Genomic DNA, 72089 nt, shown 5'->3' with positions numbered 1-72089 from the left:
AAATCAAGAATATAATGGCCAACAATATCTAGCCGAAAATTCTACAGCTCTGAAGTAAATCTGAAGCAAGAAAAACACCTGTATGATGGAGTGTAAGGTGTGTGTTTGTGTGTGTTTACATAGCTTGACGCATTGCCACACGCCCCTAGAGAACCCAGATCGGTTACACACACGCACACATCAGAGCGCTCAAGTTTTCAGCCCAACCTGCCCACCTGATCCCCCCGCCGTAATCAGTCTTCTGTTGGCACACGCAATTAAAAGATGTCAAACCTGGTTTCTTTAACCGTGTTTGGGTTTGGCTTGTCAGCATGTCAAAGGGTATCTAAAGAAGGTCTCAATTAAAGCAGAAAAGGAGAGGTCTGGAAGATCGAGTTTGAGGAGAACCGCTGTCCCTCGGGCATGAGAGGGTGCGCAGCGAGACAATGGTCTGGGAACACGATAAGAACGGGGGATTCGGCATGTCTGTCTCTCCCGCCCCCTGGGAATTGTGGGAGCGAGACGCTGGGATTGCGAAGGAGAGGTATCAGGTTTGTAAGGCTGCTGCGGACGGCTGGGATGAGCTCCAACTGCTCCGCTCTGTCTCAGGCCAGGGATACGGAGGCGCCACCAGGTAACGAGAGGCGCAGGGTTTGACGTGCCAGCGAGCGTAACTGGAGCTCCGAAAACCCAGATTGAAACTTTCAGTCCATCATAATTACAGAGGGAAACACTGCTGTCACTGGAATATCCTACTCAATATATACAGTCTCCAGATCTCCGCTGCACCTTCCTTACATAAATATTCTGACTTGATTTATATTCACATAGTTTTTATTACAATAAAAGAGTGTTTACAAAACGACTCGTAGAATGGAAGCCTTGCAGCCAAGCATTTCAAAGGGATTTTTGTTAAAACAGCTACATGAATACTACAAAAACATACCTAAACATATGTTTGACTGCAGTTTTGATTGCTAAGGGGCATCTTTTGTTCCTTTTTACACTAATTATATATTTGCTGACACCTAAAAACAACTAAATTATTATTTCCGTGCAGTTGAGTTGTAATCAAATACATTTGCATTTCATATCTCCATTTATACTTCAACTTTTCTGGTGTGGTCAGTTTGCTCATTGGCTCACTTTGTAGTTGTCCCTAACCCTAGTTGTACTTGAGCTGCAGAGCGCTCTGGTTCCAGTCCAGTGAAGCACAGTTCCACAAAAGAGATAAAAGCAATGTAAAATCAAGGTAAATCGAAGTGGTCGCATAGCAATTTATTTTTACATTTGCTTTTGAAAACACTTTTGGTCGTGTTTAGAAAAGGGTTTAGCTCAGTGGCTCACTAGTTGATCTGTTCAACAAGGACCGCTTTCTCGTGGACATGTACAAGAAACATACAACAAAATGCACCTAAGTAATGTTATGGCGAGTGAGGTGGGGCAGAGAGCCAAGGGAATAAAGCGAGGCCAGTGCTTGAGTGACCATGAGAAGCACCTGTTTCACGCACCGCACTCGAGTAGCATGGAGGAGCTATGGATGATAAAAGGAGGAGAGACGAGATAGGACCAGGGCTGGACACTTTGTTTACCTTTTGCTTTCTGTTTGTTTTATTTTTTCATTATTAAAATCATTTAAAAGTTTGTCTGTTCTCCGCCTCCTTCTTCCCAATGGCCAGGTGGCCAGTAACTTCATTACAGTGGTGCCGAAACCTGGGAGAAGGAGGGGCACGTTGTCCAGATGCCCTCACTGCTGAGAGGGAGAGCAAATGTTCGGGAGTTAACCCGAGCGGGGGAGAACTCCGTTTGTCTGCCGCAGGGTACCAGGGCCATGAAGCCAAAGTCTACTTCCATCCACCAAAGCGGGAGCGGAGCAGAAGACAAGAGCATTCTGCCAGCTGGAGAAGCTGTCGCCGGAGACGAGAAGATGGATGGGTGGATAGATTCCTCCGTAAGGCTCCCAGCACATCTCTCAGCTGGTTGAGGACTGAGCGGCAACGTGTTTGGAGAACTGAACCACAACACTTCTGTCTCTCCTCAGTCTTCCATCCCCTGTTCTCTTGCCCTGCTCCCTAGGTCATTCGAAGGTGCCATAACGCCAAACAACCCCAACCAAACAATCGCAGTATGCGCAGACTCACTTTATTTTTTCATTATTAAAATCATTTAAAAGTTCGTCGGTTCTCTGTCTCCTTTTTCCCAATGGCCAGTAACTTCATTACAGCGGTGCCGAAACCTGGGAGAGGGAGGGAAACGTTGTCCAGATGCCCTCACTGCTTAGAGGTAGAGTGAGTGTTCGGGAGTTAACCCGAGCAGGGGAGAAGCCCTTTTGTCTGCCGCAGGGTACCAGGGTGGCTAGAGGCTACCAAAGGAGCGGTCTGCCTGCTGCTGTCTCCAAGCATGAGGAGGAGCAGGGGACACGGGGCTCAACACCGGCAAAGAAAGAGCAAGGAGCCATTCTAGCAAAGGCCGGGGAGTCGCCGCCATCTGCCATGAAGCCGAAGCCTACTATCATCCACCAAAGCAGGAGCAGAGCAGGAGACGAGCATTTTGCCAGCTGGAGGAGCAGTCGCCAGAGACGAGAAGACGGATGGGTGGATAGATTCCTCCGTAGGGCTCCCAGCACATCCCGCAGATGGTTGAGGACCGAGTGGCAATGTGTTAGGAGAACTGAACCCCAACACTTCTGTCTCTCCTCAGTCTTTTCTCCCCTGTTTTCTCGCCCCATTTCCCAGGTCATTCGCTGGTGCAACCAATCGGAGTATGCGGCGACTTGATATATTTTTTAATTATTAAAATCATGTAAAAGTTTGTTGGTTTGTTCTTCCTGGTGGCCAGTAGCTTCATTACAAACATATTTTATATGAGCAAAAATGCAGCACCCTCTAGTGGATTTTGTCATTTTAATTGTTCAATGAAACTTACCTGGAGCAACGTATTTTATGTTTTGCAAAAATGTAGGCTGAAGCACATATTGACAATGGGTCTGGGCTGGAATTCTCTACTAAAACAGTAAATCTAATCTCTAAACCATAATTTGGAAATGGGACTACTTGTCTAGGTAGGATAGCTTCTAATAATATTATAACAACTGTCATATATATGGGTGGAGGTCACTATATATAAACAACACTGTGAGAATAAAGTCACACAAAATGAAAGTAATTACGTTTACTTTCTTTACTGGGCATTACATTATGCTGTTACACTGCCCAGACCCATGCAAGTACATGGAATGTTAAATGCTTGATATGTGTAAATGTTTATTTTATCCACAGTTCAGGTCTATTAGGTTTCCACTTTGCGTTACGTGATTTTTTTGATGATGTTCAAGAACGATTTGAAATAGTTTTCTGTCAAAATCGATAGTACACTTCATTCCAAACCCATGGTTCATCTTTAAAGCACAAACGAAGTAAGTATTTTGTTAGGTCCGTTGTTCCTGAAATGTTCTCTTGCAAATAACTAATTCCTCATCCAAAGTCTCTGTTGCTAATCCGAAATGTAATTTAAGAGGTAGAAACAAACATTAATCGTTGATATGCAGACTAATGAATGTCAATAACAAATGTGTATATAGCACTATTAAAACAATGCATGCTGAACAATGTGCTTTACATCATAGCTCAAGATGTCGCCCAACGGAAGCAAATACAAATAAAATAAGTGAGGGGGCAAAATAGAGCCTTGAGGCACACCACATGTATAGTAAGCATTGTCGAGCTCAATGCATACAGTATGTCAGGGTTCATGCAAGTTTCAACAAGTCAAATTTAAGACTTTTTAAAGCTTTTTTAAGACCATAAGGTTAGGTTGAAGATTGGAAAAACGTTGCCTGCTCTGATGAGTCTCCATTTCTGCTGTGAAATTCAGATGGTAGGGTCAGAATTTGGTGTCAACAACATGAAAGCATGGATCTATCCTCCCTTGTATCAACGGTTCAGACTTGGGGGTGGTGGTGTAATGGTGTGGGGGATATTTTCTTGCCACACTTTGGGCCCATTAGTACCAATTGAGCATTAGTACCTGAATATTGTAGCTGACCATGTCCATCCCTTTATGACAACAGTGTGACTTCCAGCAGGAGAATCCGCCATGTCATAAAGCACAAATCATCTCAGACTTGTTTCTTGAACATGACAATGAGTTCACTGTACTCAAATGGCCTCCACAGTCATCATATCTCAATCCGATAGAGCCCCTTTGAGATGTGGTGTTATGGAAGATTTGCATTATGCATGTGCAGCCAGCAAATCTACAGCAGCTGTGATGATATCATGTCAATATAGACCAAAATCTCAGAGGAATTTTCCAGTACTTGTTGAATCTATACAAATAAGAATTAATGCAGTTCTGAAAGCAAAACCCAGTACTAGTAAGGTGTACCTAATAAAGTGGCCTATTTCCCATTAGCGGTTTTATTCTTGGTGATTGGATGTTTGTTGAATCGATTAAGTAGCCACACATAACCAAAGGAAAATTAAGACCGGTTTAAAAAGATTTAAGACCTACACCCCTATATTTCCTCAAATTTAAGAGTTTTAAAGGCCTAAAAACCCCTTAATCTCTGTATACTGTTCAAGTCGTGAAAGCACCACCATGTGATCCACCATATCAAAGGCTGCAGTTAGATCTAATAAAACTAACACAGCTAAATCGACAGCATCTATTGTCATCAATAAATAATAATGAAGTTATTAATGGAAGTTTTAATGTTGTTATTAAAGAGAGAGAAATTATGCGAAATTAAATTACCTGGGGTGTTCAGCATTAGCATCTAAATAGAGAGTTGAATACGGGAAAAGGAGCGTACGGTTATGGAAAGAGGGCTTTCAGGAGATAAACATAATGTACTATGAAGAGTACTTTAAATAAGGTAATGGACTTATTAAGCTAATTAAATTCAGTTTGCATTTGTGCTGATGTTTATATGTGGGAAAATAAAGCCCAGATACAATCTGTGTATCAGCTAAATGTGGCTTTTCAGAAGATTACATTTCAGTGGAGGCATTTGCATATAGAGCATTGATACATATAACAAAAGTTTACAGTTCAACTTATGAAAGCATTATATCTGTCTTGATTTAGAGAAGCCATGAACTCAACATCAAACCCTCCTAATCTAAAAAAAAAGAGAGAGAGAGAGAGAGAGAGTAGGATTCCTGTAATCTAACCTTTTCTACACCTAGCGCTGATCTCAGTTCACTGACTGACAGCCATTCTGACGGTGATGATGATGGATCCTCTGGAATAAAACACAAAAGGCTCTGTCTGTAGTGTGCGTTAGCTGATGTCTGTGTTCAGCTCTCACGGGCTCAGCGGTTTGAGTGACTGCGGTCCAGGAAACCCTGCAATACAAGCACATATTACGGTTTACACAGCTCTCAGAGTGATGCCTCCAAGAACACAGTTATTTTCCCCCCAAAACACACATACATAGACCGTCAGCTGCTTTAAGACATTTCACCCACCAGAGTTATGGACTGTGTACTAATCGAACAACTTTAGTGCTGTGTTTAGGAACACACACTCCAAATATGACAAGCAGACTGCTGGGAATAAATGGCTGTGGTTAAATACAATACACTAGGTAAATTCCTGTGGATTCCAGTTACATTCCTGATGAAAAAACTGCTAGGATCAGCATGGACCAGTTCTAAATCCAATATGATCCTAACTGGTTTATGTGGCCAATGCAGAACTCGTAAGGCTAGTTGACTTCTTTAGTGGTGCAGGAAGACCTAATGATGGAGTCACACAAAATTTTGCATGGGAATTTAAAGTACACATGAAATCAAAACTAGCATATTAATTTTGCTAGCTCACATTGCTAGCTTTGTGGTGAACAATTCATCTTTGCATGTCATTAAGAAAACAACAATTGTTTGTAATCTAAAATTTAAAATCGGAAATTGCACAAATTCTCAGATTACGTCTCTCTGAGGTATTGGACGGGACTAACATACTTAACCACGCCCCTCCAACTGCTATGACAATAAACAGAAATGGTGAGGAGGAGGAGTCTGTTAGGTTGTTATAACTCTCCTCAAAACCCTCTTCCCCATCTTTCGGAATGAAATGTCTACTTTACTACATCCAATCAGCTCGCAGTAGAAAAAACAAGCCACGCCCACTGGTTTCTCATGTAATATTCCATTTTCTCTAGGAACTGCGTCACAATACAAACAAAAAAAACCTGTCGCAGCTTCCGATTCATGCTGAGCTTAATGTTAAAAATATCAACCACACAAATATCCATTGCGTTCAATTCATTCAAGCTAATTAGGTGTTATGACCAAAAGAAAACAGCTGTGTTTGAGTGACTTTAAAGGTATAGTTCAATTGAAAAATTGACATTAACTCACCTGTAGCTGGTTCCAAACCTTGAGTTTTTGTCTGTTGAACACCAGAAAAAATTCTGAAGAATTATTAAACCACTGACATCCATTGGAATAAAAATAGGGAAGTCAGTGGCTGGGTTTCCAGCGTCCTTTGTTAACGCACATTTTGAAATATCACATGAGAAACAAGTGTTGGAAATGACAAATTTCAAATAAATGTATTTAGTCATTCATTTTCCTTCAGCTTAAAGAGGTTGCACACCAGATATGCCGCGTCGTGCCTACACCGCAATGCATTTTAGAATTCTAAACATAGCTTTCTATCAGGGTACACACTGGCGCCGCAAGTCGGTGGCTGACTGCGGTGCCCCGCCACGACTTAGGACACTGTTCATATTTCTGTCACACCACAGAGCGCCATCTGAATAGTTCATTTTAAATAACATGTGAATGTGCGCATCTGGTGTGCGATAGTTTTAACTATCATGTGCGCGCCGTGCCGCGGCGCATCAGGTGTGCGACCTACTTTAGTCCCTTATCAGGGGTCACCACAGCGGAATAAACCGCCAACTTTTCCAGCAAATGTTTTACGCAGCAGATGCCCATCTAGCTGAAACCCAATGCTGGGAAATACTCATACACTCTCACATTCACACACACTCATACACTATGGCCTGTTTTTGTTGTTGTTTACTATGTGAGAATTCGCTAGCATGGTGAACCAGACTATGAAAACATAATTGAAAGAGACTGACGACGGTTATTATCGGTGAGTAATCTAAACGACCTCTTATTGGCCACATTGCGTTCTAAAGTGCATCATAAATGCGGGTGATTGGTTCTAATGCTCTGCGCTTTTAAATGTCACGCTGCAAACGGATTTTTCATTCATTTGCACATTTCACTTTAATGGAGACAGCCATAATAAATGTAGTTTAATCGTACAATTTGTAAAGTGATCACTAGCGAAAACGCACAAAACAAATGCCATCAGAACAAGGCCAGAAATTAACCTTTGAATATACCCTGGTATTGATTTTCAGGGCAGGGGTGACGTATTTTTGCTTTAAAACAGCTCACTTATATGACTAAAATAATTATCAATAAACTTCTTAAAATTATATAAATTTGACATTTAAAAGACTGGAACTCAAATATTATAACAGAAAATGTTGATTGCTGTTGTTGATATTGTCATAACGATCGTTAACATTGATAATAGCCAACATAGCATTAAAGTGTTTGAGGAAGCACATATTGAACAAACACGACGGTTTACAAGTTGTAACTCCTGCTATAATCACTGAAGCTGCAAAATATTACTTACAGAGTATCTTAGTTGTTGTTTGTTACGCTAGGGAGGTAAATCAGACTGAAAACGTCACTAAAAGAGACTGACGGCGGTTATTATCGGTGAGTAGTCTAACCGCCATCTGATTGGTCAATGCGTTCTGAAGTGCATCATAAATGCGTGTGATTGGTTGTAATGCTCCGCGCATATAAATGTCACGCTGCAAACGGACTTTTCATTTATTTCCACGTTTCACTTTAATAGCGACAGCACTAATAAATGTAGTTTAATTGTACAGGGGCACTTGTAGTTGTAAAGCACTTTTAATTTCCGACCCTGCTTCAGAAGAGCTCGTCAAGAGTTTCAGTTATCTGGGTCAAATCTTCTCAGGATCCCAAAGGAGGAGCATCATTATGAGATCCACCATAAATATCTACTGTCAAAAAAATCTTAAACGCAGATCCTCTTCAGCACTCCAGCCACATTAATTATTCCTCTCTATTTGGATTTAGACGAGAGGCCTTGATATGAACCCAGGAGCCAGATGAACATGAGAGGATACAATTAATATCTGACATGGTCAAGAGTTCTGGGCTCAACTTCTCACATTTGAAGAGGATGACAAATGAAAATTAACCTCCAGACCTTAATTTTTTTTATTTAACTGCGTAGAGTAAAAGGGAAGAGATGGTAATTCATCCATGGAATCAGCGTGAGTGGTCGCTCCCGACAGGAAGGCCTTCAGCGTGGCGGTCATTAGCGAAGCACTCAATGCTAAATGCAATCAGAAGATGCATTAGCCGCAGAAGGGAGGGAGCACATTTTCTGCTTGTAAATTGATTTGACTTGAAATGAGTGAATGATCAGAGGTTTCAATCCTGTATCACTGTACGGCAACGTCAGCTAAAACTCTTCTTAGTGTTTGATCCACTGTATTAGCCGCTAATCATCAATTCTCAGCTCTTACAACAGAGTTTTAGAGACACACAGGTTTATAGCTAAAGCGAGACGTGAACCTTTTTCTGAAAAAGGCTTATTTTAAAATCTCCTAGAGTTAAATAGTTGTCTTAAACCATTTTTAAAATCCATTCAGCTGATTTCTTGTTCTGGCAGGGTCACTTTTAGCTTAGCTTAGCATAATGACTAGAATCGGATTAGACCATTAGCATTTAATTTAAAACAGAGATTTGATCATTTTCCTAGATTGTAATTTTTCATTTTCTTTCTGTCTTACATGATGTAACTAAAAAAGACTCGTGCTTTAGATGGGAAAATTCTTAAAACTCTTTTTTTAATGAAATGCTAATGATCAAATCCGATTCAAGTGATTATGCTAAGCTAAAAGAGACCAGAACAAGAAAACAGCTGAATTGGTTCAAGTCAACTTTTTAACTCTAAAAAACTTCTACCAAAAAAAGGTAGTGTTCCTTTAACCACCCAAACATTCATTTAATCATTACTTATTAATCCAAAATCGTTTTTACTTAATTTCCTCTGTTGAAAACAAAAGAAGATACTTTGAAGAATGTTGGAAACCGGTTGCCATTAACTTGTGTTTTTCCCCCCTACTATTGATGTTAATGGCTACCGATTTCCAACATTCTTCAAAATATCTTCTTTTGACATCAACAGAAGACAAACGGTAATCATAAATGTTTGGAACTGCAGGCTGAGCACATGGTCTTATCATTAAATAAATAATAAAATTAGCATTAAATTAGTAAACTATTATTTTAAGTTCTTAATTTAAAATTAAAATGGGGTAAAATACAAATGTAAAGGTTCACACTGTGGTACAATAGCTAGTTCATTCATTCATTTTCTTTTCGGCTTAGTCCCTTTATTAATCCGGGGTCGCCACAGCGGAATGAACCGCCAGGTTATCCAGCATATGTTTTACATAGTGGATGCCCTTCCAGCTGCAACCCATCTCTGGGAAACATAGATACACATTCATTCACACACATACACCGCGGACAATTTAGCCTACCCAATTCACCTGTACCGCATGTCTTTGAACTGTTGGGGGAAACCGGAGCACCCGGAGAAAACCCACGCAGGGAGAACATGCAAACTCCACACAGAAATGCCAACTGACTCAGCCGAGGCTCGTACCAGTGACCTTCTTGCTGTGAGGTGACAGCACTACCGACTGCGCCACTGCATCACCCACAGTAGCTAGTTCTGATGCTCAAATATTGATTCTAGATGAGCTCCAGTACAGTAATACTTTTTTACACTGCTTATTTGTGCTGTTGAGTGTTTTAGAGCAGGGAGAGGGTCTGAATACTTGTCATATATGAAGCTTTTACTGTTTATTAGACCTGGGTTTTTGACAATATTTGGTTAGACTACAATTCAATGATTACAGCGAACAGCATTTATTTAAAACAAGAAGCTTTTGTAAGTATAAAACAAGGCTTTAGTGCCACTTATTAATCCATTTAATCCATCCTTGCTGAATAAAATAATCATTTTTAATGTACTCCTGTTTTGTGTACTTCAACCAGAAACAGTATTTGCCAAGTCTTACATATTAAATAGTGCAATATTCCAGCTTGTGATGTAAAAGTGTTGGGTTATCAGAAGCTTGACACTAGCTCCGGTACTTATACGATGCAGCTTTTCCAGTAGCTAGCTACTTTTTCCAGCAAGTAGAAGAACAGCTTGACAACAGTACATTTAATGAACCTGCAATGACCTGAAGCAGCACATCATCGCCTCACTACAATATCGAGCTTTTACAACCTCATGCTTTCACATTTATTACTGTATACTGCATTTTTCAAAGTTACAACAGTTGAAATTCAATTCATAAGGTATTCTGGCAGTTGTCGATTAAAGGGGATCTATTATGCGAAAATCACTTTAATAAGGGGTTTAAACACAGTTGTCTGTGAATATAATCAGCTTATAGTCATAAAATTTTATTAATTTTATTTGTTATAATCACACTTGATAAAAAGTCTGCAGAAACACTTTGATCATCATTCTCCCTTTGTATTTGTCATCAGAGACAAAGCCCCGCCCACTAGTGACCTCATTAGCACAAACAGCCCTGAGTGAGAAGCAGCCGTCCGCCATTAGTTTTAAGTACCTGCAGAAAATCATTTTTTAAAAGAGGCTCAGAGCACAATCTCTTTTGAATTTAAAGCGACAGTCACTAAAATGACACTGAATGATTTTGGTTATAAAAAATTACATTTGTGCTGTATTTTGAGCTAAAACTTCACATACGCACTCTTTGGACGTCAGAAACTTATTTTACATCTTGTAAAAAGCTAAATAATAAGTCCTTTTTAATCTGAAAAATATTGCATGAGGGTTTTAATAATATTTCTTACCTAAATAGAGCCATGCCACTTTTTTTGATGAGAAAAATCAAAGACAATTACTTTGTTGCTTTTTTACATTTTTTATTTACACTTTTGTAGTTTGACTCAACAGCCTGATAAATTTGAAAACTGTAATAAATCTTAAGCTTTCACTGTAAAAAAAAAATGTAAATGACAACAACTCAAGGCAACAAATAAATTTATGTTGCTTTATTTTAATAATAATTTAATAATAATTTTAAGTTAATCAAGTTTCACCTAAAATTAAGTTAGCTTGACATTTTTAGTCGGTTTGATTGATATAAGTTGAAATGACTAGAAAGGAAAATTTGATTCAACAAGACAAAAGTCAAAATAAACTGCATCTTGTTGATATACACTATGAACAGCAGCTACGCTAATTATTTTCTTTATTCTCCATTTCCTCCTGGGGATACTCTTCCCGAGGCCCTCAGACTATGCAGAGTCACTGATTCGATCCAAGACCAACGACGAGATGATCCCAAGGTTTCCATATCCTGGACCAGGCCGTATCCTGAGCAGCTACTGTGGTGGTCATGGAGGAGTGGAGAACATGAAACTGATTCCTGTGACGCTCCAGAAACAGACGAGTCTTCGCTGAGGCCAGCTTCCAGCCTCCGCCACTGAGACTGCAGCTCTGATCAAGACGTTTGACCAGCGGAGAAATTAAAATGGTCGTGCCCAACTGAGTCTGTTTTCTCTCAAGGTTTTTTCTTCACTTCCGCCATTAGTGAAGTTTTTTTCCCTCTCCGCTGTCGCCACTGGCTAGCATGGTTCGGGATCTGTAGAGCTGCGCATCGTTGGATTTGCTCTTCAGTATTTGGACTCTCAGTAGTGATTATTAAACCACACTGAACTGAGCTAAACTGAACTGAACTTAAACACTACAAACTGAACTACACTGTTCCAATTTACTATGACCTTTCATGTGAAGCTGCTTTGACACAATCTACATTGTAAAAGCGCTATACAAATAAAGGTGAATTGAATTGAATTGAACAAAAAAATACTTCCTTACATTTATATAGTGCTAATCTGGACACTCAAAGCGCTTTACACATTTTTGGGGGGAATCTCCTCATCCACCACCAGTGTGCAGCATCCACCTGGATGACGTGACGGCAGCCATATTGTGCCAAACCGCACACCACACACCAGCTGATTGGTGGAGAGGAGAGTGATGAAGCCAATTATGTTATGGGGATGGTTCGGAGGCCATGTGCAAATTTGGCCAGATTGCCAGGGTAAACCTGTACTCTTTTTCGAATGACATCCTGGGATTTTTAACGACCACAGAGAGTCAGGACCTCGGTTTAACGTCTCATGAAAGACGGCGCTCACTGAGCAGTATAGAGCAGGGACGGGCAAACTCGATCCTGGAGGGCCGGTGTCCCTGCATAGTTTTGCACCAACCCTAATCAAACACACCTGCTTGTAGCTTTCTAGTGATCTTGAAGACACTAATTAGGGTGTTCAGGTGTGTTTGATTAGTGTTGGAGCAAAACTCTGCAGGGACACCGGCCCTCCAGGATCGAGTTTGCCCATGCCTGATATAGAGTCTCCATCAATATACTGGGGCGTTAGGACCCACACAGACTGCAGATTTGAGCGCCCCCTGCTGGCCTCACTAACACCATTTCCAGCAGCAACCTCTGCAACTCTCAGATGGTCGCCCACTGAAGCTAAGCAGGGCTGCAGTGTGGCTTTCCATGTGGTCTCCCATCCAGGTACTGATAGTTTCATAGTCGGCCGCGAGATTTTTGCCATTCTAATTAGCATTAGCATTAGCACCAACTATTTAAGTTTTGTAATATGTAGATTGGTGGAAAACATTGTAACTTCAATGTAACTAGCTACTTTTAGTAAGAACTTGCCATTTTAATATAGCTCTACAGTTGACAGTAGCTTCAGAAAAGCCTTCCCAACACTGAAAATAAAGATGTTTTCCAGACACATCACCAAAGAGATGGCTAGCCATTTATTTGAGCAATATACAAAACATTTTATTTGTTCTCTTAAGGAAGTGCTTCGAAATCTACATTTGTTTTTTTACATTCCAAGGAAAATCATTTGATGGAAAAAAGCGTTAACAAAATCATCTCCACAGTAGACCAATGCACGTCTCTTATTCTGAACAACTGCCCATTATCTGTCTGTCTATCACAAATGTGGATGGATCACGTTTAAATCCTTATTAACACTGGGTACAATGCCAAAGATCTGTGTGTCTGTGTGTGTGTGTGTGTGTGTGTGTGTGTGTGTGTGTGTGTGTGTGTCAGCCAGTCTTTCCAGTCTCCTGTCCTCACACCTGAGCCAGTCGCTCCAGGACTCTGCGATATTCCGCCACCACGTCCTGGTAGCTTTTCTCCAGTTCCTCGTGCTGCAGCGTCGTGTCCATCTGGCTGATGTGGGACGCCAGCTCCTCGGGCCTCAAACATTTACGCATCTTCGTCAGCTCGCGCTGGTTCTTCTGCGCACACACAGGAGAAAACCACACAGGTGTCAGTCAAAAAAAAACATGATGCAAACCAGCTCAACCGATCTCATCCACATACTGCCACTCAACACAACCCCCCGGGCGAATGGGATTACATCACACCTATAGTTCATGTGGAGCACCAAAGTCTGAGAAATTTAGTCTTTAAGGTTGTTGAGAGGCTTTGAAACTGAACCAAAGCTCGCAAAACCAGGATTCAAAAGCGATCTTGCACTTACACACAGACACAGTTTTAGCTATAGGAAGCAGGGCTGCATGATACAGGGAAAATATGCTATTTTGTTAAGTGTTGAGCTAACAAAATGTCTTATGATATAAATAACTTACACCATTATATCAGCAATTTAAAAAAAAATCATTTATTTATGTAATGATCATGGTAAAACTAACAGGTAAGTGCTATTTTTCTGAGCAAATTAAATACAAAAATATATTTTGAGGTACAAATATTTAGACTACGGGCTTCGATAACGATATTTCTTATAATATAACTTACTTACAAAACAGTATTTGACCAGCAATTAAAAAAAAAGTCATTTATTTTTGTAATGATCATACTAAAATAAACAAGTAACATTTTATTCAGCTAATTAAATCTAAAAAAAATGTTGAGGTGCAAACATGTAGACCAGGGTAGGGGTGGGTGATATGACCTAAAATTAATATCACGGTATTTTTCATCTTTTGAACGGTGACGGTATAATATCATGGTATTACTTTCAATAGCAAAATAATATACATCTCAAGGAAGAACGGACAAAAGAAAGTCTCACTTCTACCACTCTTTAAAAGTTTTGGTTTGGGTCATTGTAAATGCTCAGTCTCGTTATGAGCTGATCTTCATTTCTCTGTGTTGGTGGAATAAAGCAGGCGAGTCAGCCGCACCAATTTATGAGCAGACAGAGCAGGATTCTCGCGATGACCACCAGCGCAATACCGTTCTTTGTTATGAGCCGTAGTTTCAGTGTAAACTTAGTAAAGGTGAGTTTCTTTGGCGATGATGTGTACAGTGTTAGATTTTATATTTAGCCGACATTTGCGCTGAACACACGGTGAATGCAACGCATCGAGATTCGGGCACCTTCTCCGAAAACACTCGATTGATCTCAGCTGGCGGATCAACATTTACCTCATGTCATGATCGCTGTCATCTGCGCCATTATTGTTATTCTAACTTTAGGTGAGGTTTGCAAACCTGTGCACTTTTCACTCTTCAGCCGTTTGCATTTCCTGCAGTAACAAAAGCTCCCTGTTATCTGACAGCGGGAAGCGTTGAGTGACTGGCAGCTAATATGAACCAATACAGCAGCAGGGTAGAGCGATTCAGCAAGTTTTTAGAGAAAATCAAATCAGATTGCACTACAACCATTATATTCAGACACACAAATGCTCCCAAATATATTATGAGGGCGCATAGATTACATTTCGGGCGCTCATGCGACCAAAATGGTTGCAATTTCGAGCCCTGTAGTATAAGGACATGTATTCAGACCACAACTGAACCTTTGAAGAAAATTGAATGCCTTATTATTTAGAATTAGCTATTATTGATGTATATGCAGCCGTTCAAGGCGCATAATTGATTTATTACGGTATTGACGGTATTAGAAAATCCATGCCGTGGCGCAATGTCACACCGGTGATGACTATGACACCGGTGTACCGCCCACCCCTAGACCAGGGGTCACCAAAGTTGTTCCTGGAGGGCCGATGTCCTGCAGATTTTAGCTCCAACCCTAATCAAACACACCTGAATAGGCTAATCAAGGTGTAACTAGGTGTACTTGAAACACCCAGGCAGGTGTTTTGAGGCAAGTTGGAGCGAATCCCTGGAGGGACACCGGCCCTGCAGGACAGAGATTGGTGACCCCTGATGTAGACGAAGGCTTCACGATATTGGGAAAATCTGCGATATTGTTGCGATCACGATATTTCCTACAGTATATTTAACTTGTAAAACAGTATTTTATCAGCAATTAAAAGAATCATTTATTTATGTAATGATCATACTAAAATAAACAGGTAACATTTTTCTGAGCAAATTAAATGGAAAAAATATGTTGAGGTGCAAACATTTAGACTAGGGCTGCACAATACTGGAATAATTAGTGATAACGATATTTCTTCTGATATAACTAATTTATATAATGGTATTTTATCAACATCTTTTAACTATGTAATGATCATACGAAAATAAACTGATAACAGATATTTCTCTGAACTAATTAAATAAAAATTATGTTGAGGTGCAAAGATTTAGACTGGGGCTGCACGATACTGGGAAAATTTGCGATATTGTTGCGATAACGATATTCCTTACGATATAACTAACGTGCAAAGCAGTACTTTATCAGCAATTTTTAAAATATCATTTCTTTATGTAATGATCAAACTAAAACAGGTAACGTTTTTCTGAGCTAAATAAATAAAAATATGTAGAGGTGCAAACATTTAGACTAGGGCTGCACGAAACTGGAAAAATTTTCGATAACGATACTCATTATGATAAAACAGTATTTTATCTGTATTTTATCCGCAATTTAAAAACAATTATTTATGTAATGATACAACAATAAACATAAATATTTTACTGAGCTAACTAAATCTAAAAAAAAAAATGTCAAGGTGCAACCGTTTAGACTAGGACTGCACTATATTGGAAAAAGTTGCAATACCGATATTTCTTACGATTTAAGTAACTTGCAAAACGGTTTTTATCAGCTTTTTTTTTTTTTTAATGTCATGATCGTACACTAAAACAATTAACAAATGTTTTTCTGAGCTAATTAAATGTGGAATAACTGTTGAGGAGAAAACATTAAGACCAGGGCTGCACTATTCTTGGAAAATTCACGATAACGATATTTCTTACGATCTAACTAACTTGCCAAACAGTATTTTAAAATCCTTTATTGATATAATGATTAAACAAAAATAAGCGTGACATTTTTCTGAGTTAATCGAATCTAAAAAAAAGTGAGGTGCAAACATGTAGACGAGGGCTCTACGATACTAGGACTATTTGCGATATTGTATTTTAACAATCTGACATTGCAATATTTTGTTTTTGCTGCAATATATATATTGCGATACGAATATAATTTCACAAGATGATTTGAATAGCTCTGTTTGGGAAGATGTCATTAATTAAGATCGCCCGGGACGATCAAATCTTTCCATCCGGTGCATCGGCATAAAATAAAATCCATTACAAGCATATTTTAAAATGAAAGAGCAAAAATAAAAGTTAAATAAACAGCGCTATATGGTTTTCTGTGGAGTCTAACAGTATTCAAGTACAAAAATTAAACAACGCAATGTAAAATGAACATGGTCGTCAATGTATAAATAATAAAAATATATAAATAATAGTCCTTTTAAACATTTAATCTTTATTAAACAATCTAATCCTGCTATGTGACTTTTGCGCATACACAAAATGCGATATCAATGCTCAAATTATATATTGTTCAGCCTTAATATGTTGATTATATCGTCTCAAGTAAATGTTACAAAAATAAAAGAGTGAATCTGTGGGTCTTGAATTGTCAATCCAGCTCGAGTAACTAATATTGATAGACCTTAAAAACAAAGTGTGTACTGAACTTTCAGGCACAGTTCATTATTAGGGAATTAGCACCTAAATAGCCGCGTTTCCACTATCGCGCCTAAAGCGAGCGAGCCAGGGCGAGCCAAGGCCAGTCGCGTTTCCACTATCACTTCCGGGGCGTAATCGGGCCAAAGCGGGGCTTCCTTGGGGCCAGCGTCCGGCCTTTTTCGGCCCGCCGAATACCTTGGGCCAACGAGGGCCAACTGGGGCTTCGGGGCGAGGTTACGTACAAAGGCGGAGTTTTCCTGTCAGGTAAAGAGGAGACAAGATGCTTTCTTCCCTTACATTTGTTTTGCTATCGCGCTTGATCAACTCACTAGTAGTACTCGTAGTAATGCCAGGTTGTGTTTGTGGTTATAATTTGAGTTTTTTGTTCCCGCTGAAGTGGGCGGGTTGTGTGACGGGTTGTGTGATGTTTGATTCGGGGGACGTTCTGGGGGCGGTGTTTGCGTGACGCGCTGCGAGCAACTAGCCCGACAGTGGAAACGCGACATGATTTCGGCCTCATTTCTCAACCTCCCGGGCTGTTGGCCCGGCCTGGCCCGATTAAAGCCCTGGCTCGCACTGGCCCGATAGTGGAAATGCGGCTACTCTACCTACACACACACAAAAATATTGGCAACTCATTCAGACTTTAAAGACGTCCAGAACTGAGCGAGAGAGACACATATGGTCTGCAGATCCTGCTCTATTTCCTCATACAGTGTGGTTTGTTTTCCACTCTTTCATTGGCTTAGTCTCTTTGGTCTTTTTTTTTTTACTGCAGTTGGGAGTTTTCTGTTCTGGACAGTGTCAGGATGTGAGCGGCTCTGATTCAACGCATTACCACCGCTGGAGCATCAGAACCAAAGCACATATCAGATCAACTCACATTATCTGCAACATCTCAACTAATATCAGCACAGCCTCAGAGGAGATTCAGCACGCCAACGGTGAAAAGACACGGCTAATGAAATTAAAGTACAAGTCAAGTAAGAAGAACAAAAAGACTGCGGCACGAAATCTTTTGGCCGCTGAATCCTCTTGAGGAATGAAGAGTTCGGCCTGTGTTTTTATTTTACTGTGGAGCCCAAACGGAGATTGAGAAGAATGTTAAAGAGATGTTAAAAGTTCGGCCAAATATTTCAATTCTATCATTGTTAGCTTTGTTTCCATCCAAGAATGTGAACTTGCGCAAAACTGTAATATATACTATAAAACATTTGTGATTAAGGCACCAAACATTCAAACAACCCTGTGGGATTTACTGCTTGTTCATACGAAGTAGATATTGTGATGCTGGCCTCTAAAACTCAGTTAAAGTCAGAATTATTAGCCCCCCTTTAAATATTTTTTCTTTTTTAAACATTTTCCAAATTATGTTTAGCAGAGCAAGCACATTTTCACAGTATGTCTGGTAATATAGACTGATTTCACGCGGCTGCCATTTTTAAAAGCGAAATCGAGGCTGCGGTGGGAAGAAACCCGGAAGTATCGTTGGGAGTTACATTAGAACGTTGTGTACTTGGCTGTATATCTTATCAGCGAATAGAAAGAGACACAAATTTATCATTTCACCGCCTTCTGAGTGACCCGAAGGTCCGTTCTGAATGAATGGTGAAAATATAAAGGGATATCAGAGCTCATTTTCAGCTAAGTTAAGGGAAATGGCACTAGTTAGCTAACGTTTTCTTTCCCAAACACACGTTTTAGATGCCATTTATCAAACTCAAGTTAATGAACTGATTCTTTCACTATATTAGACTTGTCACGTTACTGAATTAAAAGAAAATTTGTCAATTTCCTGCTAACATTTAAAGCACTGTTGACGGCTTTCTTAAAACAGCGCTGATTGGCCATTGTGTTCACGTGCTCAACAGATATGCTTGTGATTGGCCGAGAAGGTCATCAGTTCACCCTCCGCTGTTTACTGAGCACAAACACAGCCGAGCGATCTGCTTGATGACTCTACTGATCCTTATGGCTGTTTCGCGCTTGCGCTCCAGTCTCCGTGTATCTGTGTTTGCACTGGGTGAAGAGCGGTAAACTGAGTGCAAACACAAGATACATGGAGACTGGATCGCGAAGCAGCCGTGAAGATCAGTCGAGTCATCCGCGCTCAGCGGCGCTTCAATTTTAACTAAGCGGGAATTAGACTGTTTTAAAACTTCAGTACCGGGACGACACGAGGGTGTGCTACAGAGGACTGCAGTGTTTATCGCTCACCAAGTTACATAGGCTGAAGCAGGGAAGCGTCCCCTCTGTTTACCTGCTGCCATGAACTGAAGCCTAGGAGGACACTTGAGCATATTACTCTTACAAAGCTTGTGATGTTGTTTGATGCTAAATTGCTTTTAATTGTTTAAATTAAACGTACTGACTGATATTAAAGTGATGTTTACACCATATCTGTATTTTGAAATCTCGGCAACAGCTGGAGGTTTGTAGTCCACAGCATGTCACTGCAATGTTTACAGTGCTGGTCCTATACTTCCGTGTTTCTTCCCACCACAGCCTCGCTTTGGTTCTTTAAAATGGCGGCCTCGTGAAATAAGCGTATTGGACTGTTTTTACATAGTGTGATTATAAAAAAATAGAATAAATTAATATGTACCATTAGTGGCTTGATGTTGCCTCACAACTGTGTTTAAAAGTGATTTTTTTAATAATATAATATAATATATATTATAATTTAATTAATACACAGATCATATTTTATTTATTTATAGATTAGATGAAGTGTGAACCAAATAATTCACTTAAATAATGCATTATTATAAATGTAACATGTATAAAACCCTGCAGAAAGATAACTGCTCGGGGCAAAAGAATTACACAACACTGATGCTCAGAGGAACAGCTTCACATCCACATCATGTCTTCATGTAGAGCGAGCAGATTATAGAGAGACTGAGACTGTGTGCAGGTGACTGGGTGCTGCTAAATGGCTCCGCTTTAAATCAGATGCAAATCTGTAATAATGACACTTGTTGTGAATGGAGCTCGTGGTGTGGATGTGGAGACTGCGGCTGCCGCCTGGTGTGAGCCATTATACCCTCAAACAAACCCAGAGCCCGGCCTCAGGTCCCTCCGGCTCTTAACACCGCGTGAGAGGATCACACAGGAAACTATTCACGCCACTCCATGAATAAATTACGCCAGACAAAGACTGCAGAATGTCAGAACGGCAGCGCTGAAAGAGTTGTGTTTCTGTTCAGTATTTGGGTTTTCACTAACCTAAACGGGGCTAGAAAATGTGCGGCTCGCTTTGAAGTCCAGAAATGCTTCGTTTCACATGTTGTAGTTTGAAGCCGTGCGGTTTCGGAGCGGTCTTGGCAGTCGCAGCCGGGGGTTTGTTTTGGCAGGACTTCACTTGTTTTGTTGTTTCTTGAGATTGCTGTTCGGTACACCAAGTTCGGGCTGCGCTTTACGACTGACTAATCATTGCAGGGGAGCTGTGGCAGTTCCACCTAATGGGTAATATGTAACCCATGTTCTCCGTCAGACTGCAGACAGGGATGGACACACACAGATAGAAACCGCACACACTTACTCTGTAGGGTCCGAAGAGCCGCTTTTTCACCTCCAAGCGAAACTCTCTGGCTTTCTCCTCATCGCTCATGTCTGTGTTTCGAAGACGCAGAATTTCATAAACACGTCTTGCATGTTTCTGAAAAGTAGACGACAGACAGTGTTAGAGATTGAATTGCAAACTCCTGATAACTTGAAGAGATAGTTCACTCTAATTAAAATTGTGACATTGTTTATTCACCCTTCACTTGTTTAAATCCAGTTGGACGTTCTTCTGTTGAACACTAAAGAAGATATTTTGAAGTATGCTGGAAACTTGGTATTTTATTTTTCCTATTATGAGAGTCAATGGTTTCCAACTTCCTTTAAAATATCTTCTATAGTGTTTAACAGAGGAAAGAATCTCTTAAAGGTTTATGACTATCTGAGGATGAGTTTATAACGGGTAGATTTAAATATTTGGGCGATCTATCCCTTTAAAAAGCACAATATAGGAGATTCACAGAATTGTCAGGATGAAGAATTTTTGTTGTGCAATATGTTGTCACAGAAATTGTTGCGATATTATTGAGATCATTTAAACAGCCCCTTTTTCAAGCAATAAACATTATGATTACAGCCAATTTCAGATGGAACTCCTCAGCTGAATATTTGGGTCTGTATTACCAATGAAATACCTGTGGATAGAGCTCAGTAAGCCCATTATCTTTGCGACATACACACAGATATGATGGACATAAAGCTGAGACGTCTTTTATCACCATGAAGAGGTTCATTCTGTTATTATGATCAGCTGACAATGTAATATTCGTCTAAATGTCATAGTTTTTCACAGTAGGTAAATAAAGCAGAAATCAAATACATGATTTGGTATGATATTATTGCATTATGTGAAAATAAAGAGATCAGTGAAGCAAGAAAAAAAGAGTTTTGATGGGATTTACATTAAGTTAAAACGTTTTTTTACATTTAGGTTTTCAGCTCCTGCAATCTCAAAATCGTTGAGCAGAAAACCTGCCCTTTTTAAACTAAATTCTACTTGGAAATAATAAAAAAAAGAGTCACAGATTCTGTCTGGTCCTAGCTGAGACATACAAACAAATGTAAACGACAAAATCTGAATCAAAGGAGAAATGAGCATGCCGTTATAATTTTGATCTAGAGCCCTAATATCAGAATTATAATCATATGAAATATGTTTACTTCATTATCAAAGCTACTTCCATAAGTGTTTTGATACTTAGGAAGAAAAAAAAGTCAATTGGTTTATTTAGTCATTTCAAAATTATAGAGAAAATAAAGAAATTGCTGCACAATATATATATATATATATATATATATATATATATATATATATATATATATATATATATATATATATATATATATCGCAAAATTATCGTTATAATAGTATGCACAATAAACGTATCACAGACATGTTATAAGTTACATTTATTTTACGTATTGGTTGTTTATCTAAATTTGACTAATCAGATATGGCCGAACCATCTTTAAGCCCAGCTCCCCCAGTAGTTGTTGTTCTGCTATTGGCTGGAATGTGCCAAAGCTGAAGCCAGAGCTCAAAATAAACACTAATGGGCAGAGTCGAGATGAGAAATGACAACAGCCAATCAGTCAGAATATCTGTGCAGGTTTTCACTCATTCATAGCATCTTAAAGACTAAATGTTCGCACCTTGACACAGTTTATTAGTCTGAATTTGAATTAATTAGATCACAATTAATTAAACCTGCTGATGTTAACATTTATAATAAACAAATGGCTTAAAAAAATAGCTAGTAAAAATACCGTTATTGTTGTATCGTAAGAAATATAGTTAGCCCAATACTCAAAAATATTGCATATTTTTACCAGTACCGTGCAACCCTAGTGTCATAACAATAAGACTTAATCAATCAATGAAGTTTTGTAAAATCAACACAATAAATTTTGCCATTTTTAAACTAAATTCTACTCCGAAAAAAGGGAAAAAAAAAGTCACAGATTCTGTCTGACCCTAGCCGAGTCATACAAACAAATGTAAATGACAAAATCTGATTCGGAAACATTTATAATTCTAATCTAGCACCCTAATACCAGAGTTATAATCATATGAAATAGATTCACCTCATTATCTAGGCAACTTCCATAAATGTTTTCATACTTAAGGCAAAGGCCATAACTGATTGTTTTTTCAGTTCAGGCAAACATGAACAATTATGCTTTTGATTAGGATGCACAATATATCACAATAATAAATATGCAACGTATGTATAGTGCACATGCGTAATAAATTACATCTACTTTATACATTGGTTGTTTATCTAAATTTGACCAATCAGATTGAGCCTTATGATCATTAAACCCACCTCCCATGTAGTTGCTGTTCTGCTATTGGCTGGAGTGTCCCAAAGCTGAACCAAGAGCTAAAAATAATCACTAATGGGTGGAGTCCAGACGAGAAATGACAACAGCCAATCAGAGGCAGAGTATCTGAAGAGGTTAACCAATTCCTAGCATTATAAAGACTAAATGTTTGCACCTTGACACAGTTTATTAGTCTGAATTAGAATGAATTAGATCTAAAGTTAGCTAATTGCTTAATCAGACCTGTTCATTTTAACATCAATAATAAAATAAAATATTGTTACCATTGTATCGTAAGAAATATCGTTATCGCAATACACAACAATAATATTGTCTATATTTCCAGTATCATGCAGCCCCATCACAATAAGATCTTAATAATCAATGAAGTTTCGTAAAATCAACAGAGATAAATTCTGCCCTTTTTTAAACTAAACTCTACTTAGAAACAGGAAAAAGTCACAGATTCTGTCTGGCCCTAGCTGAGTCATACAAACAAATGTAAATGATAAAATCTGATTCAGAATCGTTTATAATTCTAATCTAGCAACCCTAATACCAGAGTTATAATCATGTGAAATAGGCTGACTTCATTATCTAGGCAACTTTCATAAATGTTTTTATACTTAAGGCAAAGGCCATGACAGATTTATTTATACAGTTCAGTTAAACATGAACCATTATACTTTTGACTTGCATGTCATTTAAGGCTGCATAATACATCGCAAAATTATCGTTATCGCAATAATAATATATAATAATATACGTATCGACAATGGCATGGAATATACCTATCGCAGACATGTGATGAATGGCATGTATTTTATGATCTGGTTGTTTATCTAAATTTAACCAACCAGATGAGGCCTTACTATCTTTAACCCCGCCTCTTCAGCTGTTCTGCTATTGCCTGGAGTGGACCCAGAGCTGAAAATAAATACTTATAAAGACAACAGTCAATCAGATTCAGAAAATCTGTACAGGTTTTCTTAACCTGATGAAGACCATGTAGGTTGTGACTGATATTAAAGACTTTTGAGAGCTGAAGTGGCAGTGTGGCGATTAACTTTTGATCTTTTGCTAATCAATCAATGTAATATTAAATAATAATAAATCCTTATACTTGTATAGCACTTTTCTGGATACTCAAAATGCTTCATGCATTAATTTGTGGGAAATCTCCTCATCCACCACCTGTGGATTAAAGTACCAAGGCCTTAAATAAAGTGAACTGTACAAAATCTACCAGCAGCAGCAGCAATTACAGACTGAATCTTTAACCTTTTCCATTCCTCTGGGTTAAAAGCATCTTGCTCTGGGATTCCCGCACTACTCTTGAGCTGAGCCGACCTGCAAGCACGACTCTTTCTGTAACCATGACTCCGAGAGGTCCAGCATACCTCACGCAGCTCCCGCTAGGGTAGTATGGAGAGCCAAGCATTTTGCCTGGCCAAGCCACAGGCACCACCCTGAGATAATCACTCGCAAACAACACGAACAGAGGGGATTGTGGGGCATAAAAGGGGATGCTGGGTTATAATTGGAGCAGTTAAAGAGTGGCCGGAGAGGCGCGAGAGAGAGGAGACCCACAGGGGTCACTGTTAGGCCCACTCCCACTCACTACCTGCTAATGGCCCGCAGAGGAAACGGATGTTCACTCCTACCTTCAGAGCATTACAAGATGAAAACCCATTAGGACAAAGCTTGTGTATAAACGCACAAACTCTTTGGAGAATTAATCGTACTTAATCTTATAGAGCATTAAATCTTCATAGAAAGAGCTAAAAAAAAGGCTAAAAATTAAGTAATACTATTTGAGTATCTTTTTAATTCAGGTTACTTTTTAGTTTGGTTAGTAAAGTTTAGTTCTGTTTCTGGGTCCAAGCCACTACTCGGTTAAATTGAGTAAATATTTGTTTATGAGGACCTTTTAGTCATGTCACACATGAAAGTAAATTTTATATAAAATCAGTGTACACAACAGTCTCTGGACTTTCAGCATCACAGACACCAATATTTTAACAATTAATAAAAATAAATCAATTTTGACAATGGTGTTCGGTCAATAAAGACAGACAGCGAGAGCCTTACATTTTTCCTGTAATGGAAAATACCCATTACTTTGAACACATGGAAGAAAAGAGAATTATCTGAATGGACAGTGATTTTACTTTTTAATAAGTCAAAAAGTAGACCTGTTGATTTTAACAATGATAAACAATAAACAAATGACTTAAAAACACAGCTAATAAAAAAAAAAATCGGTATCGTTGTATCGTAAGAAAAATCGTCATCGTAATACTCAACAATAAAATCGTATATTTTTCCAGTCTCGTGCAGCATAGTGTCATTACAATATGATCTAATCAATCAATGTAAACAAAAAACAGAAATGTGCGCGCATCAAAAAAATCTCGATCAAAAAATATCTTCTGATCAGGTGATGAAGACCATGTAGGTCGAAACGTTGTGATTGATATTAAAGACTTTTGAGAGCTGAAGTGGCAGTGTGGCGATTTACTTTTGATCTTTTGCTAATCAATCAATGTAACATTAAATAATAATAAATCCTTATATTTATATAGCGCTTTTCCGGATACTCAAAGTGCTTCATGCATTAATTTGTGGGAAATCTCCTCATCCACCACCTGTGGATTAAAGCAGTGGTTCTCAAACTTTTAAACCAGCGACCCCCAATGTAAGATCGTCAAGAACGTTAAGATTGGAAAAACGTTGCCTGGTCTGATGAGTCTCGATTTCTGCTGCGACATTCGAATGGTAGATGGTCAGAATTTGGCATCAACAACATGAAAGCATGGACCCATCCTGGCTTGTATCAACGGTTCAGGCTGGCGGCGGAGTAATGGTGTGGGGGATATTTTCTTGGCACACTTTGGGCCCATTAGTACCAACTGATCATTGTATCAACGCCACAGCCTACTCGAGTATTGTTGCTGACCATGTCCATCCCTTTATGACCACAGTGTACCCATCTTCTGATGGCTACTTCCAGCAGGATAACGCACCACGTCATAAAGTGCAAATCATCTAAGACTGGTTTCTTGAACATGACAATGAGTTCACTGTTCTCAAATGGCCTCCACACTTACCAGATCTCAATCCAATAGAGCACATTTGTGATGTCGTAGAGATTCGGGAGTATCACATCATGGAGGTGCAGCCGACAAATCTGCAGCAACTGTGTGATGCTATCATATCAATATAGACCATAATCTCTGAGGTCTCAGTATTTCCAGTGCCTTGTTAAATCTATTCCATAAAGGATTAAGGCAGTTCTGAATGCAAAAGGGGGTCCAACAAGCTACTAGTAAGATGTACCTAATAAAGTGGCCGGTGGGTGTATATTATGCACGTCATCTTGGCAAAGACAAAATGGTTATTAAAACCATGTGTTTTGTGTGTTATGTTGTGTTTATTCTGGACTACTGAAGGATAGAAAGTAAGTAAAATGATAGGAATGTTACCTTGTTGATCTTGAGTTTCTCTCTGGCCTCAGACGCCATCTCTTCACTGAAACCCTGGGAAAGTTTCTCGCTGGCAAAAGACGGCAGCGTCAAGCAGAGCTTAACCAGCACAAAATCCCTCAGCTTCACATAGTTTTCAGATGGATCTTCCGCTGCAGAGCAGACAGTTGGGAAAAGTCAGCTCAAGCGTCTTGAAAGTGTTCATTTGGTAAAACACAACACGATGACATTGACGTCAGACAAACACAACTCGCTTTCCCTTTAAGGAAACACTCATTATATTTGCTGAATGCATCACTGGTGGAAATGAAATGCATTGTTACTCTGGAAATGATGGAAAACTAAGACTTCTGCTGACTAAAGAAGAGAGATTAAAAGACATTTATAGTAGTAGGTCAATTGGGTAAGCTAAATTTTCCGTAGTGTATGAGTGTGAATGAGTGTGTATGGATGTTTCCCAGAGATGGGTTGCAGCTGGAAGGGCATCCACTGCATGAAACATATGCTGGATAAGTTGGCAGTTCATTCCACTGTGGCAACCCCAAATTAATAAAGGCACTAAGCCGAAAAGAAAATGAATGAATGAAAAATAAATCGAAATATCAGATTTTTCCAATATCATGCTGACCTAAAATTAATGTACTGTTTTAACAATAAATATTATTTACAACATATATAAGATTTACAATATCTATTATAACGCATCTATATTAAGGGGTTGTTCACTCAAAAATTACAAATCTGATATCATATACGCATCCTAAATGAGTAATAAACACATGTTAAGACGCAGAGGGCTGGGCAGAGATCTGCAACACTGAAGTCCTCTTTACTCTCGGAATAATTGTGTCTTTGTTGCAGGGTGAGTGAGTGAGTGGCAGCATGTGGCCAGCACATTTCAGAAGCAAACCGCCAGCAATTAACATCACATCCCTTCATCCCTTCGCCTCCCCAAACCCAAAGGCAGAGCAACTCAACAGCAACAAATGCCTTATGAACAGAAACTCACCACAACTTGCCTTACACAGAGTAAATCAGTAGAATCAAATAAGAGTATTTTCAAAGATTTTTCTGGTCCAAAATATGAAATCTTAAAATGTTATAGTGCATTAAACTTCATTTAAGCATGCACGTCTTATATAAAATCATTAGCCGCGTTTCCACTATCGCGCCTAAAGCGAGCGAGCCAGGGCGAGCCAAGGCCAGTCGCGTTTCCACTATCACTTCCGGGGCGTAATCGGGCCAAAGCGGGGCTTCCTTGGGGCCAGCGTCCGGCCTTTTTCGGCCCGCCGAATACCTTGGGCCAAGGAGGGCCAACTGGGGCTTCGGGGCGGGGTTACGTACAAAGGCGGAGTTTTCCTGTCAGGTAAAGAGGAGACAAGATGCTTTCTTCCCTTACATTTGTTTTGCTATCGCGCTTGATCAACTCACTAAGAAAAATCTGTGTTCGAAGTAAATGCCGCCGAACTCGAATGTCCTTATCCAGGGATCGCTGTCTGGCCTTACACCAACAGACCACAAACAGTAAAAAAAGCAATCGCTTCGGTGTTCTCCATCTTCCAGCTCTCGTAGTGATGCCAGGTTGTGTTTGTGGTTATAATTTGAGTTTTTTGTTCCCGCTGAAGTGGGCGGGTTGAGTGACGGGTTGTGTGACGTTTGATTCGGGGGACGTTCTGGGGGCGGTGTTTGCGTGACGCGCTGCGAGCAACTAGCCCGACAGTGGAAACGCGACATGATTTCGGCCTCATTTCTCAACCTCCCGGGCTATTGGCCCGGCCTGGCCCGATTAAAGCCCTGGCTCGCACTGGCCCGATAGTGGAAATGCGGCTATTATGGCGTTTTGGGTTAAGGTTAGGGCCATGTTTAGGACTGCTCTCTTTATTATAAGTAGCCAGTGATCTGCAGTCATTGAATTACTCTCATTTTTATGCTTTTTATCTCATTCTTTTGGAAACAAAACCACAAACATTTCAGCTCAATGCCTTAAAATAAAAAACATCAAAACGACAATTATTTAATGAGTGAAAATGTGAATCACTAGCTAATTTTTAAAACAAGTTATGTAAAAGAGCAGCACACCAAATAAAGAAACTAGCAATGCAAGAGCACGGTGCAAACAACACTGAACTTGCTTTCATTATCAAAAAAATAATTAGTTAGCAGACTTTGAAACAAACATGATGGTAATTTGGACCAGAAACTTCTACAGTTTTATACATAGCCACTATATAGTCATTAGCACCCTTCCGAATGCCTTTTTATTATCCTCTAAGGGGTATTATGCGTATTTAGCATTTCTAATGTGTTCAAATCTATGAACTCTTCAGTATGAGAAGTTTTAAAATGTCTTGACAAAAGACTCTTATCGGATAGGATGAAAGTTTATCATTTGACTGCATTACAAAACCCATTCATTTCAATGGCTTGCACTGCACAAGGACAAGGAGATCTGCATCAACAAGCTTGCGTGCACAACAGTCCAAGTGCAGTTCTGTAGATATTCTGCTCATGTACTCATATATTAATCTATGGATTCAGTAGAAAAGCAAAGTCCACTCAAATACTGCACCGATAGGATATTTCTATGTAGTACACTTGATTCTGCTGCCTGCAATAGCGATACTGTCATGATACTATAAAATGAGCACTCGTTCACTGTTGATAACATTTAAATATCAATAACCTAATTTTATATAGTTTGTTTTTTTAAATCAGTATAATTTGAGTACAATGTTTAATCTTTCACAAGATTACTTTATATTATTTAATAAATTAATAAAACATTAACATGTTTAACAAGTTTAGTAACGCATGCAGAATTTTCGGTTTTGGTACATCCCTACTTTTATTTACAGTAACATCATTGTCCTTTGGGTGACGATGCTTGATTTGAGTGTCTTGAATCCTGCTTTTAAGAATTATTATCCGGGAAAATTATTTTCAACCAGCCAAAGTGGCTAGTGGGAGTGTCTGTCTTACCTGCCACCGCTAAAATCTAGCCGCATTTGGCGGGTATTAATGTCAAGCCTTTCTGCCATGTAACATTAAAAATAGTGCTTTTTTTAAAGTACGTTTTTGCTCCCAAAAAATAACAACCTGTTGAAAATCTAGGTCTCAGTGTGCTGGTACCTGTGATGTCCTGTACTTTAGGAGATGTGCAGTAGTATCTGTGGACGGTCTCTAAGAGCTGAGCCCCGTGGCCTTCTCCCTGGAACGGTGGTAAGATCAGCATCTGGCTACACACACACAAAACACAAAAGGTTTTAGAGACAGAAAAGCACGACACTTCAGCACAATATCAATTTAAGGTTGGAGCTCTTATAGCTTTGAGAAAGCGTTCTGCAAAACACAGAGTCCCGTTAGAGCCCCTGATCACACAATCCAATGAAACACACACTACAGGCCAGGGGTCGCATTTATTCAGCGGGGAAAATAAGTATTAAACACGTCACCATTTTTCTCAGGAAACCTATTTCTAAAGGTGCTGTTGACTTGAAATTTTCACCGGATGTTGGAAACAACCAGAGAAATCCATATATGCAAAGAAAACAAAACTAAATAGCTTACTAATTAATTTTTTATGAGGGTCAAAAGTTTCGGAGGCGGTGTGTCCATAAAATTCACACAATGTGAGGTTGAATACATTTATTAATATTAATGTTTATTGCGGATGAATGTTTCAGATTCAGTGTGGAATAACCTTAAAAATAACAGTGTATTTAAAGTTTGGGACCCCACCATAAACCTTAAATAGAGGCTTTTTAATGCGTCATAAATAGGCCCATGCGGAATCTGAGCGAGCAGAAATCCGCAGAGTTTTAGCCCATCCTTGAGTCTATTTATTTACTTGTGTAAACGTGTACATTTATATTTATTCTGTTTTTAAATTAATTTCAGTAATAATATTGACTAATATGAAAGTGTTCATTTTTTTGTTCATTATTTACATTTCAGTTTGTAAAGTCATATTTTCTGTCTTTTAGGAGATTTATTACATGATAGACTTGATTAGTCTAGCAAATTGATTAGTTTAACAAATAAGTGGATCTAGATGAATTGGCATTGTACACATTAATTAAAAGATCAAAAGCTATAATGTTTTATTTAATATATTAAGTTTTTAATTATGATACTCGCAAAATTAATCCACATAGATCCGCAGATTTTTTTTTTACAAAATTCTCCGCTGAAATAGCAAAAAATGTCAGCAGATTCAGTCTGGCCTTAGCCATAAATAATTCTTCTAGACAAGATTTTTTTTGGTTATTAAATTATATTAGAGTTTTAATTTATTAAAGTTTGGGACTCCACCACAAATCTTAAATAGAGTTTCGCTCTACGGTTTCGCTACGTGTGGAAAACGTCACATCAACTTCCCACGTTTGTCGCAAATTCCATGACATCACCCGGACGGAGGAGCTTGGCCGGACGCCTCAGCCCAAACCAATCGCATTGATCGAGCATGTCGTTGTTAATATTAAGAGGAAAATAAATATATTTATGTTTTTTTTGGAGTCAAACACTTTGGATAACGCTTGAACAAAATTTAAGACCTCGTAAAAACATGATTAAAACTTTTTTTAATAGTTTTTAAGACCCCGCGGACACCCTGTAATAATATTGACCAAAAAATTGGTTTAAAAATTATAAACTGCTTTTATTCTACATGAAATAAAACAAAGAAGACTTTATCCTGAAGAACAAATATTATAGGAAATACGGTGAAAAATTCCTTGCACTGTTAAACATTGTTTAGGAAATATTTATTGAAAAAAAAATTCACAGGAGGGCGAATAATTTTGACTTCAACTGTATTTCGTTTTGAATAATCGTGATTACAATTATGCCCAAATAATCATAATTATGATTTTTCCCATAATCGAGCAGCCCTAATGTATAGCCAATTCTAACAGTCTGCAGAAACACTTTGATTGACATTCTCCCTTTGTACGAGTGAGTGGGGAGCAGTTGTTTGCCATTAGTTTTTAATCAGCCACTATGCTGACACATAGGTGTTTGTAGCTCCGCCCCTTTGAAATAGAGCGCAATCTCATTTAAAGCGACAGTCACCAAAACACCACAATTAGGATCAAAGCCTAAAAAGGTCAGTTTCAAAGCATTATAAAACATTATTTGTTTGGGGGGGGGGGGGGGGGGGGGGGGAAATCGCCTGGTGATTTCCAAAAATCTATTTATTTTTATTAAACCATAAAAATTACCATATTTTATCCATAACCTACTGAGGAGAAAAAAATTGTTTTTTATAGTTACTATAGTAGCTTGTAGTTACTAGTTCTATTGCATTGCGACCCCTGGGGTAATTGCATTATATTAAAGACACAGCAATAGCATCAGATGCTGGAGTTTTGATAACACTAGGTTATACATTCTGGCCCATTTACAGCACTGACATACATTACATAGAATAGACTTGGGTTTATTGGTGTATGTGCACCATTGCATGCAAAGTTTCTGTATTTATAAGCACCTCAGACGATATTGGGGTCGCGAGTCACTGGCATTGTCATTTTGAGGGTCTCGGGCTGAAAAGTTTGGGAACCCCTGCTCTAGGGACATCAGAGACTTATTTTAAATCTTTTAAAAAGAGACCTAATAGGTCCCCTTTAATATAAGTGCTTAAAAACGTACTGCCTTTGAGCTTTAGCTATAGTAATCCGTTCAAATATTTAATCCTCAAATAAGAGAAACAGTAATAGAGATCATTGCTCCAGCAAACAGCTCTAGCAACAAAAATAAATCAGAACTGATATTGGGTGGTGACCCACCAGTTGAGAATTACAAATACAGACATTCACACTTTCACCCGTCTCATTGTCGATGCTGGAAATGTTCTCAAATACAGTAAGCAATGATATCATCAGCCTCCCGAAAGGTTATATCTGTTCATTCAGCATTGGCCAACTGTAATGAAACGTTAGCGTGTCCTGCCAATCAATACATTAGACTCGTTTTTAAAAAAAAAAAAAAAAAAAAAAAAATCGGGGTGGGTGATGCTGAATCCATGGCTCTTATAATACCCAGAGAGGGGCTGGAACGCAAAGAGATGCGAGACGATAATTTGGGAGTTTTAGAGACAAGGCAGAAAGAGAGAGAGAGAGAGATGTGTAATTTTCTTTTTTTTCAGCAGAATAAAGCGGGCACGTGCTTCCTCGGTAATTACCTGACACGTGGTCTGGTTTTGTCTGGGTATACGTAGTAATTATACACTGTCATGTAGCCAACCGTCGCGTAGAGGGTCTCTCCGTCCTTATTGTACTTCTCGAATCTGCAAGAAAGACAAGAGAGATGACAAAGGCAGGTCAATCGTAGGCACGCTCCCATGCACCGGACGCAAGGCCCCCGCCCCTGATGGTGTCAGTGCCAGCACGGTAGCCGGTCGCTGCACCTGCTGGAGACACTGAATGCTTTATGCACTTAATTGGTGCACTGCAACTTGGAGCAGAGAGCCTCTTCACATCACTCCAGTCCATTCGCCCATTGTCTGTTTTAATAGGTGCCAAAGCAAAGAAAACACAGGCAGAGTCCCCCTTCACTGCCGCTGGAGACTTCATTCAGCGCTTTCAAAAGACAACAACATTCAATTCAGCCTCTTGGCCTGACTCAAGAAAGAAACGCAGGAGCAAAAGAAACGAGACAAACAACACAAAGGAAACTCTTGCCAGATCAACAATTTTGCCTCAGTGCGGGAGAAAATATAATTAAAGCAGCCTGATAATTGGCCACACAAAGGCAGAGAGAGATGTAACTGGGACCGTTTGGATGATTTCGATGTGTGTGTGTGTGTGTGTCTGAGGAGAGTACTGTCCACAAAGTTACTGTTCATTGACTCAACATTGTTAGCGCCACTCGCAGGCTTTCCAAGAGCACTTGATTTCTTCTCTTTTTTCCCTTCTCTCACTTTTTAATCCACAAGATTAGATTTGCTCAAAAGCTAAGAGTGTAAACTTTTACAAATATCGGAGAGGCTCTTTATTTAGCAGTTCTCTGTCAGAGATTCTGAATTGGTTTTCATTCTGGACCTGGAGTTCACTTTCATATCAAGCGGCAAACAACAATGGCATTAGAGAAAACTTAAAGGGATAGTTCACCCATAAATGAAAATTCTCCTCATCCTCCACTTGTTCCAAATCATTTTCAAGAATGTTGCTGATGTTTGCATTCGTTTTTCCTACTTGGAATGTCAATGGTCAGTTTTCCAACATTCTTCAAAGTATCTTCATTTGTGTTCAACAGATTAACTGAGAGGAGAGTAAATGATGACAGATGTCTTTTTTGGGTAAACTATTCCTTCAAAGACACTTTTTTTGCTGTTGTTTTTTAACCAGAAAACACTGCAGACTTCTAACGAGGCCCTATTAGTTCACAAAAATGAATGAATTGGCCACACAAAGGCAGAGAGAGATGTAACTGGGACCGTTTGGATGATCTCGATGTGCGTGTGTGTGTGTGTCTCTAAGAAAAGCACTGTCGACAAAGTTACTGTTCATTGACTCAACATTGTTAGCACCACTCGCAGGCTTTCCAAGAGCACTTTCTCTTTTTTTCCCTTCTCTCTCTTTTTAAATCAACAAGTTAGATTTGCTCAAAAGCTAAGAGTGTAAACTTTTACAAATATCTGAGAGGCTCTTTATTTAGCAGTTCTCCATCAGAGATTCTGAATTGGTTTTCATTCTGGACCTGGAGTTCACTTTCAGATCAAGCGGCAAACAACAATGGCATTAGAGAAAACTTAAAGGGATAGTTCACCCATAAATGAAAATTCTCCTCATCCTCCACTTGTTCCAAATCATTTTGAAGAATGTTGCTGATGTTTGCATTCGTTTTTCCTACTTGGAATGTCAATGGTCAGTTTTCCAACATTCTTCAAAGTATCTTCATTTGTGTTCAACAGATTAACTGAGAGGAGAGTAAATGATGACAAATGTCTTTTTTGGGTGAACTATTCCTTCAAAGACACTTTTTTTCCTGTTGTTTTTTAACCAGAAAACACTGCAGACTTCTAACGAGGCCATATTAGTTCACAGAAATGAATGAATTGGCCACACAAAGGCAGAGAGAGATGTAACTGGGACCGTTTGGATGATCTCGATGTGCGTGTGTGTGTGTCTCTAAGAAAAGCACTGTCGACAAAGTTACTGTTCATTGACTCAACATTGTTAGCGCCACTCGCAGGCTTTCCAAGGGCACTATCTTTTTTCCCTTCTCTCTTTTTTAATCCACAAGTTAGATTTGCTCAAAAGCTAAGAGTGTAAACTTTTACAAATATCTGAGAGGCTCTTTATTTAGCAGTTTTCTGTCAAAGATTGAGAATTGGTTTTCATTCTGGACCTGGAGTTCACTTTCATATCAAGCGGCAAACAACAATGGCATTAGAGAAAACTTAAAGGGATAGTTCACCCATAAATAAATTCTCCTCATCCTCCACTTGTTCCAAATCATTTTGAAGGATGTTGCTGATGTTTGCATTTGTTTTTCCTACATGGAATATCAATAGTCAGGTTTCCAACATTCTTTAAAGTATCTTCGTTTGTGTTCAACAGATTAACTGAGAGGAGAGTAAATGATGACAGATGTCTTTTTTGGGTGAACTATTCCTTCAAAGACACTTTTTTTCCTGTTGTTTTTTAACCAGAAAACACTGCAGACTTCTAACGAGGCCCTATTAGTTCACAGAAATGAATGAACTGGCCACACAAAGGCAGAGAGAGATGTAACTGGGACCGTTTGGATGATCTCAATGTGCGTGTGTGTGTGTCTCTAAGAAAAGCACTGTCCACAAAGTTACTGTTCATTGACTCAACATTGTTAGCACCACTCGCAGGCTTTCCAAGAGCACTTTCTCTTTTTTTCCCTTCTCTCTCTTTTTAAATCAACAAGTTAGATTTGCTCAAAAGCTAAGAGTGTAAACTTTTACAAATATCTGAGATGCTCTTTATTTAGCAGTTCTCCATCAGAGATTCTGAATTGGTTTTCATTCTGGACCTGGAGTTCACTTTCATATCAAGCAGCAAACAACAATGGCATTAGAGAAAACTTAAAGGGATAGTTCACCCATAAATAAATTCTCCTCATCCTCCACTTGTTCCAAATCATTTTGAAGAATGTTGCTGATGTTTGCATTCGTTTTTCCTACTTGGAATGTCAATGGTCAGTTTTCCAACATTCTTCAAAGTATCTTCGTTTGTGTTCAACAGATTAACTGAGAGGAGAGTAAATGATGACAAATGTCTTTTTTGGGTGAACTATTCCTTCAAAGACACTTTTTTTCCTGTTGTTTTTTAACCAGAAAACACTGCAGACTTCTAACGAGGCCCTATTAGTTCACAGAAATGAATGAATTGGCCACACAAAGGCAGAGAGAGACATAACTGGGACCGTTTGGATGATCTCGATGTGTGTGTGTGTGTCTCTAAGAAAAGTACTGTCCACAAAGTTACTGTTCATTGACTCAACATTGTTAGCGCCACTCGCAGGCTTTCCAACAGCACTTGATTTCTTCTCTTTTTTCCCTTCTCTCACTTTTTAATCCACAAGTTAGATTTGCTCAAAAGCTAAGAGTGTAAACTTTTACAAATATCTGAGAGGCTCTTTATTTAGCAGTTTTCCATCAGAGATTCTGAATTGGTTTTCATTCTGGACCTGGAGTTCACTTTCAGATCAAGCAGCAAACAACAATGGCATTAGAGAAAACTTAAAGGGATAGTTCACCCATAAATAAATTCTCCTCATCCTCCACTTGTTCCAAATCATTTTGAAGAATGTTGCTGATGTTTGTATTTGTTTTTCCTACTTGGAATGTCAGTGGTCACAGGTCTCCAACATTCCTCAAAGTATCTTTTTTTGTGTTCAACAGATGGAGTGAAGTGTGAGTAAATGATGACAGAAATTTCATTTTTAGGTGAACCATTCCTTTAAAGACTTAACTAGAGAACACTGTAGACTTCTAAGGGGGTCCTAATAGTTCACAAAAATGAATATAAATATGTTTAACAACATATTTAATGTCTAAAATATTTGATTCAATATAAAGCATGAAATAATGGGGGTGTGTGAGAGATCTGCAGAGTGGATGGCAACATCAACCGCCTGAGGTATCAAGACATTTGTGCTGCCCATTACATTACAAACCACAGAGGAGGGCAAAATCTTCAGCAGGATAGCGCTCCTTCTCATACTTCAGCCTCTAGATCAAAGTTCCTGAAAGCAAAGGTCAAGGTGCTCTAGGATTGGCCAGCCCAGTCACCAGATATGAACATTATTGAGCATGTCTGAGGTAAGATGAAGTTGGAGGCATTGAAGATGAATCTTGATGAACTTTGGGAGTCCTGCAAGAACGCTTTCTTTGCCATTCCAGATGACTTTATTAATAAGTGATTTGAGTCATTGCAGAGATGTATGGATGCAGTCACACAGCTACACAAGCTCATACACAATTTTAATTAAGATTAATACAAGAATGTCACAACTGGTTGTGAATTACCTGTAAAAAGGTGATAATTTACTTAAAAAAGTAAACCTATTGTAACTTGGAACTGTTAACTGTTACTTAATTTTAAAATTATGCAGAGTTCATTTACCTAGAAATTTTAAGGCATCACTCACATTTTTAGGTGCAGTCAACTAATCATTGTAAAAGCAACAGGTTTACTCACTTTAAGAAAAGTCAACTTATCAACTTTAAAAAAGTAACAGGTTTACTCGCGTTTAAGTCAACTAATTGCTTTTAAAGCAACAGGTTTACTCACGTTTTTAAGTAAAGTCAACTAATCATTTTTAAAACAACAAGTTTACTCATTTTATGAACTGTTTTTGTGTAAATACTGTATAAATAATACAATATTATGAATAGAACACGTAAGCACATGTTGTTAATTTGGCAGAAGTTTTCTGAGGAATGTGAGGGTGCATAGAAAAACAAATAACATTAATACGCAGAAATGTGATACAACATAATGAATCTGTGACACTTACACGAGGAAGAAATCCCAGCGATCGTCATCCACATCGATGAAACTGGCCGTCTCGATAAACCACATGAGAAATGTCTGCAAGCGCTCGTGATACTCTCTGAAGCCTGGACACGAGATGTCCACCTGAAATGAGGACGCACATACAAAATCCATGAAGAATTCACAATGTAATTCACTAGAATGCTGTAGTTTAATGGGAACCTATTGCCTAACAGTAAAATTTTAAAATAAATCACACGATGTAAACAGTTTGCAGAAACACTTTGATTGACATTCTCCTTTTATGATCCATGTCTTCAGAGGGGGAAAGCCCCGCCCACTAGGGACCATCTCTCCCTCATTAGCATAAACAGCCCTGAGTGAGAAGCAGCTGTGCGCCATTAAAGTTCTCATCTGATGAAGATAATGTCAGCGACTCAAGGTGCGGTCACACTTGACTTTTCCTTCCATAGACTTCCATTCATATGCACGCGAATACGTCAGACCGGAAACGCGGGGTCATGCGTCGAGTTTCGCAGGTTGCTGCGGTGCAAAGTTCAAGCTTGGTGAACTCTAACCTGCGAAATCGCATCACTTGACTGCGCGAGACCAATGGAGGATCAAAACAGGACCTCTCTGGACAGAAATTTAAAACATGGAGCGATCGCTCGCTTTTTTAATGTCTAATCATCTTGTTTAATCCCGCCCCTTTTCGCAGCGCAGCACGACAGAATTTCGCACACACAAAGCCCAGTGTGACCGTAGCTTAAGAGGATTATAAATGTGGAGTTTTAAGATGCACAAATTAACAAAGTAGTCTCCACAGACTGCCTTATTCTGAGACATTTCTTTTGACATTTTTAAGTTTTCTCAGTTAGTCTTGTTTTGAAAAAGTGGTGCACAATCTCATTTGGATTTAAAGCAACAATGACCAAAACGCCACATTTTGGCTCAAAGCCTAAGGGTGCTTTCACATCTGTAGGTCGCTTCATTTGGTCTGGACCAAGGGCAACAAATGATACATTGCAGCCGTCTTTGGGTCATTTTTACACCACACTGATTGATTTAATCCGAACCAGTTGAAAAAAACAAAATGCAGTCATGTGACAAAATCCACAACACTCATTGGCTAGATGTTGTTGCATATTTCCTAATATGCATATTGTTTTTTGATTGGTCAGAATTCATGTGCGGGAAAATGCCAATGAAACACCGCAAGTAAACAAACCGGCAGAAACAAAATGGCACTTTTGACTATGGAGGGACGACTGCACTAGCTGATTGTATGCCTGCTCATAGTATTGACCTTATTCTTCAATGCGGAAGTGTGCGCGTTTTTGCGATTGTTTTAGAACTTCCGATTCAGTTGCCTATGGGAGAAATGACTAGGAATAATAAACAGCAAAAACTACTCACTCTACAAACAAGTGTTTGCATTACAATACAGACAAAATAGAATAATATAATAAGAAAATATCAGTTTTCAACACCAAGCAGCCAAACGAGCTGTTTTTAACGTCTAAAAATGAATGGAAGTGAATGAGACCGGAAGTCTGAGCCAAAATGATTCAAATGGCTGTGCCCGCTCGTACGCGGAGAATAAGGTGAATACTATATAGTTTGTATACATCACTTCAGACAAACTATACATTTCGAGAATGAAGCACGGCTGTTATTGGAAAACAATGTTTTAATGCATTGCAAATGGCAAGGGTGCATCGCTAGTCATTTCTGGAGGAGGCGTGAATTAATTTAGCTAAATTGCGACATGGTCATCTTCCGGAAATATTACCAACGATCCATCAGGTAATGTTTTTCCCTCTGTCCCTCTCTCTGTGTAAAATTGTTGGCAAAGCGCTGTCAACAAATATTTTTCCTCCACATTCCATAATGCACAGAGCATCTGACTACGGCAGCTGGATTAGTTTTAGTCTGTTTTAGTTCGGATCATGTTCCCACAACGAACGAACCGCTCCAGGGTTTGTTTAAAAGCGTACCAAGACCAGCTTTTCAAAGAGGTCTCGGTACGCTTTTTTGATCCGCTTTTGGTGCGCACTCGAGTGCGATTGCTCCATTCACAACTGCCCAAACGAACCGCACCAAGAGGGAAAACCAACTCTAGTGCGATTCAACCGAACTAAACAATGCAGCTGTTAAAGCACGCTAAAAGAGGCAGTTTCAAAGAGTTGTAAAACATTATTTCAGGTGTAATTTGAGCTGAAAACCCACAATCTAGGAACATCAGAGACTTATTTTACATCTTGTAAAACAGAGCATAAGAGGTCCCTTTAATTAAGCAATTCTGCATATGTAAATAATAATAATAATTTGCTATATGCAAGGCAAGTCTTTTTCAGCCACCGACAAACTTCCAGTGAAATGCTGAAGTGACTATTTTAAGTTTCGTAAGTTTCCCTTTGCAGCATCGATAATGTAAGTGAATTAAAATATAGTCAGTTGAATAGACTGAAGCATTCATTTAGCTGTTCAAGAGTAAAACCAGACTAATGGCTGCAAGATTGTCGATCATTTATTTGAAACAAACCAGAACCTTAAAGTGGTGAGTTTATAATGGCATGGCAATTTATTGGAAGCACCTGAACGGGCTTATTACAAATGAAAAGTCCTCATGCATAAGGTCCGTTTATAAATAAAACAAGTAAAAAGTATTACAATGTGTAAGTAAACCAAGATGTGTTAGTAATAAAAACTCAACAATAATTCTTCCTTTAAGAAAATAACTCTCCACTGAAGCTTTCTGCATACTTAAAAAAACTACATAGTGCTTGGAAGCAAATACAAAGAGTAAAAAAGGAGATTCCAGCACTACTTGTACCAAATGAGAAAAATTTATAAATTTTGCTAGAGTGGTTTGGCTTAAAAGCAATCCTCTGGGCTATTTCCAATCTACAGTCAAACCTGTTACCTAAAACCTCATTGCTGTTTGAATGCTGAATGACATTGTCTAACCAGTGGGAGACTCTGTACCTTGTGTATCTGGTAGGTGAGATCCTCTCCAGCCTCCACATTGTGAACTTTGTAGGTGTGTAGCAGGCTGCCGAAGGGTTTAAAGTTGGCCTCTTTCTCCAGGACAGAGATGAAGTCGTCTGTATTACAGCAGAAACCAGCGGGAATGATCTCTCGGATTTTACCCTCCACATCATCTGGCTGAGAGCAAACACAGACAGGAAAAAAAAACATGATTAACTACCAACATTTCAGCAAATGAATCACTAACAACATTTGCACTGCATTTATGTATGAGACACCAGTTTATATTGCAATTCAAACAACAGAAACGAAGTAAAGTCAATATTTAATCCTCAAACAATCACAATTCAAGAACTGTGTAAATCTGAAGACATGATTAATTTCATGTGATTTAAAAAAAGGACTAAATTGAATATATACTTGGGAAATAGATTTCTTTTGAAAGACCAAGGCTGCATTTGTTTTAAAGTATTGCAATTTAAAGGTGCAGTATTGCATGCCTGGTTCAAAACACATGCAAGCGCAGGTTGCCAGATTGACGACACCAACAGGAGTGTGCCTGACTGAGCCTAAAGGCTGATTTAAGTTGTGTTCTAAACAAAACAACGGCACGTGATAGAATTAATACTTTCCATATTAAAAGGAGTTTTTGTCCAAACCAACACCTGAAATTTATGTTTTAGAAATGGCTTCTATTTCTTGCAGGTGAACAACAGGACAATGATCACCTCAAGTACACCTCATGTGCTTTATTCAGTGTTAAATGCTAATAATGTGAGTTTGAATGTAATTTTACTTTATATTTATTGCCATACTACTGAAAGCAGCAGCAGATAGTTCCCCTCAGATCTCGAAAACTAAATAAACCCTTTGAATTTGAACTTCAGAACTGTGACTCAGTGCAAACCAACACATGTCAGTGATTCAGCATCTACATTTAATAATGTTAAAAGAGGTTTAATGTTGGCGCAATAGCCTAGTGGTTAGTGTGCTGACATATGGTGCGGTAGCACTTCAGGCCGTCCCGAGTTTGAATCCCGGCTCGGGGACATTTCTTAACCCTACCCCCCTCTTGCTCTCCCATTTCACTTCCTGTCTAGTTACTGTCCAATCTAATAAAACCAAAAAGGCCAAAAAATAAAACTTTAATTAGAAAAAAAGAGGTTTAATATTACATAATAAAGCTTGCCATTTCGCTGCTTCAATCAAACTATTACCGTCATATAGGACTTAAGCCGTATTTTCATTGCATCACTGAGTGATGCAATCTTAGCTTGCATCATAAAGGCTGAATCCAGATACTACTGATATTTTCCGACAAGATCCACACACGCGTCTGTCAGTAAAGGACCACACACACATCCCAAAATGCGGACGTTTTTTTTCTTTCCATTCGCGTGCGTTATTAAATTCCATAACACTCTCACTAGTCCTTACTCCTTATTTGCGTCTAATACCCCAGTTTGTCACGGGGGCATGAATGAAATGCTCATGAGTTAAAGTGAAACTGCCGAACTGCAGTTAAAGTCAGGCATCCTGCTGATTTGATTCAAAAGGGCCCTATTTTGTGAGACGGCTCACCGGTTAGGTATACATCTGTGCTAAAATATCAAGGTGAAAGTCATCATAGCTTGCGTAGAATAGACCCAGCTACCAGCCCAACTTTAAGAATAGATTAACGGCGATATTTTTTTTATCGTGCGATAAGAGTCTTGCGTTAACACAGCACATTAACACAGATAACACCCCACCACTAAAAACAATACAATATGGTTTGCATGTCTAGAGAACGCTTCTTGATTTAAGAGTTTCTAGATATTTGGACTAGAAGCAAGGCAACAAAATCTAAAAAAAAGCCCTGTATTCCAGTGTAACATATATAACTAACATAATAAAACTAAGTACAGCATGATTCTGCTCAGTTTGGTCATTTGGAACATCATGTGGTTTAGCAAATACTGCATTAGAAATGGTTCATCTAAAGCCAAAGATCAGCAAATGAGACAGAATACGAGCACATCACTATAGAGGCAATGCACATTGGTCTTAATCTAAAGCACGTTTCAAGCTTCCCACAGAGCGCGAGTGGTTAACTCAGCTGTGTCTGGTATACAGCGAGAGCAGCTGAATTTAATCATATAAACTGAAGTGGCACATTTATGAGTTATGCGTCTATTCCCCCGGCGCTCGGCCTTACATATAATCACAAAAGAGCCCTAACAGAGTAATTCCCTATTGTTCTGTCATTAAGCTATACTTCAGCTGTGATTGGCACGCCACGAAAAGGAATTAAAGGAAAAAAATACATATTTTCCTGACACAAAAAAGGAGACCCATTAGGCAATTAGCAATGTCAGCTGAGGAGTTTCCAGCCCCCCCTATACCCCTCCTCTTCATCCAATGCCTCCTCTGAAAGACCACTTAATTGAATACATTTACTACTTATCTTAAACCATGAATATCAGATGAAGTTCCCCCACCGTAATGTGTCCCAGCTTCTCACCGGGCAATAAATTTAATGAATTGATCTCGACTTAACAAAAAAAAAAAAAAAGCCTGGACATGTATAATAGGCTCCTGTGTTCTGAGGCTGGTGAACGAACTCAATCAAACGAGTTTGCCCTCTCCATTCACAGGCTCCAGGATGGACAATAGTGGTTCCCCCCACTCTTCCAGCCTCTCTGGGATTTTTTTACCCAGCAGAATGCACACCCATGTTTGCATTGTATCCATTTCCAGCGGGGCTGACATGAGAACACTTTGTATTAAGTTGCTAAGCAGGGCCCTTTGGCCGCGTGATGGGCTACGCTTGTGTCGCGGGACTCTTCATTCACAACGGGCACAAAAACACACGACAAAAGGCTAATGCAACACGCCGCTAATTCCTGCTCATTCAGACATCAGCTAATATCAGAAGGGGATCGGTGCACCTGCAGCTCAGTAACACTCACTATTGTCCCGCTGCATTATGGGATGACGACAAGAACGGAGCGGACCGAAAAATGGTAAAAATAGACAGTTTCTCTGGCAAATTGCTCAATCGCGCGAATAAAAGCGCGGCATTGTAGCGTTCCTGTATTAACTAACGATGCTTAAGACTCTTCAGGTTCATTTTGAGAATGCGTCTTCTTTACATGATGGGGTTCAACAGCAGCATTGAATCCAATTACTTTATAAAAAAAACCTTCTAATCAAAGACGTCTTCATCCATGAGAGAAAAAAAGATGGAAAAAAGAACCCAATATGAGCAACGCTAAGAGAAAAGACATAATAAAATCAACTGTCCTTAGACAATAAACTCCTCAAGTGTGTTTAGCAACTTTAATTGCATGCTAGGCTTCAAGGTGGAAGATATTCAGAAGCCGTGTCATGCACAGCATGTAATTGGCTTTAATAATAATAAAAGACCTCAGGTCTGATCTGATCAAACTACAACTGTCTGATCCAATCAAAACACAAGGATTTGGGGCTTATTTAAGTAATTTAGATCTAAGAATGAGCTTCAACATAGGTCAGTGTTTTGGTAACACATTTAAGTGTTTATTAGCTAGAATGAGTCTATAAGGAAAGTTTGTAGACACCTTGAGATGCAGCAACTGATGTGCCAAACTGATTCATTTACAGTGGCATGTATAGATGAGAAAATCCTTAACAGATCTCTCTTTTAAATTAAGGTGCTATACAATACATGTGTGTATATACACTACCTGACAAAAGTCTTGTTGCCTATGAAAGTTTTAGAAACAACTAATAATATCTTGACTTGATCATTTGGTATCAGAAGTGGCTTATATGAAAGGCAAAGGCCTCTAGATTACACTTATTTCACCAAAACAAAATATGATCATGCTCAAATATGATCTTGATTTGGAATGATTTCATTAGGACAGTAAGGTCTGACTCTGCTTAGACAAAAGTCTTGTCACTGAACAGAAATAATGTCCAGTATAGAATATAAAGTCATGCTGCAGTGGAAACAGAATGAATATTGTGTCTGACTCCATCATAAGCTTGGAGGACTGCATCCATACATCTCTGCAATGACTCAAATCACTGATTAATAAAGTCATCTGGAATGGCAAAGAAAGCGTTCTTGCAGGACTCCCAGAGTTCATCAAGATTCTTTGGATTCATCTTTAACGCCTCCTCCTTCGTCTTACCCCAGACGTGCTCAATAATGTTCATCCCTGGTGACTGGGCTGGCCAATCCTGGAGCACCTTGATCTTCTTTGCTTTCAAGAACTTTGAAAAGGAGGTTGAAGTATGAGAAGGAGCGCTATCCTGCTGAAGAATTTGCCCTCTCCTGTAGTAATGTCTTGATACCTCAGGCTGTTGATTTTGCAGATCTCTCGCACATCCTCATACTGAATGTAACCCCAAAACTTGACTGATTAACCAAACCTGACTGATTTATGTGAGAATTTTGGGTCCATGCTGGTTCCAGTAGGTCTTCTGCAGTATTTGTGATGATTGGGATGCAGGTCAACAGATAATTCATCAGAAAAAACCACCTTCTGCCACTTTTCCAAATGATTAACTAGAAATCGAGCTATTATTTGTTGCTCTTAAAACTGGGTTCGAATTTTGCCACACAGTGTACATTATAAAGCAATGAATAGAATTAATTAACAACATAATTTTAGATTGCAAAAAGTCTAAAATTAGTACAGCTCAATGAATATGTTATATTGAACAACATTTTATTAAAGAAGGGGTTGAACTTAATGTCAATTTTTGTTTTTGCAATACCTCCTTTTAAATTAAATATATTATATTTCTATTTCTAAAGATGTTAGGTGACCGAAACCCTTATTTTAATAAATGGAACTGTTTAATAAAACAGTTTTGCTTAAATGTACCAAAATATACTGTCTATCATCACTGAGAAATGGATAAAAATATTAATTATCAAATTAAATGTACTCAATTAATGTACTCAGCCATCCATCTCATTTAGTCACAAGACATGTGAGATATTTAGATATTTAATTAAGTTAGACAAAACACCACCAACATGCCTTTACTTGAATTTTACATACATAACCAGAAGCATTCTAGTGATGGGTCGTTCTTGAACGATTTGTTCATTTTGAACGAATCTTCAATATGACTCAGGAACTACGAGTCCTCTCAGGGAGAGATTTGTTCATCCGCGCGTGCGCACACTGCGCACTTTTTGAGTCGTTCATCGAGGAAAGGCAGAAGCCAATCATATGCGTTTAGAGCCGGAAAGAGAATTGATCCGTTCATCTCTCGAGTCCTCTATCGGGTTTGAGTCATTCGTTCCTCACGGGCCAATCATATGCGTTTAGAGCCGGAAAGAGATTTGATCCGTTCATCTCTTGAGTCCTCTATCGCAGTGTTTCCCAACCCTGTTCCTGGAGGCACACCAACAGTACATATTTTGAATGTCTCCCTTATCTGACCCATTAACTTCAGGTGTAGGAGTCTCTTCTAATCTTCTGATGAGTTGATTCAGGTGTGTTTGATTAGGGAGAGGTTGAAAATGTGGACTGTTGATGTGCCTTCAGGAACAGGGTTGGGAAACACTGCTCTATCAGGTTTGAGTCATTCGTTCCTCACGGGCCAATCATATGCGTTTAGAGCCGGAAAGAGATTTGATCCGTTCATCTCTCGAGTCCTTATCGGGTTTGAGTCATTCGTTCATCACGAGCCAATCATATGCGTTTCGAGCCGGAAAGAGATTTGATCCGTTCACCTCTCGAGTCCTCGGTCTGAGTCGTTCATCACGTGAAAGACAGAAGCCAATTGTATGCATTTAGAGCCGGAAAGAGATTTGATCCGTTCACCTCTCGAGTCCTCGGTCTGAGTCGTTCATCACGTGAAAGACAGAAGCCAATTGTATGCATTTAGAGCCGGAAAGAGATTTGATCCGTTCATTCGTGGCCCATTTGAGCCGCTGGGCGTGACTTTTCCTCTCCTCTCGGCTGTTACAGCGATACTCCTGGATACAGACACGAGCGTGTGTCTGCAGAATTTTCTCCACCGTGTCTATCATAGATCAGCTGTGATTGCCGCTGCCGTTTATCAGTGTCACTCATCTGAGAAGAGCGCCAGCGCCAATCATAGCCCTCTCACCCTTTCTGTTGAGCGCGTGACCAAGACAAGGCTCAGAGAGCGAGCAGGATATTTATATGTTTATTTGCTATAAATCCTTGTGTTCTTTAAAGGTATAGTTTATATATCTGACTGTTTGTATCAAAGGACAAACTAGTATATAAATATTTATACATTTTAATACAAGTATTGCTGTGCTGTGAAGAAAATCTAAAACTGTGTATGGAAAGCATGGTCAACGCAGCGTGATGCACCGAGATATCGAATTGAACCGAATCGATGGCATGATAATCGTAACCGAACAAGACCCGTGAGAGCAGTGTAGCTTCACACCTCTAATGCATAACCACACAGTCAGTCAGAGAGATTGACGCATACTGCATGAAATGAGCAAGTAGAAACTGTACCTCAACGCAGTCAAACTTGTCTGTGACCCTGGCAGTGTACTTGACTTTAAACAAGGTGTTGAGATTTCCTGCACTCTGGTAAAGCTGGATCTGAAGACCCTTGTAGCCAAACGCCACTTCACTGTGCAAAAAAAAACACACATTTTCAAAATGAGACTGAATAGGAAATGGGACAGCTAGGGAAAAACACAATGATCACATTTCAGTAAAAACATACATAAATCGGTCAAAGAGAGATACCACAGTTTTCGAACTAACCCGCATTCATAATAAAACTAAAATTCTAACACAGATAAATTAGGGGAGTGATTGATAAATTAGGGGAGTGATTGATAAATTAGGGGGTGATTGATAAACATCCCCTCGTATTAAAAAAAAAATCATTCTTACTGTCGCGAGGGGGAATGAGGGTCAAATTTTCAGTTTTTATTACTGCGACTATTAGGAACTATCAAAAAATTGTGCACAGAGTCTCTGTGATACAGGAAGAGAAAGCTTGTTTTAGGGTCTCTGTTAAGTTGTTTTTCAGGAAAGAATTTATTTACATCTTTTAACCCCATAATTGTACATACATTAAGAGTTTAGAAAGCATTTTGCTTTTCAGGCTGCTTCAATTGCAGATCCTTTTATTTGCAGCTCCTAGTCTTTCCTTACTGATGGTTTATTTCCCACGTTCTTGTACAGACTCGGTGTTCCTGATGCGGGATGAGAAGGAAATAAAGTGCCAGAAATGTTTATTTTTTAATGATATCCTTTGCTCCTTTGAAGAGCTTGTGCATACTTTTTCTGTCAGATTTCTGCAGATCCGAGGTCCTCTCAAAGGTTCAAAAAGTATATTGATTAATATGGATATCGTCTACATGTTTTTTACTGCTAATGGTGATAATGGTGTTGTGCTTGCACCCTATACCTTATACGTACATGGACTGCATTTGCATTTGTATAACGTTTGAAGACTCAAACCTTGATATATCTAGACTGTTAGCTATGTGTCTATTCTCTTAAAGCCGCAAAGGGGAAATAAGCGTTGGGGATGGGTTTTTCTATGGTTTTGTTTGAATCTAAAATAAATAAATTTTTTTTTTTTAAATATCTGCAGCCTGAAAATGATTTTGTGATGGCTCATATCAAAACAGCATTTCTATTTTTAGATTTTCTGCTGTGAAAACACACAAAAATAGTGTTTTTTGAAAAACTTTTGTATCTCAAGAACTATTGGACTCACAAAATCCTGGAAAAAATGAATAGTCACTGTTATAATTGAAATAAACAGGACACATTCTGTTCTAAAGGGAAAACTGAATTTCAAGCTGTACTAGATAGGGATGCTCAAAATAACCGATTAACCGTGAACCGAAAGGGTGCGTTTGTAACGGGTTAATAGTATCAGTTTAACAATTAAAAATATTATTTTAAATATTTCAAGAGAGGTGCATCTTTTCAATGGTTTACTAACAGCTGCGAGTGTTTTACTTGATGCCTTAAGCGCCCCTCGCGTTTTGCCATTGCGTGCTGTGTGCTCGCAGTTGAAATAAAAGTCAACCCTGAGCGTAAAGAGTGTTACGTCAGTCGCGTCTTTTTCATTCTTCAATCAAATGAAAGCAGAGACGGGTTTTCCCTTGAGGTGACAGCAGAATTTGTGTTTTCAAGACAACTACAGAGAACTTTTAATGATGGAGGAGAGACTTGTGGTCACTGTTTCAAGTTATCCAGAGCTGTATGACTTTACAAATCTTGAATATCACAATGTTATTAAATATTATAGTTCTAACAACATCGACAGCAATACTCGCGCACAATACGCAGTTGATTCAGTCATTTACTAATGACATTAAAAAAAAAAAAAAGAGCACCACGAGGTGCGCCTCGCGTTTTTGGAACAGAAAAGCAGTTCGCTGTGATCCCCTTAATGTGCAACTGCAACAAATATTTGTTAACTCGAGGGACAGTAAGACATGCAACCATACGTGCTTACAGACGTATTTTGCCAAAGAAGCCAAATGAAAGAAGGATATTTTTGGTCACAGGTTGAGACAGAAGAGTTGATGCCAAACCAGCGCTGATGCTGATCGCCTCTGTCTAGGATCCGCGTCATAAACTCAACAAATAGTCTGATGATGATTAAGTGTACAACCAACAAAGCAAGCTTTTTTCCATTTGGAAAATTACAGTTAACAATAGTTCTTATATATTATCCATTTTTTAAATAGCCTACATAATCTACGAATCAAACAAATCCAAAGATTTACTTGATTTCTGCATAATGATAACTCTGCATCAAACTGAGGCTTTCATTTTACAGCTTGTAAAACCTGTATGACAATTAATGCAATATCATATGTAAACAACAAAATTGTTATACAAAAAGTCAACATATGAGCCTTAAGGTTCATCGTCATTGTCTTTCATCACACTCAGCGTGTGCATGAACCACATGAACCGCGAGTGAGGCAGAGGAAATAATCAGAAAGAGCTTTAATGCCAGGTATGTTCACACATACGAGGAATTTGTTTTCGTGACAGAGCTTCTACAGTGCAACAGCATTACAGAGACAGGACAAAAAACAGATAATAAATATATAAAAAAAAAAATAGAAGTAGTGAGTGCAAATATACAGATTGACAAGTGTATGTACGTGTTTATTACTATATACAACGTTATATGTGCAGCTGTTATGTGCAAATTGGCATGTAAAGTGTGTTGTTAAATAAGTGTATATGTGTATAAAAGTGTATGGCAAGTAGTGATGTTGGTTCCGCAATTATTATCATCAAGTGTTCATGAGATGGATTGCCTGAGGGAAGAAACTGTTTCTGTGTCGGGCTGTTCTGGTGCGCAGTGCTCTGTAGCGTCGACCAGAAGGTAAAAGTTCAAAGAGGCAGTGTGCTGGGTGTGAGGGGTCCAGAGTGATTTTGGCAGCCCTTCTGCTCGCTCTGGATAAGTACAATTCTTGGGGAGTAGGAAGGGTTGTACCAGTGATTCGCTCAGCAGTCCGAACTATTCGACGTATAAGTTATAATCATGACATGAGTCATAATCATGAGATTAAACTAATGACTTCTATTGAAAATGTAGACAGAGGTGATATAATAACAACAGCGGAGCATTAATGAAATGCATATTTTCTGAGGAGCGATCGATTTGAGGTAGCCTGATTTTTGATAAAAAACATGATTGGAGTAAACAGCTATGCCGGTTCTTAAAAAGAATTCAGTGTTTTGGTTTTGTAATCTACATTTGTCATTTAAGTGAATATATCTAGGGCAGAACTATTCATTTTATTCTTTTTATTTTATTTATTCTTTATTTCTGTGCTGCTGGAAACACTGCAGGTGCGTGAAGATGTGCTGTTCTGCTTGCTGCTGTTCTCATGTTAAAATAAATCAGCATTTTAAAATGCAATACTTAATATGTCAGACCCAAAATAGACATGTCAATTTTTTTTATTAAATAATATTTTTATATTAATCTGACCAGTTAACGGTTAATATTCGCTTAATGATCGGCGATTGCCGGTTGACAAAATGAACCGAAATGAGCATCCCTAGTACTAGATGTTTTATCTAAATAATTGTTTGCTCAATTAAATCCCTTTTAATATTTGCCCCAAACACATGATAAATGTATGAGAAAGTGTGTGATATGCTGATACATACTCATCTCCAAACAGCTGATGACTGAACTCCGGGTGAAATGTTGTGCTTTCATCATCTACATCCTCCGGGAACCTCACTATAGCGCACACACACACACACACACACACACACAAACCGATTTTAACAACTGGGAAAATATCTTATCAGCTATTAGTTAACATTATTCAATCACACCCGAAGACACATGATCAGAAAAGGAAGGGAGCTGAAGGTCATTTTTAAAATAAAAATTATAAATGAAATATTAAAGGTGCTGTATGTGAGTTTTGGACTCTCCTAAAGCATAAAAAACCTATAATATATAATACTTAAGACATATGCTAAGTGAATGTACTTGTTTATATGAAGTACAATGCTAAAAGTCAGATATCCTCCTTTGAAAATGTGTGTTACGTGCCATAATGTCTGTATTTGTTTTAGTCTCTAAAATCAGCTCACTGCCAGTTTACCTCATTATATTTCAGCACCCCAAGTTGCCTTGATGGAAAATGTGGTGTATTTCATTTCAACCTTGAAGGCTGTCTCAATGTCTAACAATCATTTTCATATACATTTATTTTACTTTGAAGGTCTGAGGTGAACTATCTACTGCTGCTTTCAGTATACAATACATGTCATGTAAAATGACATTCAACCTCACACTGGAAGCACACTGAATAAAGCACATAATCAGTACCTGAGGTGATCGTTAGTAGTTTCGGCTATTGTTTAGCCGTGAGAAATAGAAATGTAAAAAAATTCAGATAATATTTTAGACAAAAACTCCTTTAAGTAGTTATTAGTTATTGTGTAGGCTCAAACGTATTGCTCAATAGCGTGCTCATGTTGGTGGCATCAATCCGGCAACCAACGAGTTGTTGATGGAGGGGCCGGGTGAAAAAGTGTTTTGAATTTTAACTGCAATACCTAGTTCAACCACTGGGTGTCAATCTTACATACTGCACCTTTAATGCTGTGTTCACACCAGACGCAACTTGCGCAAACATTTTGAGTGTACTCGCTTCATTCGGACCACAAATTTGCTTCACAATAGACACGGATTTGCATCATGGGCAGGGTTTCTGTCTGCCCGGTGGCCCTAGTTTCGTTGCTAAATGGCTAACATGAATTTTATTGAGAGAGTAGCTGTGCTTTATGTGCTTTAGCAAGGTTGAAAAACAGCATAGATTCATTCTGTGTCGTGTCTGAGTCCACTAGATCCATTCAGAGGTGCACCAGCTCTGTGAGTTCATCAAGTTCTCCAAAAACCATACCTGGATGATGGAAGCTTTCAGCGGTGCTTCAGACAGAAACGAGCCCAGTTTGATGAGCTGTTGTCTGGTGTCGGCAAGAGGATTTTCCCTCGGGACACCAACAACAAGTGCCATATCACAATCACGCCCTTACTAGAGCAAGCTCCTGATTGGTTAATGCTGTGCAAATGTCTGCTATAGTTCAGATTTACAAACTTGAGCAATTAACGCATTAAGAGCTCAATTCACACTGCGTCATTCGCGCCGCAGATCGTGTCAATCGCACCACAAGTCTTTGCATTGACTTAACATGTAAATCACTCGCGCTTAACGCTTCATCTGCATCTGGTGTGAACGCACCATAAGACTTTATTGTTGTGTAATGATGCAATGATGAATGATTTACCAAGTTTCAGACATATGGCTTCATTGGTGTCGCATTTATACTCCGCAAGCTTCTTCTCCATGTCATTCACAGCTGTAGTGAAGAAAAAAAAAACACGTCAATCATAAGTGCACAAAAAATATATCATCTCGGTCATCATCAGCTACACATATTAATATATGACATAAAGATACTGTATTATGCCACAACGTGGCTGCACTGCAATTTATTCAACAAATTTAAACAAATATTTGTACACACAATGAGATCTATAAAATGTTGATTGTTACAATGTAGAGTAAATCCTAATGACAACAATGCTAAATTGAAGCATTTGCAGATCATTGATGTGAAGTTGGCTTTATAATTCGCACATTCTGATCTACACGTTCTTGATCTAATCTCAGAAAAGAATTAATTGACAATTCCAAATAGCTAAATTATATAAGCAGTTGGGTTGTCGCGATACCATTAATTCATCTTACGATACTTTACCAGATGAAGTATCACGATACAAAGTAATATTGCGATATTGGAATTCATAACTCAAATTATTTAAAAATTTGTCAGACATACTATATTTTATATATTTTTTACATCTTAAGGTCAAATATAGTATACTATATTTTACAATAAGGTCTTGAATTTAACTCATAATTCCCTTTATTATTGAAAATGTATTATTTGCACGTCGCTTCACCTAAAATGCATTCTTTTTGTTTATTTTGTAGATAACAGCCCAACAAAAAATACATTAAAATAAAAGATGCAAACTATACCAAATTAAATTTGCAAATAGCATTTTTCCAAAAAAATGAAGTTATATGAAGTGGTCAAAAATTGTTTCAGTGTTTCCTGTTGCTATTTTGGGTTTTTCACCAATTTTTTTTTTCAGTCTTATCAGGTAACAATCCAAAGTAATTCAAAATTTCACTTTGTGCGTCGTTCTTTTTAAGAGATTTTTGCGCTTGTTGTAGCTACAAAATCATACTAAAAGGAACAGAAATGAACTGATTCAGATGTGCATTTGAAACATCAGAAAACGTGCAACCTTAAAGAGCTCCACGGACTATTAAAATAAAATGGTCTATTGTTCCACAAATATGTGAGCATTTTAGTGACGTTTCCACATCCAACATTATCTATTGTAGATAGACCGTTAATGACGATACGTAGATTAACCATGTTCCGTACACTTTTCGCATCCAGTCCGCTATGAAAATCACTAAAGCATTCACTGTAAAGTCTGTGGGACGGAATTTTTAGGTAACTGTTTGCCACATCCACACATTAAGCGTGAGAGGTTCTGTTTAATCCTTCATTTAATCGCCAGATGCTGTCAGCCGTGCAACTGGCAGCTATATGTAAAATTTAACACCACGTACACCATCACAAAAGGCCTTGCGCTGACTAAGATTAAGCTAATATTGCAGCTCATGAAAACAGCGGTATTGCTATTAAGATGACGTATGCAAATAATAAGGTATTTGTCAAAAGCATCTGTGCAATATCAGACACCACCCGTGAGAACACAGCAGTTTCGTATCGTTTACAGATTCATTTATGTCAAGCAGTGCGGTCAGAGCCGCTCAATGATGTTATAAAAATGTATTTTCAGGTGAAAACAGGATTTCGTTAAGACATATTTTCCTCACGCATGCATATATATATTTTTTGCATGTTAGTTGTTTTGTTTAGTGTTGATTTCAAATGAAATAAATCTGTTTATATAAAACTTGTAGTAACGATGCTCATCATTTTTGGTGGGTGCGACTAAATTTTTGGCTGGAGCGCCTAAATTTTTAAAGTTAGGAGCACCAGTACCACCAAGCAAAAAGGTTAAGTTTGAGCCCTACATATATATTATGGCTAGATAGATAGATAGATAGATAGATAGATAGATAGATAGATAGATAGATAGATAGATAGATAGACAGACAGATAGATAGAAAGAAAGTATAGAGGTAAACTGGTTTTATATTCTGATATTCAGACAGTCTCCTTAATAATATAATTTAATATTAATATATTCTTTGCAAATTCCAAAAAGGAAAATCATATTAGCAGTCAATGACTATCAAAGTACAGCATTGTTTACAGTCAATTAGACAGTGCTAATGTTGTTTTGAAGTCATACTTGCATGCTAATTCTGACCAAATATTCAAATTAGTGTGGTAAACAATATAGAGACAGTTAAATGAACAAATGTGCGAATATAAAATCAAGTTTACCTCTAGACAGACAGACAGATATCTCCGACATAAATAAATGTCCATGCTGCACGTTACACTGACAGGTTACATGTGAACTGCACCACACACTTGCACACTACACAATTAACTATCACCTACATGTGTTTATTCTAATGTGCAATGATGTATCTTTGTGATATAACGTTATCGAGTTGGTCTGTAAGTATATCCGCCATCTAAAGCGAACAATGTAAACAAACATGTGTTGCTTTTCTCTGTGGTGATTAGCATTTAGCCGCGGCTAAACCTCTGTTTCTCTACTCTGTCCGCCTCCACTCATCAGCACACTGCACCACACGGCCTCTACAGTTATATAAACACACAAGCTTTGTGATAGCAGCGGTTATAAAACACGGCCGCTGTTATAAAAAGCTTTCACACTCACCCGCCATTTTTGCACGTCTTCACCGCTCAACCCGCCAAATGCCAAAAACTGCTTCCTGTTTACCCACGTGCTTCCGCTGGCTTACGCCATTGGAGAACAGAGCGCGTTGTTTTTCTCTCCGCGGCAGCAGCGGATTTGGCTCCAAGCACTGGTTGTTGCTGGAAAGGATACCGTTGAATTGTGCATAAATGTATTTTATTAATGTCTACCCCTACTCAAGCCATACATTTATAATTTATAATAATTTTTATAATAATAATAATAATAATAATATTATTATTATTTAATTTTTCCTACTGAAAAAAACAGCTTAAACCAGCCTAGGCTGGTTGGCTGGTTTTAGCTGGTTGACCAGCCTGGTTTTGGGGGGGGGGGGGGGGGGGGGGGGGGGTTGGCCATTTCCAGGCTGGTTTCCAGCCATTTAGCTGGTCTTAGCTGGTCAGGCTGGGAGATGACCAGCTATAACCAGCTTGACCAGCCTAGGCAGGCTGGGAGCCCAGCCAAAACCAGCTATGTCCAGCTTAAACCAGACTGGTTTTAGCTGGATTTAGCTGGTCATTTTCCAGCCTGACCAGCTAAGACCAGGCTGGAAATGGCTGGAAATCAGCCTCTAAAACCAGGCTGGTCAACCAGCTAAAACCAGCCAACCAGCCTAGGCTGGTTTAAGCTAGAATTTTCAGCTGGGTTGTTCATTTTTAAAAGCAACCAAGCCAGTTGTCTACGCTATACATCTTTAGTAATGGTATCTATGTAAATCAGACAGGTCATTTTCCAGCCTGACCAGCTTAGACCAGGCTGGAAAAAGCTGTAAACCAGCCTGAAAATGTCCAAAACCCCTTTAAAGCAAGACTGGTCAACCAGCTAAAACCAGCCAACCAGCCTAGGCTGGTTTAAGATGGATTTTTCAGCAGGGAACCCAACCCTCACAGTACTGTAAAAGCAGCAATTGTAACGAAAAATATTCATATTATTTATTAAATTACTCATTAAATTGTATTTTGGTAACGTCTACCCCAAACCTAAACCCAATCCTGAAAGTAATGTAAAAACAGTAATTATAATGAGAACTATTTATGTTATTTATTAAGATTTTAATGTCATTATCTTTAGATTATGACTGTCTTTACATATGAGAGGGAGAGGGGTAAATCAACATGAAATAATAAAATTAAATGATTACAATTTATCAATAAAACCTAAGAACTTGGGCAACATGGTGGCTCAGTAGTTAGTACTGTCACCTCACAGCAAGAAGGTCGCTGGTTCGAGTTTGCATGTCCTCCCTGTGTTGGCGTGGGTTTCCCCCGGGTGCTCCAGTTTCCGACACAGTTCAAACACATGGGCTATAGGGGAATTGAATAAACTAAATTAGCCGTAAGGTAAGAGTTCGTGGACCAGTGGTGGTGTAGTGGGTAGCGGTGTTGCCTCACAGCAAGAAAGTTACTTGTTCAAGCCTCGGCTGGGTCAGTTAGCGTTTCTGTGTGGAGTTTGCATGTTCTCCCCATGTTCATGTGGGTTTCCTCCAGGTGCTCCGGTTCAAACACATGCGCTACAGTTGAATTGGGTAAGCTAAATTGTCCGTAGTGAATGTTTGTTAATGGAAGTGTATGGGTGTTTCCCAATTCTGGGTTGCACCTGGAAGGACATCCGCTGCGTAAAACATATGCTGGATAAGTTGGCGGTTTATTCCACTGTGGCGACCCCTGATTTATAAAGGGATTAAGCCAAAAAGAAAATGAATGAATGAATGTGTGTGAATGTGAGAATGTATGGGTGTTTCCCAGTCCTGGGTTACAGCTGGAAGGGCATTCGCTGTGTAAAACATATGCTGGATGAGTTCCCCTGATGAATAAAGGGACTAAGCTGAAGGAAAATGAATGAATAAATCTAAGAACTATAAAGCTACAGTTTTATTTTCTTCAACAATATTGTGGAAGCATTATTATATTTTCACCTCAAAACTGGAAATAAAGTACAGTATATGTAGGATTTAATGTCAGATTCTGTTCGGTCATTAAACATATTTGAATCTTGAACATATTGAACCATCATCAGCGTTTATATGAAAACAGCCGAGCTCAAAAACAACAAATAACCGGGTTAGCCTCTATAATCTGCGCAGATTTATCCCGGATGATCATAAAACACCTCTTCAAAAGATAGAGCTAGAGAGAGAGATGCGGTAAGATGTGATGTTATCAAACAGTAAATTGGAGCTTTATGAAGTGGCCATTATGTCAGTTGACTCATAGATTAGATGGAGGGAAAATTTCCTCCAATGGGGGAGAAAGACGGAGTCGGGAGCTCGATGAAATGGCTGACCTTTGCGAAGTGGAGGAAGGAATGGCAGCGCAAACTGACCCTGGCAAATTCTGTGTCATTATCCCTTCCATGGCTGGACAATCTGCTCAAACGCTCATCGGTAATATCCTGACAGAGCTGGATTACTGCTTTACTGACGGCACGTCCATGACCTCTGAGCTGTCCAGCACTGAAGACTGAAGCATGGAGACTGTGAGGTGGATAAATTGAGGTGAAGTTAGTGTTATATTAGCACATTCTGACTTTTTCCTTACTAATATACAATTTCAGAAAGGTATTATTTGCAAATTCTAAACAGGAAAATTATATTAGCAGCCAATGACTATGAAAGTACAGCATTGTTCACAGTCAAATATATAGCGCTGTTGTTGTTTTGAAGTCATACTCACATGCGATTTCATAATGAATATTCAAATTAGCATAATAAACAATATAAAGACTGTGTCACAAGTTGTCAATGTTCAAAAATGAACGAATGTGTGAATATAAAGTCAACTGTACCTCAATGGTGAATAACCTCAATGAACTGTGGTTATAAACAAACAATCATTCAGATCTTCAACCTAACCTTTGTTTAATGTTCAAAATGACTCCCTTTTCAATATGTTGGTGGCTGTTTTAGCCCCATTGACTTCCATTTTAACTGCAAAGCCATCCCTGCCTGAAAAAAGCCTAGGCTGGTTGGTTGGTTTTAGCTCCCAAAACACTGTTAACTCATTTATGTGAATGGTTTAATGAAAAATCTTAAACTGATCTGATTATTTAACTGCATTTTGCTACTCAAAGAGGGTATTTTCAACTGCAGGGTGCACAATAAACCAAGAAAGATCTCACTTGTACCAGAAAAGGTAGAAAACAAGTTGATTTTCCTCCAGAAAATTGGTAAAATGGAGTCATTTTCCTTTAAACCATTGTACATTCTTTTACAGGAAATTGTTATTTAATTGTTTTACGATTATTTTTTTTTTTTATTTCATTACAAACGTGATAATAAAATAAAGTGTTGATTTTCATTTACAAAACACGGCAAAAAGTACTGATAAGAGTAGTTAAAGTACTGAATTAAAGTACTGAGTTAAAGTACCGAACCGATAAGTGGTATCGATAAAAGTTGTAATACCGTTAAAACCTTAACGGTGCCCATCCCTAGGGTGAACTATTAAGTTTTCTCTAATGCCACAGTTGTTTGCCGCTTGATATGAAAGTAAACTCTAGGTCCCGAATAAAAACTAATTCACAATCTCTGATGGAGAACTGCTAAATAAAGAGCCTCTCAGATAATCAATTTTTTTTCAATTCACCTTTATTTGTATAGCGCTTATACAATGTAGATTGTGTCAAAGCAGCTTCACATAAAGGGTCATAGTAAATAGGAACAGTGTAGTTCAGTTTGTAGTGTTTAAGTTCAGTTCAGTTCAGCTCAGTTCAGTGTGGTTTAATAATCACTACTGAGAGAACAAATACTGAAGAGCAAATCCAACGATGCGTAGCTCTACAGATCCCGAACCATGCAAGCTAGTGGCGACAGCGGAGAGGGAAAAAAAACTTCACTAAATGGCGATATTATAAATATTAATTAAAGTTTACACTCTTAGCTTTTGACCAAATCTAACTTGTTGATTAAAAAAGAGAGAGGGGAAAAGAGAAGAAATCAAGTGCTTCTGGAAAGCCTAAAACCAGCTATACCAGCCAGGCTGGGAGCCCAGCCAAAACCAGCTATGTCCAGCTTTAACCAGGCTGATCAAGCTGGCTTGACCTGGTTTAGGCTGGTCATTTTTTTAGACTGATCAGCTAAGACCAGGCTGGAAATGGCCAAAACCCATCAAAATCCAGGCTGGTCGACCAGCTATAACCAGCCAGCCAGCTTAGGCTGGTTCAAGGGTGTAGAATTGGCATGGAAGGAGGGGACGTGTCCCCACAATATCCACCAATTACTGAAATGTCCCTACAAATAATTGTTTTGACTTCAAAATAACGTTCTGTCAACTCTTTACTTACATGTGCACCGCGTCAAGTTCACTACGAGTTAACCATAATACTATTAACCAAGGCTGTGCAATTAATCAAAATTCAGTTTCGATTTTGACCTCATGATTATGAAAAACAATAATCGGGGATAAAACAGTTAAACTGCGGCACAAACCTCTCTACATTTCTCTACGTTATTCCTCTTCAAAGTCCAACTGCAGTAAAATCATGTAAATTAATTTTTGAAGCATGGGGTTTGGTTGTTATTTGTATTATTAAGTGTTTATTTTATATTATTAAGTCATTTATTCATGATTTTAAAAGCGTGAAACAGAATTTGTGCTGTTCAATGCATGCACTATAGGGATGTATGTCCCCACCAATGTCTAGAGCAAATCTACACCCCTAGGCTGGTTTAAGCAGGGTTTTTGTCAGCAGGGATGACACCATATAATCATGCATTCGGGTCTGCCCTATTAGCAAGATGTAAAATGTGTAGTTTTACTGTTGATTAACAGTTGGCAGCATTATCTCTTTAGGCCCAGATTTTAATATGGAGTTCTATGGTGTAAAACATAGATAATTATACAATTATAATGTGTGTGCATAAATACACTATGTTACTATAATAAGCTAAGCTAAAAGTACAATCAAAAAATGTCATTATAATGGAAGTCAATATGGCAAAAAGAGCCCCCAACATAACTAAAGAGTTGTCAATTTGCCAAGAGTGTACAGCTGTTGCAAAAAAAATCCAAAGGATCTTCCCAAAATATATAAGATTTGTCACCAAAAATCTCTCCATTTGCTAAAGCACAGAGAACGTTGTGGCCAAAGACTCAAAATCACCCCAATGAAAACACCCCCAACAGCACACAAAAGTTAAAGGGACAGTCCACCCAAAAATGTCCATTCTGTCATCGCTTACTCATCCTCCTCTTATTACAAATCTGTTTGAGTTTCTTTCTTCTGTTGAACTCAAATGAAGAACATCCATTGATTTATATAATCTTTTTTGTTTCTTCTATAGATGCAAATTTTTCCAACATTCTCCAAAGTATCTTGTTTTGTGTTCAACACCTCCAAATTAACAATTTAGAGGCCCATGTGCACAATGTATTCCAGTGGTTCCCAACCATCGGGCCACAGACCAATACCAGTCTGTGGATTAATTGGTACCGGGCCACACAAGAAATCATGAATTATTTCTGTTTTATTTATTATTTGACTCTAAAACAATCTTTTAACATTATTTTGAAAAATCTTTTACTTTGAAAAATGATTGTATTCTCTAGGTTACGTTTCGTTCATTTGACCGCCAAACTTAACCCACCAACTAGCAAAATGAATAAGAAACAGACCTCTTTGGAAAGCTTCATTTGCTAAGAGGAAAGGAGCCAGTAAAGGACCCACGAACTGCCAAAGGAATGGATACTCAACCCATTTGTCAACAAATCAGGTGAATCCAGCATGCTGAATATCAATCGCTGGAGATAGCAAATGACGGCGGCTTTTGGGGTCGTTCACATATTGCGTCTTTTCTTCACGCAAGTTAATTTCTTCACGCAAGCGCACAGTTTGCGCACACATATGCGTGACGCTCTCGCACCTTTTAGGCGCAACTACATTAGTTAAAAACATCTCTCAACTTTTCAGAATGCCACTAGTCATGTGACAAGAACTGACCAATCAGTTTCATATACATTCACTGGCCACTTTAAATGGCCACTGTCAAAATGCTCATTAACGCATATTTCTAATCAGCCAATCACACTGCAGCAACTGAATACATGTAGACATGGTCAAGATGATCTGCTGCAGTTTAAACTGAGCATAAGAATGGGGAAGAAAGATGATTTAAGTGACTTTGAGCGTGGCATGGTTGTTGGTGCCAGACGAGCTGGTCTGAGTATTTTTTTAAAAACTGCTGATCTACTGGGATTTTCACGCACAACCATCTCTAGGGTTTACAAAGAATGGTCTGAAGAAGAGAAAATATCCAGTGAGCGGCAGTTCTGTGGGCGCAAATGCCTTGTTGATGCTAGAGGTCAGAGGAGAATGGCCAGACTGGTTCCAGCTGATAGAAAGCAACAGTAACTCAAATAACCACTCATTACAACCGAGGTCTGCAGAAGAGCATCTCTAAATGCACAACACGTATAACCTTGAGGCAGATGGGCTACAGCAGCAGAAGACCACACCGGGTGCCGCTCCTGTCAGCTAAGAACAGGAAACTGAGGCTACAATTCACACAGGCTCACCAAAACTGGACAATAGAAGATTGGAGAAACGTTGCCTGGTCTGATGAGTCTCCATTTCTGCTGTGACATTCAGATGGTAGGGGGTCAGAATTTGGCATCAACAACATGAAAGCGTGGATCCATCCTGCCTTGTATCAACAGTTCAGGCTGGTGATGGTGGTGTAATGGTGTGCGGGAGATTTTCTTGGCACACTTTGGGCCCATTGGTACCACCTGAGTATCGTGTCAATGTTGCTTAGCTGGTTAGGCTGGAAAATGACCAACTAAAACCAGCTTGACCAGCCTAGACAGGCTGGGAGCCCAGCCAAAACCAGCTATGTCCAGCTTAAACCAGGCTGATCAAGCTGGTTTTAGCTGGATTTAGCTGGTCATTTTCCAGCCTGACCAGCTAAGACCAGGCTGTAAATGGCTGGAAACCAGCCTGGAAATGGCCAAAACCCCTCTAAAACCAGGCTGGTCAAACAGCTAAAACCAGCCAACCAGCCTAGGCTGGTTTAAGCTGGATTTTTCAGCAGGGTGGTTCATTTTTAAAATCAACCAAGCCAGTTGTCTACGCTATACATCTTTAGTAATGTTATATGTCGATCAGACAGTCTTAGTACATGATGTAACTACAGAATAGAGTGAGATGCTAATGGTCTAATCCGATTCAATGATCTGTGCTAAGCTAAGCTAAAAGTGCTCCTGCCAGATCCGGAGATCAGCAGAAATGGTAAAACACAACTGTTTAACTCCATGGGAATTATAAAGTCAGCCTTATTAAAAAAAGTGGAGTGTTGGAGTGTTCCTTTAAGATACATGCCTTAATTTATACACTATGCTTTGTATAATAATATCAGTTGTCTCTGAAGAAAATAAGCATTAAGTAAGTATTGTTGAATCCTTTTGTTAGCAGTCATTGAACATTGCACTTGTCGGTGTTCATTACTCTCAACAGTGAGCCGTTCAATTGAACCCGGTTCCTTTTTTAAAAGCCACTCACTCTGCACACATCACTGCATAGTTAACCTCGCCCGCAAATGATCAAATCCATAATTGATGGACTTATGATTTTAATACCCCCCTTGTCACGTGAAATAATTAAGTAGCTCTTTGAAATGAAGACTGCTTTAATGTGTAAAGGAGCCACTGCTAGCGTGAGCCGCGTTTATCCGCCCAGCGCTGGATACGTGCGCGGTTTAGCGATGAAGTACTCCGGGATGATCAAGCTGAACCTGTGTGTAATTATGTAGAGGAGCTGATAATAAATTGTTTGGAATTAATGCTTTCTCTGGAAGCTCTGGGAAATATGTGTGTGCGCAGGCTGTGATAGACACATGTCTCAGAGATCTTTTGTATCTCTTCTAGAAAGTGTGTTTTTTAGAGGGCACCTATGATGGAAATCAACTTTTGTAAGCTGTTTGGACAGATCTGTGTGTAGGTATAGTGTCAACAGTCTCATTCATTCATTCATTTTCTTTTCGGCTTAGTCCCTTTATCAATCTGGGGTCGCCACAGTGGAATGAACCGCCAACTTATCCAGCATATGTTTTACACATGCCCTTCCAGGTGCAACCAATCACTGGGAAACATCCACACACACACACATACAGTACGCTACTTACAATTTAGCTTACCCAATTCACCTATACCACATATGTTTGGACTGAGGGGGAAACCGGAGCGCCCGGAGGAAACCCACGCCAACACAGGGAGAACATGCAAACTCCACACAGAAATGCCAACTGACCCAGCTGGGGCTCGAACCAGCGACCTTCTTGCTGTGAAGCAATTGTGCTACCCACTGCACCACCGTGCTGCCCAGAATAATTCAATTGATATGAATTAAACTTGCGTGAGAAAGAATTTATTGGATGACTAAAACCATCAGAATGCGTCCGGGACCGCTCCATCTCCCACGTGACTTGCGTCAACCTGAATCTCAAAGGGAAGAGCACTTTGGGGTGCTGCTAACACAGGAATAGCAGTCAACAACAACTTCACGTTCTCAAAAGCTTTTTGGCAATGTGGAGTCCACTCAAACTTAGCAGAGTTCTTTAATAGATTAGTCAGTGGACAAATGACAGATGAAAAATTTGGGCAGAACTCACGATAGTAACCTGCCATTCCAATAAACCGCATAAGCTCTTTTTTTGGTACAAAGAGTAGGGAAATTCTTAACTATGTCATAACTACTTATGTAAAATGAGTTGAAACAACACAATTATTACTTTTTTGGGACAACTTAATTCCACTTAAATTTTTAAAAATAATTAAATTAACTTAATCGATTTGTGTTGGGACAACATAAAGGCAAGGCGAGTTTATTTATATAGCAAATTTCATGCACAAGGGTAATTCGAAGTGCTTTACATGAACAAGAATAAAAGAAACAAGAAAATAAAAATGATTAAAATTAGGGCTGCGCGATTAATCGAAAAAAGATGACGATCTCGATTTCACCCTACAGACGACCTTACTCAGCTTTTCTACGATTCAGTCAATAATATTTTCAAGGTCAGGAGAGAAGCATAAAAGCAGTCTCACAAGTCTTCACAGGAACATGAACACCTTTAAATGGCGTTAAAAGTGTCGCATACTGTATTTATGAGGTATAATTCACTCAGAAATGTCATTTATGTCTTCATGTAATGATGTATTTGCTGCCGCGAAATCACACGTGAGCTGACCACGAGCTACTACAGAGAACGCATGCGCGTGCACGCACGCAGCACGCCAATGACGGCTACTTAGTGAGCAGAACCTGCATAGGTTGTGAATAACAAGTAATAAAGTTGTAAAAACGTTGAGTTTGTTGCACAGAGCGATCGTTTTAAATCCGCGCTGAGAGAATGATTAACTTAAATTTAATTAAATGACAATTTATTGTTTACGTTTTAAGACTTTTTTAAAAACAAAAACAAATGTTGCACACATACTGTTTGCTATATGGATTGCAAAATCTTTGAAGCTCAATATCTCAAAATCATTCAGAACGCAGATAGAACCTTATAATTCCAAGGTGACGATATGTTTGAGAATTAACAATAATAATAGCCTACTCATATTAACCTTTATTTTACATCTAAAGTATCGTGAGAACGAATCGTGATCTTGATTTTAAGCAAAAAAAAAAAAAAAACGTGACACATTTTAGCCAGAATCGAGCAGCCCAAATTAAAATAATTAAAAATGATTAAAAACAGATTAAAATGTGTTAAAAATGTTATAAAATAATGAAAAAGAGAAGAAAGACATAATAGTGTGATCTGTGGGACGTAGCACAGTGCTCATTCAGTAAAGGCACAGCTAAACAGATGTGTTTTCAGTCTTGATTTGAATGTGCCTAATGTTGGAGCACATCTGATCATTTCTGGAAGCTGATTCCAGCAGCGGGGGGCGCTGTTAGTAGCTGAAGGCTGATTCACCCTGCTTTGACTGAACTCTTGGAATTTCTAGTTTATATGATGCTAATGATCTGAGTGATCTGTAAGGTTTGTATTCAGTGAGCATATCTGTAATGTATTGAGGTCCTAGGTCATTTAGTGATTTATAGACCAGTAATAATACTTTAAAATCTATTCTGAATGTAACTGGGAGCCAGTGTAAAGACCTGAGGACAGATGTGATGTGCTCTGATTTCCTGGTTCAGGTAAGAATCCTAACCGCAGCAGTGTTCTGGATGATCTGCAACTGTCTGACTATTTTTTTGGGAAGGCCAGTGAGGAGGCCGTTACAGTAATCCACCCTGCTGCTGATAAAAGCATGAACAAGCTTCTCTAAGTCCTCACTAGAAACAAAGCATCTAATACTTGCAATGTTTTTGAGATGACAGTATGCTGATTTACTAACTGCTTTGACATGACTACTGAGGCTCAGATCTGACTCCAGAATCACACCAAGATTCTTGACTTGTTGTTTGACCCTAAGGGCAAAGGTACGCATTCACATTGAGAAGCTCATTTCTGTTCCCAAACGCAATGACTTCAAAGAAATTTTGTGGAACCCAGCATTTTTTTACAGTGAATGACATTTGCGGCATCATGGTAGCGCAGTGGGTAGCTTACAGCAAGAAGGTTGCTGCTTCGAGTCCCAGCTGGGTCAGTAGGCATTTCTGTGTGGAGTTTGTATGTTCTCCCTGTGTTGACTCCGGGTGCTCCGGTTTCTCCCACAGCCCAAACACATGTAATATAGGTGAATTGAGTTAGCAAAATTGTTAGTAGTGCACTGAAAAAATGATGTCTGCAAAACTGTTGCAAACTATTTTTCTAGTGTTGAATTTAAACAAACAAATTAAATTTAGTAATGTTCAACTTAATTTGTTTAAATTCAGCCCAAAGAAATTGTTTACAACCACTTAACGTAAAAAAAAATGAAGTAAATCCAAGGAATCGTCTTTGAATCAGTTTTTTAGAGTGTATGTGTGTGAATGCAAGAGTGTATGGGGTCCAACACTGGGGTTGGATTGTGGCTGGAAGGGCATCCACTGCGTAAAACATATGCTGAATAAGTTGGCGGTTCATTCTACTGTGGCGACCCCTGATTAATAAAGCGACTAAGCCGAAAAGAAAATGAATGAATGAATGACATTTGCGGTTTGTTCAAACTACTTATTTAAAAATATAAATAAAAATACAAATATTTAAAAAATAAGGTTTTATTGGGGACAACTTAATTGTTGTATGTTCAATCCACATAAATTTGAAAAAACAGATAAGTTAACTCAATTTCTTCATGTTGTCCCAACACAAATCGATTGTGTGGAACCCAGCATATTTACAGTGCTATAAAAAAGTGAACAATAATACTTGTTACACTTAATTAAAATAAGTTTTATCAACTTTATTTATTTATTTATATATTTATTTATTTATTTATTTATTTATTTATTTATTTATTTATTTATTTATTTATTTATTTATTACAGTTTTTTGTGGTATATTAAGTTAAGATATATTACATTTATTTAGCTCTAACAACTCGAAGTAATTTGTTTAAATTGATCCAGCAGAGTTTTTTCTCCCGTGTGGAGAAAGTCAATTTTCAATTTGACAAAACTATAAACCATCTTTCCCAATGTGTTATGTAGGCTATGTAAATATGTTATATTGAAAATAGCATATATTGAATGATTTTAAAGGGGACCTTCTACGCAAAAATCACTTTTATAAGGGGTTTAAACACAGTTGTGTGTCAACAGTGTGCATCTTATGGTAAAAAATGTATTAATTGTATGTTTTATAATCACTCTTGATCAAAACAGTCTGCAGAAACACTTTGATTGACATTCTCCCTTTGTATGTGTCATCAGAGGGGGAAAGCCCCGCCCACTAGTGACCTCTTCTCCCTCATTAGCATAGGATGTTAGTCCTGTTTTTGAATCTGCCGCTATGCTGACACATAGGCGTTTGTGTCATATAAACCAGTGGCTTGTTCTTGGAAGATCACTGGCATACTACACTCACGTCATTCAGGAACTACATATCCCAGCATGCCGTTACACACACTGGACACCATTCACCATTAATTGCACACTGCTGAATCCCGTCATCATGAATTGTTTGGACTATTTATACACATTGCACACACCAATCAATGCTGAGTCTTTGTTTGTCGGTACCTGTATGGTTTCAGTGAGTGTCGTCAGTACATGTCCTGTTCGTAGTTTTTCCCTATTATATTTTGATGATATTTTTTATGTTTGATGATATTTTTGATGATGTTTTTGTACTTTGTTTTTGCATTTTTTAATGCCCTCCCTGCTGAACAATCCAGCTTAAACCAGCCTAGGCTAGTTGGCTGGTTTTAGCTGGTTGACCAGCCTGGTTTTAGAGGGGTTTTGGCCATTTCCAGGCTGGTTTCCAGCCTGGTCTTAGCTGGTCAGGCTGGAAAATGACCAGATAAATCCAGCTAAAACCAGCTTGACTAGCCTGGTTTAAGCTGGACATAGCTGGTGTTGGCTGGGCTTCCAGCCTGGCAAGGTGGTCAAGCTGGTTTTAGCTGGTAATTTTCCAGCCTGACCAGCTAAGACCAGGCTGGTAATGGCCAAAACCCCTCTAAAACCAGGCTGGTCAACCAGCTAAAACCAGCCAACCAGCATAGGCTGGTTTAAGCTGTTTTTTTCAGTAGAGCTTCATGATACCTGCGTTCTGTTTTTTGACTTCTTGTTTTTCCCCGCGCGAATAATCGTTTTCATATATATGTGTATATTTGTAATACAGCTCATGTGACAACCTGCCCCAAACTCCATACATAAATTCATATTTCGTCTGATGAGGCTGATTGCGTAAGACACTAGAAGTTTAATCGTCCTGCATTTGCATGTGTTTCAAGTAAAGCATGATGAACCCAATCAGCAGAAATGCAGTTGTGTTTCCAGGTGTAAATGAAGTGGATAAATCAGGCCTGGATATGAGAGGGATGCGTGTAAATGTGTCTAAATAACATTAGAATACATGAACGGCTTTAAAAACAATGACAGGAAACACATCGGTATTTCTACGCCGACTGCAAAGCTGAAGTGAATTAATGGATTTAAAGGAACAGGCCACCTGATAATTAAAATTTCCACACCATTAACCCAATTATGAAGTTCTTTCTTCTAATGAATACAGAACAAGATATTCTGAAGAATGTTAGAGGAAACAGCCATTGAAATCAAGTCAATAGCTGTTTTTTTTTCAGCATTATTCAGTATATCTTCTCAATTAAACAGGCTTGAAACAAGTGGAGGATGAGCGAATTATGACATGCGTATCTTGTCACTGAACAGAAATAATGTCCAGTATTGAATATAAAGTCATGCTGCAGTGGAAACAGAATGAATATTGTGTCTGACTCCATCATGAGCTTGGAGGACTGCATCCATACATCTCTGCAGTGACTCAAATCACTGATTAATAAAGTCATCTGGAATGCCAAAGAAAGCGTTCTTGCAGGACTCCCAGAGTTCATCAAGATTCTTTGGATTCATCTTCAATGCCTCCTCCTTCATTTTTCCCCAGATATGCTCAATAATGTTCATGTCTGGTGACTGGGCTGGCCAATCCTGGATCACCTTGACATTCTTGGCTTATAGGAATTTTGATGTGGAGTCTGAAGTATGAGAAGGAGCGCTATCCTTTCATACGTAGTATGAATTATGTTTCCTTGTAAGATCAAGATGGACATTCAGTTCCCTATACACTATTAAAGCAATCTGCGATGGATATTCAAATGAATATGTAAGTTATTAAATTGAAAATACACCACTTTATGGCAGTAAAATCAGCGACTGCTCAGAAAAAGAGAATTAAAGAGCGTTCGCTTCGCTGCAGGCCGACAGAAAACATGCCAAGCTCGGAGAATGAAGAAAAGTTTTACAACAGGCAATCTGAAACACTCAAACGACCTTTTCTTGTTCCCTCTAAAGTCATTCAGAACTTAAAAGCGCTGTTTTGAGAATAAAGATTTCTTCAGCAGAGTGACAGGTGAACATTGACTCCAGAGTTTTGAAACTGTGCCGTCTACTTTTTTTTTTGTCATCAATGGCATCTATGAAAAGAGCTGAAAATCATCGATCCGGCTCAGACTGAGCATGTGCTGATTTTGTTGCGAAGCCGGAATCAATGACTTTGCTCTTTTCACAGGCAGAATAATAAAAAAAACAGAATGAAAAGCAGCTTTAGCTCAGAGAAAATAAAGCAGCCGTTTGATCGCTCGGGGAACAATGATACAAAGCAGTGATTGCGGTTGATTTTCCTCCCTGTTCCCTCAGAAGAGTTTACAGAGCAAACAAATGTTTATTCGTGTGGAGCGTTTCATTTCCCACTGCTATTAGTGCCACCAGACGCGCGGCTGAGTGAAAAATACTCTTAGATTTCGGTTCTCTTCGATTTCAGCCTTCGCAATGATTTAGGGATGAGCACTTTAGTGCCGATGACAGACCGAACATTTGTCGGTGTCTTTGGGGGAGAAAAGGCGCTACTGGCGCAGGTCTGTGTAAATGGAGAAAAATATTGACGTTCTGTTGCTTGTTTGGGAATTTGGAACCTTTAACAAGCAAATTGAACGCCAATGTACACAAGAAGCAAAAGCATTTAATGGAGTAAATATTGACTGGAAGCTGTAATATCTGAATGATAGCTTTTATCTTAGAGTTCAGTTTAACTTTGGTTAAAATTGCTGTAGTTGTTAAACATCAGGGCTAAAAGCACAACTTTAGCATCATTTTTAAAGATTAAATGATACATACATACAAACCAGTCAATTTAAAGAGATTTAAACAGCATCTGAATAAATGTGGTGTTGGGATCACTGTAAAGACTGCAGCTCTGCACAAGAAGTTTGGCTAGAGGAGAAATGGTCGTGCCTAACTGAGCCTGGTTCTCTTGAGGTTTTTCTCCTTCACTTTTGTCAATTGGTGAAGTTTGCTCCTTGCTGCTTTCGTCACTGGCTTGCTTGGTTTGGGACTTGTGGAGCTGCGCATCGATGGATTTGCTCTTCAGTGTTTGTACTTTCAGCAGTGAAAATTAAACCACACTGAACTGAACTGAACTGAACTGAACTGAACGGACTGAAAACTGGACTGACACAGTTTCCATCTACTAGAACTTCTCTGTTAAGCTGCTTTGACACAGTCTACATTGTAAAAGCGCTAGAGAAATGAAGATGAATTAAAATTGAATTTAATTTGTTTTGTTGAATCAAATGAACTTTTCTAGTCATCTTAACTTCAATCAGTCAAACTAATAATATTATGTAAATCTTTGTATATGTATAACCTGAATAATGTATTGAATTCTGTTAAAGTAACTTAAAAAACCTCATGGTTTAAATCAGCCTTTAGGCTGGCACACTGCTGTTGATGTCGTCAATATGGCAACCCATGCTCGCATGTGTTTTGAACCAGGTGTGCAATACCTAGTTCAACCACTGGGTGTCAAACTAAAATACTGCACCTTTAAAGTGCTTAGAAATGCACATTACTAATCAAACATTGAGATTTGGTATATTTATGGTAGGGAATTTACAAAAATGTCTTCATGAAACATGATCTTTACTTAATATTCAATAGATTTTTTGCGTATAAGAAAAAAATGATAGTTCTATGCAGGGGCGCCGCTAGGGGGTGGGGGGGGGGGGGGGGGGGGGGGGGTTAGGACAATTCTAAGGGCCCACACATTTTGGGGGCCTCCAGAGATATTATCAAAGCCCCACAGTAACATAAGTAAATTAAACACTTAAAAATACACTTAATGGGACAGTTAAGCCTCAAATAAAAAAAAAAATGTAGTAAACACTACAGTATAATACACATACTTTATTATGGTTCAAAAACATCTTAATATTTACTATAGTATGTGGGACATCATGAAGAAAAAATGTATTTGTTATTTTAGTATTTATGTATTTGTTAAGGCGACGCAGTGGCGCAGAAGGTAGTGCTGTCGCCTCACAGCAAGAAGGTCGCTGGTTTGAGCCTCAGCTGGGTCAGTTTGAGTTTCTGTGTGGAGTTTGCATGTTCTCCCTTCGTTCGCATGGGTTTCCTCCGGGTGCTCCGGTTTTAATACTCCGAAGACATGCGGTATAGGTGAATTGGGTAGGCTAAATTGTCCGTAGTGTATGAGTGTGAATGAGTCTGTATGGATGTTTCCCAGAGATGGGTTGCGGCTGGAAGGGCATCCGCTGCGTAAAACATGTGTTGGATAAGTTGACGGTTCATTCCGTCAATGGTAGTATTAACTATAGTGAACTAATAAACTGTAATACATATTGTAGTATGCTTTACTACAATGCTTACATTGTTTACTACAGTAAACTGTGGTTTATTGCAGTTTAAAATGTAGTTGTATAAAACTTTGTACATAGCTATTATAGAATTGCCTCAACAAACTAAATCAAGTACTTTACTATAGTATGGTTCAAAAACACTATAGTAAGTGCTATAAATAACCATCATATATTTTCATGTGTGGTGACCCAGGTGTCTTACGTTATTTAATTTAATTAATACTAAATTTTGCTGCAGTATTCATTACCAAAGTGTTACTGTACATACAAATGTATACAGTACAGTACAGTAATAAACTTTACTGTAGTATGGTTCAAACACACTATAATATTTTCAGCAACTCACTATACTATTTTTTCATGTGGGATATTATTAGAAAAGACTAATTGATCACAGTCTCAATGATGTTCAACTGTATGAACAAATCAAATATTTTGCCTCTGAAAACCTATATAGATATAGCTCTCTTTAGAGCTTACCGTACTTCACTTCTTAAGGCGCACCTGTGGTGTAAATAAAGTAAATTTAAACTGAAAAACAGCTCCAGCTGGCATTTAATGACGCTTTAAGAGTTTAGCTTAAGCTCCAAAGTGGAGAAGTGACAGACAAATTTTGGTATATCTTATAAAGTACCCACTTTGCATGCTGTGTTTGCGATTAAAAATGCATAATCTAAATGCATGGCCTTAAATAATCTTATCCCAAGTGATATTTGAAGTGGTATTTCTTGCTTTTGGACCTGAAAGTCTGAAAAAAAAGATTGAATTGATAGCTGTGTCTCTTTAAAAGAGTGCGGTGGCTGATATATAAATGAAATGCCTAGTATTTAAATATTTCTGTGGTGGTGTGTTGCGTCGTAAGGACATGGTGTAACAGGTAAATTGTGTCGTACAGACCATTTTAGGCCAGTTGCTTTAGCAATTTAGCTTCAAAAGGACTTTCACTGCTAACAGTTTTAGATTCTAAACATTGTTAACGTTCCCATAATGTTAT

General features: G+C 38.7%; 1 protein-coding gene across 1 annotated transcript; it reads right to left on the bottom strand.

Annotated features, from left to right (window-relative positions):
• Positions 1-12926: 12926 nt before the first annotated feature.
• On the bottom strand, positions 12927-54881 carry hat1 (histone acetyltransferase 1). The gene is made up of 11 exons (XM_056465885.1): positions 54795-54881; positions 52178-52249; positions 50540-50615; positions 46883-47003; positions 40395-40574; positions 37429-37550; positions 32618-32722; positions 29566-29672; positions 26437-26588; positions 20607-20723; positions 12927-13437 (listed from the first exon to the last, which is right to left on the bottom strand). The coding sequence occupies exons 1-11, from the start codon at positions 54799-54801 to the stop codon at positions 13270-13272; spliced, it is 1227 nt and encodes a 408-aa protein (XP_056321860.1). The 5' UTR covers positions 54802-54881; the 3' UTR covers positions 12927-13269.
• Between the last annotated feature and the right edge of the window lie 17208 nt (positions 54882-72089).

Source organism: Danio aesculapii, chromosome 9 (assembly GCF_903798145.1).
Source record: "Danio aesculapii chromosome 9, fDanAes4.1, whole genome shotgun sequence".
NCBI lineage: Eukaryota > Metazoa > Chordata > Actinopteri > Cypriniformes > Danionidae > Danio > Danio aesculapii.
This window is presented reverse-complemented; position numbering and strand designations above follow the sequence as displayed.

Excerpts from the sequence above, each read along its gene's own strand:
- hat1 (XM_056465885.1), bottom strand. Across the intron at positions 40,575-46,882 it reads ACAAGTTTGACTGCGTTGAG|CCAGATGATGTGGAGGGTAA; the intron begins GTACAGTTTCTA and ends GTTTGCTCTCAG. Across the intron at positions 32,723-37,428 it reads CGCTGGGATTTCTTCCTCGT|ATTCGAGAAGTACAATAAGG; the intron begins GTAAGTGTCACA and ends TCTTTCTTGCAG.